General features: G+C 44.8%; 2 protein-coding genes across 2 annotated transcripts; both read right to left on the reverse strand.

Annotated features, from left to right (window-relative positions):
• Window positions 1-8678: 8678 nt before the first annotated feature.
• LOC129341643 (protein FAM162A-like) lies at window positions 8679-14653 on the reverse strand. The gene is made up of 4 exons (XM_054996927.1): window positions 14483-14653; window positions 12563-12668; window positions 10813-10921; window positions 8679-9195 (listed from the first exon to the last, which is right to left on the reverse strand). Exons 1-4 carry the CDS (start codon window positions 14643-14645, stop codon window positions 9088-9090), a joined length of 486 nt encoding a protein of 161 aa, XP_054852902.1. The 5' UTR covers window positions 14646-14653; the 3' UTR covers window positions 8679-9087.
• Window positions 14654-21750: 7097 nt separating this feature from the next.
• SLC6A14 (solute carrier family 6 member 14) lies at window positions 21751-46734 on the reverse strand. Its single transcript, XM_054996433.1, has 14 exons — window positions 46635-46734; window positions 45930-46092; window positions 43721-43852; window positions 38942-39106; window positions 37268-37406; window positions 34463-34595; window positions 31573-31713; window positions 30087-30315; window positions 29324-29449; window positions 28198-28316; window positions 27910-28009; window positions 27461-27570; window positions 24270-24437; window positions 21751-23866 (listed from the first exon to the last, which is right to left on the reverse strand). The coding sequence occupies exons 1-14, from the start codon at window positions 46680-46682 to the stop codon at window positions 23717-23719; spliced, it is 1923 nt and encodes a 640-aa protein (XP_054852408.1). The 5' UTR covers window positions 46683-46734; the 3' UTR covers window positions 21751-23716.
• Between the last annotated feature and the right edge of the window lie 24875 nt (window positions 46735-71609).

Consider the following 71609-nt stretch of genomic DNA (forward strand, 5'->3'; position numbering starts at 1 on the left):
GTATCCCTGGGGATGAAACTATTGTCTTTTCACATTCTGTTTTTGCCGCTCCCACACGGTGCTCTTCAGCTTTCCCATAATTTCTCAGCAAAAACTATAGTTCCACCAGCTTGGGTCGGGGGTGGGGGAAAGACTGGATGCCATTTTTGACTTGCTCAAAAAGTGTTTAGGAACTCTGGTTTTCTCTGAGGTTCTTTTGGATTGGCCCAAATCAATTGAAAGGCATTTTCTCGTTCTTTGCCACCCCTGAGAATTGGGTTGCTCACATGTTTAATAACAGATATTTAACCAGTGCAGGAAGCTGCAAAGACAACTCCAGGAGGTGTAAATTCATACATTAGCAAGTAAGCATGACAAGACCCCTCCTTGAATTCCCAAAGGAATGCAAACAGCTGCAAGGAGCTCAGCAATGCTGGCCTCTGCGATTCATCATGATGATTGACAACAGAACATTTCTTGTGCCGGAGAACATAACCTCTGACAGATGTTGGGGCCGTTTGATTCCATAAGACCTGTGATCAACATTATCAAGCTGTACCTGAGAACATGAGCAAGAAGAGGGAGCGCAGGACCCATTTACATGTTATGCCCCAGGTGCAAAATTCTCTTTGTTCCTGCAAAAACTGCTGATCTTATTGCAAAATTTTGGGGTTGAATGCTTCAATCAGATGTATGTTGTGATTTTCCCAGTTGGAACTCAGTTCCCTGGTGTGTGGAGCCCTGATTCAGATGAGGACTGCACTATGCAGGTAAAGGATGCTTAAGACCTCCCCCTCCCCTGCACACCATTCTCTTGACCTGAAATGGTCCCAGGGAGCTGTTATTTGCCCCACTGGGGAAAACTATGCATACCACATCGATTCACATGGAGCCCCTAAGATGGCTAATAGTGGCTTCTGGGAGCTGGTTCAAGTTGGAAATGGCACGGCAGGGAGGGGGGAGCTTAAGCTGGGTTGGGATGGCCACTGGGAGGCCCAGGGGATTGGAATCTTCAGAAGAGGAGTCCGAGGAAGCCGGAATGTTGTTACCAGAGCTGCTCTTATTAATGGGGGAAATTAGCTTTAGGAGTCTGTAACTAAAATTAGCGCGGATCTTAACCTATGTTTACGGAGGTCCTGATTCCAGCAATGCAGAGCGGGGCGAGGTACTCTCGCTGCGGACGTGGTGTGCCCGCTTCCCCGAAATGGCTTCTCAAAGCAGTCTTCTTCCCTGGGTCTTCTGGCTGCCTGAGAACATGGACGCCGGCTGGGCATAGCTGGGGCTGGATAGCAGGCTGCCCGGTAGCGAGGGCAAGCTCGGGGGCCGGCTCGCGGGAGGCTCCAGGCGGGAACTGACCAGGGAGCGCCTAGCCAGGCTCGCTGGAGGTTTCCCCGGCAGGCGCCCGGCTGCTAGCAGCGGCTTGGGCCCATATAAGGCAGGCTTCCATGGAGGCAGGGGGAACAGCACGTAAAACACAGTCCAAAGCAGGAAACAGACACGGTCCGTGGCAGATGGCAAAGCAGGCACGGGGCACACTTGTAACAAAGTCCAAACACACACTGGGAAATCCAGATATAGGGCAGGGCAGGGCTGCCCAGGAAAAGAGTCCTTTGTGCAGTTATCCAAACATGGAGTCAGTAAACTACACAGTCTATTGCAGCAGCAAGGTAATTAACACGCAGGCAGGAAACTGACACGTGTAACAGAACACACACTGCAGGGCAGTCTTTGGTGCAGCAGTAAAACAGCAACGCAGGAAACTTTAACACAGTTCATGGCAGGCCTTAAAGCAGGAGAGGGGGCCTACTTGGCAACAATGTCACCCTAGGAATAGCAGGGAAGCCAGGGAGACTCTAGTACTGCTGCAACCCTCTTCAGACTCTGGCCCATCAGCCCCAGGTAAGTTGCCAACTCCTGCTTAGGAAATATCTTGATATTTGGGGTTGGAGCCTGTGGAGGGTGAGTTTGGAACAGGGAGGGACCTCAGTGACAATATCATAGAGTCCACCCTCTAGAGCAGCCATTTCCTCCAGGGGAACTGATTACTGTAATCTGGACATCAGCTATCATTCTGAGAGATCTCCACCCCCATCTGGAGACTGGCAACCCTAGATACAGGGGCCAATTTCCAGGAGCCTGCTGCTGAGGCTCTGCCACCAGAACCCCCCAGGTGCCCTTCCAGATCCTGGAACAGCTACACATCAGCCCTGCCCAAGCAGAGCCCAGACCACCAGCCCTCCAGGATTCTCCCCTGCCCAGTGGGAACAATGGAGGCAGTGGGCTGGCACAGATGCAACTGAGAAAAGATGCAGTGCCAGGCTAGCAACCCAGCTCCAGCCATTTAACCAGACCATTGCTTTAGCTGACTTAATCCCCTACTGGATTTGGCCCCATTCGAACCTGTCTAGGTGGATTCCAGAGGCTGCCTTTAGAACAGCTGGGGCTGCTTTTCCCCTTGCCTATTTAAGCTGAGGGCAAGGAAGAAAACTTTGCTGGAGCAACCATTTGCAAGCTCACTAACCTTGGGCTCCAGGCCTTGTTCCAGATCCCTGCCAAGCTGCAGTCGGTGGGGTAAGTCCCTGCTCTTGGGGAGACTGTCAGGCTTGGAAGCTTGAGGGCAGAACAAGCACGTTCTCTTTGCGTACTGCAGTCCTGATCCAAGCTGCCATCATGTGCGCCTGGAAATTAAATCCCCAGCACAGAAGTCCCAGAAGATGTCCTGTTGATCAGGCATGTTACAGACATGTGGGGGATATAGGGACTTCATTAAAAGTTGCTAAATTCTTTGCTGTGGCAGGCAATAGGCATTCAGGAATCGGATTAGAAGGAAAAGAAAGGTGCTCCAACTGCATCCAATCAAATGTAACAAATTCTAACCAAGATATAAATTACACAGTTGTGCTATGCCAAGTGGAGAAATGGGAATACAAAGAGGACCTGTTCAAGCATTGGGCCTGCAAACTCCTGCCTACCAGAGTGGACCCTGCAACCAGTTTTCTCTGGACGGGTTGAGTTGGCTCCTTCAGAAACTCTCTTCAGGGAACTGATCCTGCTTTCTGGAAAAGCGTTGTTGGGTGCGTGCTTGCTCCTCGGCCCTTATAAACGTTCAGCCTTGACGTCTGTACATAAGCAGATTATTACAAAGACATCATCTGTTCGTTAGGGTTCCATCTCCTAAGGAACACAAGACAATGCTGCACTAAGGGTGCCTGATGCTTGTTTAAAGGTGTGAACCCTTCTAAAACCACCATGTTTACAGACATTTATAGCGGTGAATAAAAGTCCTCGAGTCCAGATTTCAGCTCCCAGACTCTAATAAACTGGCTTTTATGGATGTTCTGGCTGCGATGAGGGGGGACTTCCCCCCCTTACAATCTGTCAGCTACATCTTATGAAAGAGCCTGGATTGCTGCACTGCATAATAAAAAGAATGAAAAATCTCATGTCAACCTGTCAGTGGAAAAGCACACGAAAAGTGTGGGCATTTGATGTGATGTTTGCTAATGTCCCGGAGTGGCAGAGAACTGGTGATGGAAGTTGGTGTGGCCAATAGCTATTCCGAAAGACTGCTGGTTTCACTCTGTCCCCTGCTCCATTTCCAAGCTGTTATGTTCATCGCTCGTCTTCTAACGTAACAGAAACTATAAAGGAATTGAGCAGCTGGTTTGGGCAAGAGTGAAGGTGATCCTCACATTTATCACTATTCTAAAATGTGTTGGGTAGAGATGGGCATGAACTGGAAAAAAACGAACTGTGCGGTTCATGGTTTGTCACATTTCACGAACCACAAACTTTCACGAACCTGCCCCAGTTCGTGAACCAGTTCATTTGGTTCGTGAAAACATCACATCCAGGTCAGCAATTCATCACTTCTGGGTCAGCAGAAAGTCACTTCCGGGCCAGCAGAAAGTCTGCAGAAAGTCCATCCCCTGTTGCCTAGGAAACTGATTGATTGGTGCCAGGCTGTCTGCAGTGACGAACCAAAAAACGAACCAAATGAACCAGCCTAAAGTTCGTGGTGGTTCGTCAGAAATGGGCTCTGATGAACCCCCACTTTGCAAACCAGGAACTGGCCTGGTTCGTCACAAACTTTGGTTCGTATTTCAGCTCCTGCCCATCTCTAGTGTTGGGGATGGTCAACAAATAGAGGGTTTTTTAAAAGAAGAATTAGAAAAATGAAGAACAGTTCTAGTAACTACTCTAAGCCATGGCAGCTAAGTGTCACTTCCAAATGTCAAGGTAACATACCTCCAATTGTTGGATGTACGGTGACCTTCACACTTTGGCCTTCTTGGAGGCTTGGAAACAACACTAGCTGGGAGCTAAGGTGATTATATTTAAATGTTCAACTGTGTTAACTTTTATGGGGCTTCTACCAAGCTGATAGATTGAGGAACCTCCCCTCATTATCTGTTATACTTTCAACAGAATCTGATTTTTAGAAGTACATTTTATTCCTGTTCCCTATGTTTCTCGTTCCTGTCCCAAAGTATCTGGCATAGGCAACTGCAGATTGAACTGTCCACTTCTAGATGTGCAAATACGAATGGAAGGAGGGTGTAGGGATAAGAAGGGTTTTATCTCCATCACAGCTGCCCTGGGAGATCTTTCTGGTTTGCAGGATGAAGCAGAAAAGCTACATTATGTTTTTTGGGGTCAGATAAAGCTACTCTGAGGTGTTTTAACACACACCATTTTTATCCACCCAGCTGCTTTCTCTTTAGAGCCTGCATTTTATGGGCTGCAACTCCAGGAGGGCAGTGAAGTAACAAAGTTTATACAAATCAAGCCCATGTGATGTGATATTCAGTGGGATGATTTGTGACTTCTAGTGCTGAGGCTGGCTCAGGGGCTCCCTATCAAACTGGCCCAGACAAGTTCCTCGTCATTCCAGGCCAATCTTAGAATTTATGTAGGATGTTCAGAATGCTTCACAGGCAAATTTTGTAACAACAACAACAAACAAACAACAACAAACAACATTTGATTTATATACTGCCCTTCAGGACAGCTTAATGCCCACTCAGAGCAATTTACAAAGTATGTTATTATTATCCCCACAACAAAACCCCCTGTGAGGTGGGTGGGGCAGAGAGAGCACCGAGAAGCTGTGACTGACTCAAGGTCACCCAGCTGGCTTCAAGTGGAGGAGTGGGGAATCCAGATCTCCAGATCAGAATCCTGCGCTCTTAACCACTACACCAAAATGGCTCTCAACAACAACCCTGTAAGTTAGGCCAGTACTACTTTTGAAGTACTATTGTTTCGGTTTTGGAGGATCATCTGCTGCTATTAATGTCATGTGATTTTTTTTAAAAAATCTTTTTTAGAGTGCTGTTCTAATTCTGTTTAATGAATTTCAGTGTTGACAGTTATTTTATCTGTCATTTTAAATGCTATACTACTCATTTAGGATTTTCTTTGTAATTCTTTCATTGTATATTCAGCACTTCCCATGCTTCAGGCTGGCTGTGTACCTTAATTTTTTTTTTGAAGAGATGAATGGGTGCTCATCCATTTATGAATTCATTCATCACCATTCATCACACACACAAAATTTTATAACTTCAAAATGGATCTGGTCTTTGAGGGACAATGTTTCTCTATGACATAATGGGGAGGTAGTCTATCAGCAGCCAGCTTCTCCTTCAGTTATTTTCAGAGCTAGAAATTAGAAAGATAAGGATGCTTCCAGAGCAGCATCGCTGCTCTAAAATTGGTAACTATTCTCCCCCTTAACCACTGTGCTGCACTACCACACATGACAAGTGTAGCTATCAGTTTTCACCAGTTCCTTTATGTTTTTCAGTGCAGATGCTGCAGTTGCACCCCATGTTAAATTTTACAGCAAACACGGACCTTATCATGTTGGGCTGCAGCAATCCAAAGTGAGCTGTTCCATTCAGCACCAAATGACTCAAATAGCTACTGAACATGTTTGCTTTGGGTTTTGCAAGGCTGCACTCAGAAACATTGCAGATTCAAACAGATCGGCAGTCATTAACTTCACTAAGAGCTACTTAGACAAACATAGAATTGTTTTTTTTTAAATAAAGCCTTTATTTATGACTGATTTATAGGACTGTTTTAGCTGTCTGTTTAAACCATTGTTTCCCTACCTTTTTGCCATGGAGGAACCCCTAATTAATTTTTCGGATCCTGAGAACCCATACCTATGAAAATGTTTTCAGGCCAGAAAAAGTTGATGGCAGGAAGCACAATTCAGTTACTGCTACAATATTGTCATTTGTATTGTCAATGCTTTGTAACGATACAAAACGAACAGAGATGCAATGAGACGCAATATAATTCGAGCTGTATTGTATAAAGTTGTTTTAATGTTATTTGTATACTGTTTTATCTGTTTTTAACTGTATTTATGTAAATTGAAATGTTGTACTCCGCCCTGAGCCCGCCTGGCGAGGAGGGCGGACTAAAAATCTAATATAATAAATAATAAATAATTTAATAAACACAATATTTTGAGGTATATTTGGAATTTTTCATGGTATTTCAAGATATTTATTTATTTATTCCACCATTTCTCATGGAACCCCTGACAATGTCCCCTCAGACTAGGAAACACTGGTTTAAAAAATTGCCTGCTGAGCAGAGTAGCAGTGCATCAAGGATAAGGGAGGGGGAGTATTTACTTTTTATTTATTAAAGCATTTATATACCCTCTTTTCCATGTGGTTCATGAATTCCATTGCATTGTACAAACTGAGAGTCAGTTTGGTGTAGTGATAGAGGGCCAAGCTACACATGACAAATGACACTTGAACGGCAAGTGGATTGAGTGGAGGGCAAGTGAACAGGGAGAAATACACTTGCTGTTCAAGTGTCATTCGTCATGTGTAGCTTGGCCCTAAGAGTGACAAGACTCTAAACTGGCGAACTGGGTTTGATTCTTCCCCACTCCTCCACTTGAAGCCAGCTGGGTGACCTTGGGTCAGTCACAGCTTCTCAGAGCTCACTCAGCCCCACCCACCTCACCGGGTGATTATCGTGAGGATAATAATAGGACACTTTGTAACCCACTCTGAGTAGGCAATAAGTTGTCCTGAAGGGTGGTATATAAATTGAATTTTGTTGTTGTTGTTATATCGACAAAAAGCTGATTGCCCTATACCGTTCCATTAGGAAGGTATACCTGCCGAACAACCACAAATGGGTCGACAAATAGGTGGACAGTTTATTGAAAAATTGGCCGCCTGAGCCTGACTGGCAAACAGGATGTGAGCCAAACCAATGGCATCCCTAATACATTTCAACTCACCCCTCATGTGACACAAACTCAGGATACTTCGGATAGATCCCAGCTAGGAAGACTAAAATACTGCCTGGCAATCTCTTTTATTGAGATGCTCTTCATTTATTTCCTGCTTCCCCATCTGCTTGCTAGTGATATCTTAATTTTCTGGATTTTCATTTCATACATTCATTAAAGACACTGGAGTCCTTTCTCAGGAAAAAAAAGTGTATGTCCCTCCCCCAAGCTATCCCAGTATTGAAAGGGTAGTAAGGCCAAATCTCTGTCATGTTTGCTTCTGAGCTGTGAAAAGCTCATACTAAAATAAATGTTACTAGTATTTAAAGTGCCACTGGACGTTTGTTTTCTTTTGCTTAGAGCCAAAACAGATGAGATGACTGACATGTGGAGGACATGCCTCAGTTTCCCACAAGATTCTACGGGAAGTGTAGTGATAAAGAACCTCTGCCAGAGAGAAGAGGGTGAGAATCTCTCCTCTCCCTGGCAGAGGTTCTTTCTCTAGGCATCTTGTGTAGTCCACTTGGCTCCCTCTTGCTGCCGCTAGCTCCCCTTGCTGCCATAAAAGCACTTCAGAGTCAGTGGGAGCCGAGCATGTGGGCGACAGTGAGAGGGAGCTGATTGCGCTTTTGGCAGTCAGCGGGAGCCGGCAGCAGTGATTGGCTCCTTGTCCCTTTTGCCCCTGCCAGTGCGCTCCCCTTGCTCCCCTAAATGCACTCAGCAGCCAGAGGGAGCTGAGCGTGCTGTTGGCGGTGAGAGGCACAAGGAGCCTATCGCCGCTGCCAGCTCCCTCTGACCACTGGCGCAATTGGCTCCCTCTTGCTGTCACCCACATGCTTGGCTCCCTCTGGCTGTGGAGTGCTTTTAAGGGACCAAGGGGAGCTAGTGGCGGTGAGAGGGAGCAAGTGGACTAGATGAGACGCCTAGAGAAAGAAGCTCTGTCAGGGAGAAGAGAGATTCTCTCCCACTTCTCCCTGGCAGAGGTTCTTTCTCACAGCACTTCCCAAACCTTGTGGGAAACTGAAATGTGTCCTCAATGTGTCAGGTGTCTCATCTGTTTTGGCTCTTACTTGAGAGCCAGCATAGTGATGTATAGTGTCGGGCTAGGATTTGGGAAACCTAGGTTTGAATTTCACTGTGGAAGCTTGCTTAGTTATCTTAGGCCAATCGTATACACTAAGCCAAACCTACCCCACAAGGTTATTATGAGGATAAAATGGAGAAGGGAAGAATATCATAAGCCACTTTTGGTCCCCACCGGGGAGAAAAGGGGGGTAAAAATGAAGTAAATAAAATGACTCATATATCCCCATATATAATTTGTCACCACACTTTTTAGAAAAATCTAAATGTTGCAAAAATTCAAATGCCATTCCCAGAATAAAGTGTGCATGTAGGCAATTTGCTGAAAAAACAAAGCCCATTTTCATTGGTTTTACTGACTTGCATAATTGTATACACAGAACTGATCTTCCTTAAACCACTGATTTCTTGGAGAGCGGGCAGAAGGTCCAAAGGCAGATAGATGAGCAGCACAGTGGCAGGGAGTTTTGCACTATTCCAGAGTGTGAATTGTCCACAAAACTCAGAATTGGTCATCCAGGAGGTTCTTATTTGGCCAACTCAGGTGCAGATGAAAGCAAGCAGAACTGAAATCTGGTCTCCACTTGTTGCCATGGAAGTGGTCTTGATCATTTTGCTCGCATGCTGAGGCTTCCACATTCACAACTAGAAGCAAGGGGTTGGTATGGAGATATAAGGTCAACAACAGCCCTCAAAGTTACAGGAGTGAAAGCTTTATCAACTCTGGATGTGAATGGGACTTGTTGCTTTTGCGGTCATTCAGTTTTCCCAGCTGATAGTTCCTGTTCCAGTTGTCCTTCGTCCCTCCATTTGGCCTTCTTCTCTGCGTTTCTCTTTAGCAGTGTGTCACCTCTTTTAGCAGCCTTTGGAAATAAGACATTTGCTCATTAAACACAAAGCTGAAGTTGGTTCCCAGTTCCCTATTCGCAGTTCCTAGTTATTCGCAAAACCAAGCACAAATATTAGGGGAAATTGAAAAGCCCTTTACACCCCAGAGTAAAGTTTGTAGGGGCAGATCTCATACACCTCCATATTCAGCAGACTCTGCTCTCTAAGTAGACCTATCATGGGTCATCCTACAAAGCCCAGTTCTTAAGTTAACAGCTTCAAAGTAGAGTGCCCCCAGAACAAATAAAAAAGCAGAAAGGGGGCAGCTGCTGCGAAAAAAAAACCCCTTTGGATCACCCCAAATCATATAGCCCTGAATTCCAGAGACTGTCCCCTACAAAAGAACATGTGCTGGTGATCCCCTAATATTTGTGTTTGGCTTTGCGAATAAGGAACTAGGAACTGCAAATAGGTAACTGGGAACCAACTTCAGCTTCCCCAGCCAAAGCACCACAAAGGGATGAGTTTCATGTGGCCAGTGGGGCTTTAGATTCTTGCTTGGTGAAAAGCAGCCCCCCAAGCAGCCCCCAGCTTGCCCCCCAAAACGGCCCACTGCATTTGTTGCTGTTGGGCCAGTTTCCAGGGAAAAGGGGGTTGGTGGTAAGGCAGTTTCCTTTCCCCTCCCAGTCATTTATTTATTTGGTATTATTTTTATACTGCTTTTCAATAAATTTCCATGGACGAAAACAAGTTAGAGCATTTGAATAAAATACAATAAAACTTCAACAATGTATATAAAAAAAAAAAACAGCAGCACCCAATGTTAAAATGGCAGCAGAGATGAAAAAGTTTCCCAATCAGCACAAAACAGTATTAGCATAGCATAAAACACAGTACAAACCCTCCAGCTTAGCATCCTGAAAGAAATGGATTTGTATGTATGACTCTGTGTGTGTGTGTGTGTTTGTAGATCAACAGAATCCCAGGGAAAAGCAAGTTTTTCATCAGCATTGCTGCAGGGTTCTGTTCCCAGATCCAGGTCCATCAGATCTAGTGGGGTCCTCTCTGAATCCACCCAAAGCCACTGGGCGTTGACCCCAAAGCTGTAGAAAGTGGAGTCTTCACACCAGTGTGCTAATCCAGGTGTGTTTTAACAAGTTCGTGGGTGAAGTGGGGGTAGGGTTGCCAGGTCCAGGTCTGACAATTCCTGGAGATTAGGGGGGTGGAGCATGGAGAGGGTAGGGTCTGAAGAGGGGAGGGGCCTCAGTGGGGTATAATGCTATAGCATGCACCTTCCAAAGCAGCCATTTTCTCCAGGGAAACTGACCTCTGTCACCTGGAGATCAGTTGTAGTTCCAGAAGATCTCCAGCCACCACCTGGAGGCTGGCAACCCTAGGGGTACGGTTGCCATCGTCCAGGTGGGGCCTTGAGACCTCCTGGAATCACAACTGATCTATGGACTACAGAGATCATTTACCCTGGAGAAAATGGCTGCTGCTTTCGATGGCAGAATCTATGGCGCATACCCCTCCCCCAGCCCTCCCCTCCCCAGGCTTCATCTTGAAATCTCTAGAAATTTCCTTGACCCTGAGTTGGCAACCCTAGAAAGGTATCCATTTTCCCAGCCTGAAAACTCTTGACAATCTCTCACCTGTTTGCCAAAGATGACCATGGCCACACATCCCAGCAAGGTCAGTGCTATCATGATGTAGCAAATTCGAATCCGCAGCTGATTCTGAGCAGCCTTGAGAACTTCGATTCTGCAAAACAGCCAAGCAGCTGGGATGAGTCTGGAAGCTATAATGGGGCCCTGCCCCAACAAGAAGAACACAACATTTTGCGGAGAAGAATTCTGGCTGCTTCTGAAGCAGTGAATTCCTAAACATGCAATTTTTCTGTGCAGCCGAAAGGACTAGTAACTTTTTTTTAAAAAAGAGCTAGTGTTTGTCAGGAAGCTGCATGGTGGCCTTTTTCAGACTGCCGGATTGTGCTTTCTGCAGAATGTAATACCAAGGACAAACATCATGCCCCACATTATCTTGAGCAACAGGAAATTCCAGAGTCAGGTGCCAGGCCTGTTTCTTTGTGAGGATATAACATTGTAGATTTCTGGCATTTTTTAATTTCTGTTTATTTATAGATATGCAAACTGAGCCATAGGAGAACTTGGCAGACACCTAGTCTTTAAACCACCATCCATTTCTCCCACAGCAAACAGCTTGCAGCCTCTGTTGCACTCCCAGGGTGCTTCTGGCAAACCAACTGTAGAAACTCAGACTCTTTTGCCAACTAAGCTAGATTCCAGCCCCCCCTCCCTGCCCTGTTGGTGTGTTTACTGCACCTAGTAGACACCAGCCATTGAAACCCATCAATAATCATTTCAGCAAGCATTTTCCAAATCTCAGTGGCTGTTCAAGATACATTGTTAGCATTAACTGAACCAAAGCCTTGAGAGTCTTCCCTTAGCACAATATAATTTCTTTCCTGTCTCTCGCTCAGCTATCAGTGGACAAATATCAATTACAGACATCAGATAATGCTGCATGTCAAAAGTCTGACTTGAAATACAAAGTGTTTGGTAGAGAATTCATATAGCCACAATTTACAGAAGAGGATTCTGAGGTGAATTTGGCAGGAAGTCCACTAAAGCAGCAGTCCTAAACAGGTTAATTTAGAAGTAAGTCTCATTACTCAGTGGGGTTACTCTCAGGAAAGTGCCCTTAGGATGGCCACATAAGAAGTTTCCAAGCCTTGTTACTGTCCAGCAGGATACAGATGTTAGAATACAACTGTCACGTGTCCATCTGAACAGATGAGGAAAATGCTAGCAAGTTTTGCCTGCTTTCTTATTCTTGGGTGACACAAAGCTTTTCTCCAAAGTGGGGGGAAGGAGGAAGGGGGGATAAATTAATGTTTCCCAAATTGACTTGGTGTATTTTGGGACAGAGATAATGATCAACACCCACACATTTCACTTGCAGTATCACACAGCTTTCCGGAAGAAACACACTTCCAACTTAAATGTATTTTGGGTAAGACAGAAAATAATGGTTGTGTGGGTGTACAGAGAAGGAATCAAGAGTTTGGTTATCTCTGGATGAAGTTAGACAAGACTTTTTAGCACAGTTGAAAGTGGTGTTATAAAGCCATAATTGCCTGTATTCCGTATGCTTTTGTTATTTGTCTCATTGTTATTTCTGGTTAAAGAGGTTTTGTGGGTTTCTGAAGCTCTAAAAACCCTGCAATACCTGTTGGAACAGAAATGACCGATAGACAAAGAAAAAATGTGCGCATATCACAAGACCCAGGGTTCTCATACCACTTCCTTCCAGCTCTGTCCAGCCTCTATCTTTCTTCTCAGGAGATTGTTCACAAAAGCTTAAATAGCTGCACCTACTTACGACAAAAGTGGAGGAATATCCTCCTTCTTTTTAAACCGCCCAGTCCATAACAGTATCTTTTTATCAAATTCTGTAGGTCTTCTTTCATTTCTGAAGATACTGCGATCTTTAAAAAGTAAACAAAAGTCAGCAAACAGCTCAACTATAAGAAGCAAAGCTTTACTGGGGGGGGGAGCGTAATACATTTTAAAATACGGGAAACTAAAATAACTGTTATGTGTTTTTATTTATGTAAATTACTGTTTTCCAGCATAACCCTCAGGCTGAGAGCCTTGTTTAAAAATGGGCATCTTGAATATGAGAAATAATCTCCAAATGTGAGAAACCAAGATGAATAATCAATAAAGAGAGCTCCCTCCTGCTTTTAAAACCTGGCTGTATGAAAACATCAAATGATCTGACAGATGCGCTGGATCAAGATTTGCTGGATCTCTAGGGGAAGGATATTCTGAAGCTGGAGGAAAGCTGTTGAGAATGTACCCTTCCTGTTGAGTAAATACCGTAGCTTTTAATTTGCCTTCTTGAAAACATGTCTAGTTTTACTAAGGCTGTTTTCACCCTGCTTACTGGCCACAGAACATCGGGCCGAGCTCCTGGAACGACAGCGTCTTCCTGGTGTGATTTCGCATGAGATCGCACAAAATCACACCAGGAAGACGCTGTCGTTCCGGGAGCTCAGCACCATGTTCCATGGCTAGTAAGCAGGGTGAAAACAGCCTAAGCTGAAACGAAAATATAATGTAATTTCAAATTTTAAGTCTAATTGTACCACATGCTTTTGGATTCCCATCTTGTATCATTGTTTCAGATAATGTCTGGGATGAAGGCCTGTCCTAACCCTTGTTACCATATTGGCTTGGAGTACCCCAATTAAACACTGAATTCTTAAGCAGGTCAGCTCAGAATCCACTGATGTTTATGCCAAGGAAAGTGTTCTTGGGATTGCACTGTAAATGCCCTACAGGTTAGATGTCTTCACAGATCCTTTAGGACAGAGTAGAGAACTAAGGACTTCTCAAGGTGACCTGACTTTTTCAGCTCCAGTAAACTTTGAGGAAAGGGCAGCGGGAGGTTTCTCCCCCCCTCCCCTTAAAAAAACTCACATGGAAATGGCAAATGTCTCATCTACCTCTAGTAATTCCCTCCACTGAAATCAATAAAGTACGCAGTTCCCAGGACAAGCTTTGCAATGAAAATAGTCTCTAAATGATTTATAGTTTGTGGGCAGAAAGCACCAAGAATAAATTGCCAAGTCTGAAAGTTATAACAATGTTGCAGCTCCACTGTACACATTTTGAGAAATAGATTATTTTAAAAGAAGGGTTTTTTTTTTATCCTTGGTTCTAGATTACCTGTTGCAAGGAAGAAATAAAAAATCGCCAGCATTTAAAAGAAATACTCAAGCATGTCCTTATCAAGTCTTTCATTATCTAACTTTTCCACCCTATTAACTAGAACCTGTATTAAAAAACAGGAGAGACAGTGTGGGTAGTGAGTAGAGTATAAGACCAAATCTCTGCTTTGGCCATGAAGTTTATGTATTGGCCTTGGGCTAGTTGCTGTCCCTCACCTTAATCTACCCCACACGTGGAGCTAAAATTGGGATGGAGAAACAATGCATGCTACCCTATTGGAGAGAGAGAGAGAGAGAGAGAGAGAGAGAGAGAGAGAGAGAGAGAGAGAGAGAGAGAGAGAGAGAGAGAGAGAGAGAAATGGTAATACAACAACATATCTAAACCACTATGCTCGCCTTAAGCATGTGAGAAGAACACTCACTCGAGTTTAAGCATCTCATTTTGCCCTCCAATGCCTTTCTCACATTGCCAAGGAGTCCCCCTTTTCTGTCACATTTGCTACAATTCGATTTCCTTGCAAGACGTACTCTGGAATCAGAGCAGAACGCCGCTTCCGCTTACCCACCTGAAAATGCTCTTTGGAAAACCAACCCTTGAGTCATGGCACTCTTTGCTTTGTTGGAAGGCACTTTGCTTGTCTGAGTTAATATTTCCGCCTCTGCTATGTGGTGGCTTCTCCACAGAACTCTCAAGCCCCATGTGGCAGTGAGAAACCTGAATCCAGCCATCCTCACAAGCTTGGAGTAGCCTAAGTGTTGTAAGGCCCACTTGTGTGATTCTCACTAGCTGGAAACTGGATCTGTGGTTAAGGTTCCAGCAAACTAATAAGGAAGGGGCCACTCCTTCCAAGATGAGTCAGAGACAGATATGGCTTTGGGCCAATTAAGGGAGATGTCTCCCTGTACTGAGATACTGTTATGAAACTATCCTCTGCCAGATCTCACACTAGCTATAGCAACAGATCCTGCCTCCTCTTGAGGAATATGATAGTCCTCACTCTGATATTTGTTGTATCCCACTTGGAGGTTGGCAACCCCACTTTAAGTGTTACACCTGTCTTCACCCTGGCTGCCTAATTTCTTTCCTGCTTGAAAGACAGGCCCATTCCTACTTTCACCCCCATATAAATCTGCAGAACTTCCTCCAGTCATTCCACTGGGTCCTCTTTGACCTGAAAGATCCAAGCCCAATGACCCAAATGCCAATATTAGCTTAAATGCTATCAAGGCACCAAAGTCAGCAAAGATGGCTTGTGGACTTATGGCTGCATGATTATGGCTAAGTAAACAGATTATAAATAAAACAGACAAGGAATGCAGAAGAGGGAAAGTGGCTGTTTCCACACGTCCTTATAGGGAAGGCCACTCATGGAATGCTGGAGGCTTTTCTCCAGGATTCCAGATGCCTCCATTTGCAAAACGGCTGCTTGATTTCTATTTTTTCTAGGACTGCACTTTCTCTGTTCTTTTCTTTTGCTGCAGGCTGATGGAGTGCTTCTTCTGCATTCTTGGTCATGTAAATAGTTAAAGCTCTCTGAGAAATTGTCTGATCACAGCCCTGAAGCTCTCAACACACGATCGTGCATATGCAGAGCAAAACAAAACAAAATATTTGAAAGGGAGGCCAGTGACGATGATGAAAATGCCCAACCTCTCCTCCCTAATTGCAAGGTAAGTGTTTTGGGGGAGTGTGTGTGGAGGCTGAGTTTTCAGAGCGACTCAGCAAAACGTATACTAAAAGCAAGCAAATGGCCAATGTTGTACAAATAAGATTAGCTCTGCTATCCTAAATCAGTGGGCTTAGAAGGGTGTAAAAGGGTCTCCATTGAAGTCAATGGGCTTAGAAGGGTATAATTCTATTTAGCATTGCACCACAAATACTAATGTATATTTGTGGAAGGGGAGGACTTAAGCTCCCTTTTTCTGCACTGCAGTTTGACTTCAAATCAGGGCCTCAACTGAAAAACAAAACACTGAGAACTCAGTCTATAGAACTCACAGTGTCTCCTCTGGTTTGGCCAAGCTTTCACTGATACGTGCGTATATTTCAGAAAGGCTTCCTAAATCAAAACTTGTATTGGGCAAAGAAGCCGGGCGGGGAGGGGGGATGATGACTTTGACAGGTTCAGCCTCTTCTTTAAAGATTTCTGGCCCAGTGAACTTTAGCTGCACCAAATGGGTGTGATTTGTCTTTGAAGCTGTAAAAGCAGACAAACATAGCCAAACCATAAAAAGCACCTTTGCAGTTAGCCAGGTGCCCAGGAATCAGGAAAATAAAAAGCTTCACAGAAGTAGAGTCTGTTTAAGAATCGCCTGTGAGTTCCTCACACAAAGACTTCACTCCCTGCCTTGTGTAACCTGGGGGAATTGCCTCACTGTGGGGTAGATAGATTCATTGTGGGGGCAGTGGAGCAATTGTGTTGTTGTTTCCATCATTGCCAGTTTCATGTTCTTTAGAAGTTCTGAGATTCATTTTTAAATGCCACTCATGTCAGCCCAGTTCTGCCTTACTGCTCCGTCTCGGCATCCTAATCTGATAGGCACAGTACTAATAATCACAATTAGTAATGGACTGGCACCTTCCGTACTCAGAACACTTTGCCCACATTCTTGTAGTCCTTCCAGTGAGCCTATAAGGTAGGCCAGTATTACCCCCATATTGCAGGTGAGAGACCGAGGCTGGGAAAGCAGAGTTGCCTAAGACTACCTAGTAAGTCTGTGGCAAATTTCAGTGACCAGATCAAAGGCATGGCTCAATTCTCTTCAGTGGATGGTGCCAGCCTATGGATGACAGGATACAGCAGATAGATCTCTGGACCATGGCATCAAGACACAAGTTCTTGGTCAAAATGGTTTTTATTCAGAAATCAGATCATTTCCATGTACAAGTCCATAGGACTACTTAGAAGCAAGGTAGACATCTAAACAGCACGAGTAGATGTATTGTCGAAGGCTTTCACGGCCGGAGAACGATGGTTGTTGGGGGTTTTCCGGGCTGTATTGCCGTGGTCTTGGCATTGTAGTTCCTGACGTTTCGCCAGCAGCTGTGGCTGGCATCTTCAGAGGTGTAGCACCAAAAGACAGAGATCTCTCAGTGTCACAGTGTGGAAAAGATGTAGGTCATTTGTATCTACTCAGGAGGGGTGGGGTTGAGCTGAGTCATTCTGTAAGAGTTTCCCAGGGTGTGGAATGCTAATGGAGGGAGGCTTCACTGTAACCTGAGGAGGTTCTTTTGCATATGGATTGGTGCTTGATGTGCTAATCTTCTCTGCAGGGCTATTGTCGGGTGTGGAGTGTTTTGTTGGCCTGGTGTTTTTCAGAACTGGAGCCCATGCTCTGTTCATTCTTAAGAATGAACAGAGCATGGGCTCCAGTTCTGAAAAACACCAGGCCAACAAAACACTCCACACCCGACAATAGCCCTGCAGAGAAGATTAGCACATCAAGCACCAATCCATATGCAAAAGAACCTCCTCAGGTTACAGTGAAGCCTCCCGCCATTAGCATTCCACACCCTGGGAAACTCTTACAGAATGACTCAGCTCAACCCCACCCCTCCTGAGTAGATACAAATGACCTACATCTTTTCCACACTGTGACACTGAGAGATCTCTGTCTTTTGGTGCTACACCTCTGAAGATGCCAGCCACAGCTGCTGGCGAAACGTCAGGAACTACAATGCCAAGACCACGGCAATACAGCCCGGAAAACCCCCAACAACCATAGCACGAGTAGACATTGACAGGAACGACATCATGTGAGAGAAACTTCTCTTTTAACATTCTAGTTTACTGCTTTCCCCCCCGCCCTTCCAACCGTAAACAATACTTTGGTGCTCTCTTCGTGTGAGAACATTTCACATATTTGTGATATCACGTTGAGTTACTAGGAAGCAAGACACAGCACTGTCTGGGAATGAGCACAAGGTCATAAACACTGGAAGCTGTTACAGTCCAACAGATAAACTCCTGTAAAAGCCTGAGAAAAGAATAGTTATGACACTAGCAAAGTGATATTGAGCTAGAGCAAGATACACTGCGTTCAGCAGAACAGAATCAAAATTGGCATGGATGGGGCTCATACATGACAGATGGTTGCATGGTGTGTGGTTGCACATTGGGGCAATTGTGTGAAAAGGCGCCATGCCCCTTAAACCAGGAGGTCAAGGTTTGATCCCTTCCTCTTTGCATTAGCAGAGTTATTGAGTGGAAACACAGAGCGTTGTGATCAGGGTTCTTAAAGCCTAAGCCACCTTCTGCTCAGGAATATAAACGCTGTGCCACTGCCCACTCTATAAAGCTCCAGGAATGGATGTGTTCCTTCACTCTGGGCAACGTATTGCTGAAGGAGGATGCCAGCAGCTCTTTCTGAGATTCCATACGACTTACTGTTCTCTCTGCATCTGGTACTTGGATTGCTGCTGCCTTTCCTGCCATACAGATAGGACTTTGCTAGCACTTGAATAAGGGCCCCTGACAACCCAGACCCTATAGATATATATGAAGCTGCCTTATACTGAACCAGACCTTTGGTCCATCAAGGTCAGTATTGTCTACACAGACTGGTGGCGGCTCTCCAGGGTTGCAGGTAGAGGTCTTTCACATCACCTAGTATCTGATTTGTGTTCAGACTGGAGAGGCCAAGGATTGAACCTGAGACCCTCTGCATGCAAATCGGATGCTCTGCTATTGAGCCACGTCCCCTCCCTCTGCGTTCTCAAAGGACCACTTGCTCCACTGACATTTTCATTCCGGCAAGAGTAGTCAGGTTAGTCTTTTGCAGTGAAAACGAAAGAGGAGTGTTGTGATACCTTAAAGACTAACACATATATTGTAGCGGAAGCTTTTGTGAGTTAGAAGAGCCACTTGGATGTCTTCATGAAGTGGGCATATGCTACAATAAATGTGTTATTTGTTAAGGTGCTGTAAGATTCTTTACCTTTGATACTGTCTTTTGGGAAAGAGGCTTGATTTATCTGGCTATACGTTTGCACTGACGTTCTCCAAAATATCAAACCTCTCTATCAACAGCAGATCTTGTGATCCTTCCTGGGGTGGGGGTGGGGGAGGACTGAGCCTTGAATAGTGCAAGTGATTCAGCTGCTTTCCTCCATCTGTCCCTCACGGCTGCCTTGGAGAACACCCCCACCAACATCACCGTTCGGGGTGTTCTTCTGCAATTCTCACCTCCTCCCACACCCGCTGGCAGGCTTTGATTGTCTTTAACTATATAGAGTGTGATGTGATCGCTTCTCATGGTTCTTCCTTTTTGGCAAACAGTCCCTTTCCCTTGGAATGGAAATGGAAATCAACCAGGGAGACAATCTCCTGTTTATTGCTTGCAACAATACAAAGAGGAAAACACATGCAAATGTCAGCATTCTGAAACCTGGCATTCGCCTTTGCCAAGCCATACGGCAGCGCGTATTGATGAAGCGTGGCCAAGAGGAAATACATTGATTCTGTTATACGGTTTTTGATTTGTGCTTCTGGGCTTCCTGGAGGCATATCCTGGATACAGGATGGTGGACTGGATGGCCCCTTGGTCCAGTCTCAAAAGTCCAATCTATTCTTATGCTCTTAGATACTAGGAACCAAGAACTAGGGTGGGGTGGCAGGTGGATATTGCTACCAGGATGACCTGTGTGTTTCATCCTGGAAACATCCGGGTGATGTCTACTTGGAGAGAAAAGGCTAGATTAGTGGGACTCGTTTCGTAAGACAAACCTTGTGCTTGTATTCTTCTTGTGAGCGTATGAAAAAGCAGTACAGAAACTGAGAGACTATGGCTCAGTAGCAGCGCACCTGCTTTGCAAGCACAAAGTCCAAGGTCTAGTAAAAGAATCTGAAGAAAGAGGTATTAGGGGTGCCCCACCTCTCCTCGAGTACCTGGAGAGCCACTGCCCATCACATTACATCAGGAGCAGGAATCAGGGGCTTGCAGACCTGGCAGGTCCTTAGCGACTCCTTGAGATGTGGGCAGCACTGCCAAGGCTTGTCCAGCTCCAACCATGTCTGGTCAAGCGCAACCTTCCCATTTTGTATGCCACCCAGCACCCCATCATCATCAAAGGTAGATGTTGCATATTTTTCAGCAAAAAATGGTTGCTTGTCCTTGTGCTAGGTAATGTTGAAGCAGGTGGACTAAGGGTCTGAGGACCCTCTCATGTTGTCCGCTTGCTGTTTCTAAGGGTCTGCTGATCAATAATAACTTCTGCCATTGATTTAAATAAGTTAGGGTCAAGTGCCTGCTTTGTCAAATGCATTTGCCAAACGTAACATGAAATAATAAAACCGAGAGTCCCCTGATGAATCCCAAGGGACCTCTGGGGAAATGTCCTGCAGTGGGCTGCGGAAGAGCCCTTTCCCCCAAGCTGGTTTTCGAGTGCCAGTGCCTCCCTCCAAGTGGCTTCTGCATTTTGAACGGAGAGATCTAAAAAAAACTTAAGTGGCTTTGCTTGCCTTCATTGTTTAAAGGAAGCCAGCCTCCCGCTTTTAATTAATATGAACTACTCATTTGGAATCAAACTAATTGAACATTTTGAAGTGAAAGGTTAGCTTTTGTAGACATCCATTAGACTGCATTTTAATCAAAGTCCACAGAAGCTTGACTCCAAGGGACTTGCTTGGGTTTGCAGACACAAACAGCCCGATACCAGAGATTCCATTGATGTGAATGCAGAACTCCCAATGAACTCTGGTGCATTATACGCACTGCAGGCTTTACAAGCCACAAGGTGCTCTTTTTGAACAATAACACAGTCCAGAATGTACAGGGCACCATTGTTATTTAAGCAAGAGGCCAACTTGTATTTTTCCCCCCCCCCCAAAGCTGCTTCCTTTGCTATGTGGCAAAGTGCTTTTGAAACTTAGTGGAGTTTCGGAAGCAGTTTATGAATGGCCTGGGAACTTTTAGTGAACGGAGGTTCACTTGGCTCACGCAAGGGGCAATAATGCATTTTTCTGGAAATAAAAGACAACCGCAATTGAGCTGTCCACTGTGAGAAGACAGTGGGGACTCCTTGTGAGCTGCAGCGCTTTCTACCCAGGGCCAGGGTCTTTGCACTGAGCGACCGGATGGCATCTCTGCCCTCACAAGCTGATTTCTCTTACGGGAATAACACAGCTGAGGTGTTGCTTCAGCTACTCTGATCTTACAAAAACCATCCACACTTTGATGATTCTTGTTTCATTCACGAGGCGGGTTGGGGTTATATTTTCTTGGCTGTACGTCACGGCAGAGGAGGAAAATTAGCAAAAGAGCGTGGCGAGTGTTCTGATCTGAACTGCATATTAGGAATGCAGCAATGAAGAAAGTCAGGACTGCCCTCTACTGGCCAAACCTCTTATGTGCACATTTTGTCGCCTGTCGGCTCTGGCTTGTCAGACTTTCAGTGTTGAGAGAATACTTCCAAGATTGGTTGGCCTGCCATGAAATCTCTAGTTGCTGCAAAAGATTCAGGCGTATGTGTACACTGTTCATGTGGGGACATTGACCAGGCTTACTGGGCCCCGCTGTTGTTGCCCCTGCAATGCACACCCCCCAACCGGATGAACTTGTACATTGCAGGGGAAGATCAGTGGTGGACAAGCTGTCTGACAGAGATGCTTGTCTGCTGTTACTCATCTTCTTCCTGTGGGACCCCTGGCTGGCAGACTTCTGAGGAACCTCTAAGGTACACCACAGCACAGTTTGGAGACCATTCTTCTAGGCCCTTGAATTCAGATGAAATCAACAGAGGGGATGATGAACACTTTGCTGCTGAATTTAAAAGGAGGTGGAGCAATGTCACCGTTTTGCGTTATCAGTTCAAAAAAAAATCCCCAGCCCCCAATTAAAAATTCTATATTTTATTGATTTAAGACAGTAACGTGTTAAATTAACAAACAAACAAAAATAATTTTCCCAGTATAAAAAGGAACGTAGGAAAACCAGCACCATCCTCTCCCATTTCCACAGGCCACCCACCCATGATGGAGATCAGCCTCTGCCATGCCTGCCACAATGTGTGCAAAAAAACAACAACAACAGAAATTGAGAGGCAGAAAATAGTTCATGAAACTTCCCTTCCACACACAATCAAAGTGCTAATCTGAGAAAATTAGACTTCTGGGACTCCAGCCTTCGTGACAGAAAATTGCAAAAGAGAGGTGGGATGGACACAGACTGAGTGGTGATTCAATACAGTGCCATGTGTGATGAAACAATTTGGCAAGGTGGTGTTCTGTCACATCCTGCCAAGTCGTGAGAATTTTACCGCACATCCTTCTATAGTCAGATATACAGGGCACAGAGCGTTTGCAAAAGCTCTTTAGGATCTTGTTGGAGCTCCACTGGAGAGAAGAAGTTATCCTACCTCCATTTTATCAGGGGTCACCTCAGTGGGCAAGAGAGAGGTGCTTGTTCTTCTTGTAAGACCCAAGACTGTATTCTTTCAGACCACATGGGTCAAATTTGATGCTTCAGTTCACTAGCTCATTGGTTACCTTTCTGACACAATTATTTTTCTTGCCTCTGCAAGAGACCAAACAGAGAACTGCAAGTTCATAAAATATGACTAGTGATGGAAAGTGGTGGTGATGTTGGCTGAAGGGTTTTTAAGCATGGTAAATTGAGAGGAAACTAGGCAGTACATGTAATGTTCTGAAGAAAAAAATTACTCCCACAGACACACAGAAAATGGAACAGTGATCCAGATGTGGAAAGAAACCCTGCACTGCAAGAACATCATCATCACCATCTCACTTCTGAGATGTACCATCAGTAGACTGCAAGAACAAAACACAGCGGATATCACCTTGGCTTGGCTGGCCAGCCAGCCACACTCAGCCCTCTGGAATATCCGCAGTTGCGTGTATCTTGCAATTCTGCAAGAACACAGAAAAAGTGCAGAACGTGGAACTGGGTGCGGGATTTGGCTGAAAATCTCCATTTAAAAAAAAGTTTCTGGACCTTATGCTTGAGTGTGAGCAATTATTGCTGAAAGCTCAGAAGCTGAAGAAGTGGGTGAATAAGATTCTGAGCAGCTAGAGGGTGGAGCTTCGAGGCCGGCAGTTCCCAATACAGCAAAACGAGAATAAGCTATGCAAAATCAAATTAATTAATAAATTATGTAGAATCAGATGAAATTATGCACATAATCATCTTTCTTTGGTACACAGACCCGAACTGCTTGGACGTGTGTTTGTACACCGAGCTCTAGAAACAGCAACGTGTTGACTCAGAAGTAATTCCCACTAAGTTCAATGGTGCTTACTTCAAGGTAAGTGTGCACAAGATTGCAGCTATAGGCAATTAACATGGTTGCTAATTGTCACACAGTGCATTTGCCGACATAATGCCCCTCAGAGGTAGGATAAGAATGTGGCCCCTGTTTGTCAGGCAGAGGGTGCAGATGCCAACAGGACTGATGCAAACTCATGCCGTGCAAGGGCTTTGGTGTGGTGGGGCACTAGATACAGTCCCAACATGGACTGAGCTTGAACACTTCTGGAATCTAGAACTATGCTTGAGTCACAAGCTCTGGATACCCACCCCACTCTTTCTCCACGCACAGCATGGGCCCAGTTTAAGCACTGTTTGAGAGGACAGGTTTTTGCTTGTGACCTCAGCACACTCTTCAGACATGCAGGCTGGCATAAGCAGGCCTGAAGAACCAGTCTCCAAGCTCTGCCGATTTATCCGTTGCTCTGTAATAGAATGTACAAGGCCTCTGAATAAATAGTATGGCTTCCACTTCCATCGTTCAAAGTCGTAGTGTTGGGGTCTTTGAAGGTTAGCACTCATACCCTGACATCTCTTCATTCTGTCCTGTGTATGTAGGCATCTACGGTTGGAATCTCGATATCTTTCTCCTTGACAGGATCGATCATGTGGCTGTACCTTTCTCCACGATGGCATGCCAGGGCAGGCCCCCAGGTGGCCGTTGGCTTGCAACAGGTGATGATACGCTGCAAAAATGGGGAGAAAGAGAAAACAGGCTACATTCAGGGGCATCACTCTAGCAGGAAGGCATGGGAGGAGCCAGTTCATGGCTAGAACTGTGGGTACCACACAATGTGGCCACTTGCAGTGATGCCTTTAAAAGACAAATCCAGAGAGGAGGAGAAGTCTATCTAGGAGTGAATGAACTTAAATTTCTGGCTGATATTGTCTCTCTTTAGGTGGGACTTGAAGCAGAAGACAAGAGATACCACTTTGGCCTCTTTCTTACCTGCACTTTATACCAGCCCGTACCAGCTTACTTTTTAAACGATTGTACCATTCTAATAGAACTGATTTTGCTTCTGTTGTTCCCAGTCTGTTTGAAATCAGAGCACATCTTCCTGGGAGGCCTTATCCACAGACACTCACCTGCCACAGGCTTCCTTTCGCTTTTATTATCTTGTAAACTGCAACAATGGGAATCCAGATGAGACAGAAGATAATCATGCACCAGCCAACGGCAGATCCCCAGCTGGGGTATTGTATTGAGCCGTACATAGGAGGGGTAAAGGTGACCAAAGACCAGATCAAAATTGCCTATTTGGAAAAATAATAAGAGAGAGAGAAAGGTGTGAGAGTCAAACTTGACCACATGAAATTGCTGTGTACCAAGTCAGGCCATTGGCTTAGTAAGGTCAGTATTGTCTATTTCGATTGGCAGCGGATCTCCAGGTTCTCAGGTGGAGGTCTTTCACAGCACCTACTAGCTGATCTTTTAAACTGCTGGATTCAGGTCCAGTAGTACTTTAAAGACCAACTAGATTTCCAGGGTATGAGCTTTCGGGAGTCAGATCGAACCTGGAACTTTCTGCATGCACAGTGTAAACCGAGTCACAGCCCCTCCCCTAGCCTGGACCAGCTAGGCTGTGCATGCAGTTCAAAGAAAGGCCTGATTAGGCCAAATCTTGAATCCAATCACAGACTAAACACCAGCATTTGAGCATTTGTCCTTCATCAACCACTGCTAGTTCTCCTTCCCCAGATCCATCAAGATTGTATTGCGCTGGCCATCATCCCCACACCGCTGCTATTTAAAATGCACAGTGACAGCACAGGCACATTGAGCACATTTAAAATGAAAAGGTGGTGAAGCTGGTAGCAAAATTTTGTGATGTTCTGAGGAGGAGGCAGCATAGCAATTGAAAGCTGGGATAGGCCAAAGATCCAGAGACAGCTGGAGGGAGGGTTTCAGGTCTCCTGCTCTTCTGTTAGCAATCTGCTCTTCCTGCTGCTGCTCCTTTAGGCAGTGGGAGGAAAAAAACTGCTGATAGTGTGACATCACTTCCAGGGGAAACCTGGAAGTGACACAATGCAACTAAAGGAATCACCAAAAACATTACAGTTTTACTATAGAGTTTCCAGCGACACCTAGAGTGATGCAATGACACTTCTAGTTTCCTCTGGAAGTGACGTCGTATTGTGCATAGTACTTCCAGGAGATACCCCTATGTCTTTGCCTCTCATCTTCTGGCAGATACCAGCCATTGACTATCAATCCTAATGGGTGAGGATGTGAGGCCACCCGATTGAACTCAGGGTGCACCTCTTCTTGTATGATCTTCCTCATGCTACTGAGAGTTGGCTTCGCAAGTTGCCTGACTGGAGGCCACAAGATGCAGGGACCAGGGCCCTCTCAGTTGTAGCCCTCTATTATGATTTTATTTATTTATTTCAAACACTTTTATGCCTCCTTTCTACTCAATTGGGGCCCTAAAGGTGGTGAACAATTAAAAGGACATTAAAATCAACTTTTAAAAACAGCTTTTTAAAATCAATTTAAAAAAAATTCAAAACAGAGAAGGAAGGCTAGTAAGGGCACACCAGATGAAACAGAGTGTTAGACTAGGATTTGAGTTCAAAATCCCCACTCTGTCATGAACCTTGCTGGATGACCTTTGGGCCAGTCACTCTTAAGACAGCCAGCTGGACAGAGAAGAAAATGTCCTGTCCCTTAACAGTTTAATGAGTGGAACTGGGCAGAAGCTTTCCATGGTATGACGTTAAACAACTTCACATGATAAGTACTTGCAGATCAAACTGATATTAAAAGGGACAGCTAGAGGGAGCAATTTTAAAGCTGGAAACCCAATGGACTTTCTCACAACCTGACCTACCTCACAGGTTTTTGTGAAGATAAAATGAGGAAAGAAAAGCCAAGCTTAGTTCCTTGAAGGAAGGGCAAGAAAAAAGAAGTGTTCTAAATAAATATTTTCTGAAGTATCTGAAATGGAAACATGACTGAACATTGATACTTAAGTTTTTAGAGACTAAGTACAGCTAGGTAAAGTCTTTAATACTGGCAAGTTTATATACTACACATAGCTATCATAGCTATCATATCCAAAGGATATCTCAGTTTCTTGGACTTTGTGTTCTTGGCTTGTGTTTGTAGAGAGTCAAGGAGAGAATATTCCTGCAATTCTGTCTTGCACTCCAGACCAGCCCCCTGATTAACAGTAATTGTTTCCTCAGTTTAGCTAAGAACCACTCAGAGATGGTGCTCGCACTAGGTCCTCTTAAGGAGGAGAATGGGTGCAAGAGAGGAAGATATCAACTAGAAAGTGGATAGAAGAGAGGGCCAAGTTCCAATTCCTCATCTGCTATAGAACCTTGCTAGGTGACCTTGGGCCCATTACCACTTGTCAATCTAATCTACCTTGCAAGGTTGTTGTATTGAAGAGGGAGTGTGGCAAAAGGGTGAACAATGTGATAAGCCACTTTAGGTCTTGATTAGACAGAAATACAGGATACATATAAAAAAGGAGGCTGTACAGACTTGAGCAAACTGTGTTGTGTATTTTTATGTTGCAGAATGCACCTCTTCATAGCTTTTTCGTTCCACTGTTTGCACTTTTTCTGTCCTTCGCCCAATGAGCGCATGTATGCATACACACATAGACATATTTCATGCATGTGACAAAAGTGAATCTGTATGTAACAATAAACAAGTCTTTAGTGTGTCTCAAGGGTCCTTGAAATTTGGGGAAATTGCTCTGAAGTGCAAAGTGGGCCTGTCAAGTAGTTCTCAAGCAACCTCAGAATGCTGTGAAGGAGTGGTTGGTGGATGGGGGCAAACTCAAAAATTAGGGAAGGAAAATCATTAATCCCCACATGCCTTTCACCTTGGTTCCATAACTGTCTCCATTTCCCAGTGGGTCCCTGAAATCAGTCCTGGAATATGTAAGGCTAGGTGCCATACTCTCAGCCTAAGGAAGAAACTGCAGGGCAATCAGCTGCGCCAATAAAAAACCTTCTTGACAAGGATTGGCCAGTGTGGGTCAGCTGATATTCCTTGAAGGCTATAAAAGTTTCTGGTTCAGGGTTGCTTGCTCGTCTCAGTAGCTTGAAGACTTTGCTCTTCTTTGACTGAGCTTCAAACTGTTTCCCCCCCCCTGCTTTTCTTCATTTTTAAGTCACAGTTAGCCAGACAGATCTGAAAGCTCTGTACTGGCGCATGGTGCAAAGGTGGTTTTGTACCAGAATGGGCATATGAGCTTTGCTGAACATTCCTCCAGACAATTCTCATCCTAAAATCTGAAATAGTACTCCTGGTTACTTACCAGCAGGAGAAAAGGGGTGATGACAAACCAGCATGACTTCCACCACAGCCAGAACCAGAAACTTTTCTTCCCGATCATCATTTCTACATCTTGGATAAATCGGTTTCCTCCTATATAAAAGAACCAAATAATACATCAGCGTTCGGTGTTTGTGGTCATGACTACAAGAGACCTATAATTGTATTTCCTCCAAGGGGTGCTGCGGGATTTTCCCCCATTTGCCTGATACCTGGCTGGCACAGAATCTGAAAACAAAACAGCAAGAAAAAGCTGGCTTGGGTGAAAAGAATAGTATGTACTGAATCAGAATAAACTTTACAGTGTTCTTCTAAGTACCTATTGATCGAGCTGAGTGCCGTTTAACAAGTTCATGTTATGCAAGAATGTTTGGTGGCGGAGGGATAATGCTATTGTTTTTGTTGGTAGCTATCCCAGCATGAGTTATTTACCATAAATCCAGCAGATTCCCACTAGCTCGAGGACAGCTGCGAAAAGGATTCCCCAACCGGCACAGAAATGATCCACTAAGTTGACCCAGTAGATTCCTGCCTGCAGAAAGAGCAGAGGGAAAGAGGGAAGGTAAGCTTCGAAACACAAAGTCTCAAAATGACCTGAGAAGTTCTCGGTGCTTGTCCCTGTGGGGCTTCCCTGCTTCCAAGAAAACGAAGGTATCACTTAAGCTTTGCACATTTGGGGGCAATGCAGTTTGTCTTGCAGGCAAAGGGTTATCATCCTACCTGTGTGACGCACACAAGCCCGAGCAGGAAGAGCAGGAAGCACAAGCCCAGAGTCACTGGGATCCTCATCTTCTTCATCAGCTGGGGGTACAGGTCATGGATGGTTGTCGTGACAGTTTCTGCAAGATGAGGGGGTCACTGTGTTAGTGTGATACAAGAACTTGGAGACTCAGCGTCGCCTGGCTCAGTACTCCGCACAAGTGGCAGTGAGATCCCTCCTTAAACATCTATCCTGATTTCCTATTCTTCACCCTGTCCACCCTTTTATAGCTCTCTGTGGCCTTACATTTAACAGACGAATTTGCTGGCTCCAACATTTCACAGCTGAAAGCAGAATATTCTTATTTATATATAACTCTTCTCTCCCATCCCCTGACACACAGCAGACCTCTTGATCATCTAGGCCAGTGGGGCCTTGTGTGACTAACATTTCCTCTCCACAGCCTCTTTCCTAGCTTAGCAGAGCTCATGCGCTTCCAGGCTTTGCCCACCTTCCCATTACATTCTAGACACTGAAGTTCCTCTGTGACCACCATCCCTGAGCCTCCCAAGGCTTTTTTATTTCCTTAAGCAATCCCACCCATTTTGCCCTTGTGCTTGGAACAGCGTCCCATAATACCTCCATAGTGCAACAGTCACTTTGAGCTGAATCCAAAGGTTATGTCCTGCCATCGTAAGGCACTCCCATCTCTCCCATCCAACTGTACGCTGCTCTGAAGAGACAGGGGACTGACCTTCATGAACAGGGGGCTGCCCTTGAGGAACAGGGCAAATTGGCAATCTGTAGTGGGGTGATAGGTAAAAATCCTTGCCCCTTTTTGTTGGCGAAAAATGACCTTTGGGTTAAATTGATGAGCATTTATCCTGGGGAATAAATGCTCCTCGATCAATCAGCGGTTCTTTACTCCCAGTCAGTCTAATGTTTGGAGTGTGCTCAATGGGTGTTGGCCCAGAAGGATGGTCTGTGTATACAGCTCAACAGACTGCAATGGCAAAATCATCCTAACTTCTGCAGTGCATAGCATGCAGGTCTTCATTTTTTGGCTTCAGGGAGCATGCAACACAAAATCACAAGGATTGCATTGAACAGGAGCCAGGACAGAACAGGTTATTCATTATTACTCACCTACTGTAGCAAACTGGGAGTCAAGGCCCAAGAGCAGAAGCATGAAGAAGAACAAAAAGGACCAGAGAGGAGCAACCGGCAACTTGGAAAGAGCCTCTGGATAGGCAACAAATGCCAAATCAAACCCTGAAGTGGAACAGAATCAGTTGTGATGTTAGAAGGCAATACAAAGGCGTTCTTCCATGAATTTGTGCAACCGAAGGCCATGCCGTAGAAGAGGGACAACTAATTGTTGGCCTGTAGGCTGTATCAGTCATACGCCTGATTATGTTTGGGCCCCTCACACTTATTACTGTGCTGGTGCACCACTAGGCTCAGAGTGCATAAGAACACAGTAAGCGGGAATGAATCAGCTCCAAAGTCCACCTAGTCCAGCGTCTTCTATTTCCGACAGTGGCCAGACAGATGCCTCTGCAAAGTTCTCAAGCAGGGTGTGAAAATACCAGAAAATACCCTTGGTTGCTTGCACCTCCCCAATGGACATTGAAACCTATGATGCCTCTGAAGTTCAGAAAGGACAATATGAGAACAGAGGACCTTTGCTTCCTCTGCCCGGTGTCTCATCTTATACTCCCACCAAGTTGAAGAGAGGGGGAAATTCCCACTCCTGACAATTTCATCATCAATCATCATCATTTTATTACTCAAATTTGCTTCTAGTTCCTTTCTGCTTTTGTCAAGATATGTCAACACAGCACACAAATGTCTCAAGGGCACATCTATGGCATTTACGTAAACTGTTTTCAGAAACTGTCCACCTTACCTGAGTCTACAACTTCTGAGACTTTCTTGTCGGCCATGAATGCCATGTGCCCCAAGATGGAGAAAATGGCAAACCCGGCAAAGACACTGGTGAGGCAATTGGTCACGCAGACAAAGATGGCATCGGAGTAGCAGTTGTTGTGGAACTTGTTGTACGATGAGAGGGCAACCAAACCTCCCCAAGCAACAGACAGAGAAAAGAAGATCTGAGTAGCTGCATCCTTCCAGACCTGAAGGAAGATTGAAAAGACAAGTGTTTTTACGTTTATAATCTGTGTGACTTTAGGCTTCTGAAAGCTGCTCACAAAAATAAAAATGTGAATGAAAAGATTTTTAAAAATTAAGGATGGCATGTGTATCTAGCTCTTTTCCTATATGATCAAAGTGTTCAACATCATTAGCTCAGTAATCTATACAATCACCTTGCAAGGTAGGCCAGTATAACAATCCTTATAATGCAGACTGGGGAGAAGGCTGAGAGAGCAGCTGACCTAAAGCCACCAGTAGCTTTGAAGCAGGAATTTTGGCTCATCAAAATTCAGCTGGTCTTGTGGAAGGTGTTATCTTTGCAAGAGGAAGGCCTGCATTCAGAGGCACGTAGGTCTATGGATTCATTGGATGACCTTGGGAAATATCATTCTGTAGTGTCAGGCGGGGATCATTTTGAATTAATCAACCCTGCTGTTTCAACCACCACCACCCCCTCCCGTTTCCATTGGGCTTTGATTTCGCAAATCGAACCCTTGGTTTTTCCTGTTTCCTCTCACTGAATTTTTCCTGGAAAATGTCTGTCTGTGTCAGTTCTATTTGTCCATCATTAAATAAGAACTAGACATTATATATATATTATACGTGCAAGTGACTTACATCATATATCAATACCACAGAAAATTCCCAACCCTGCAATGTGTAAACATGCACACAATACAAACAGAACTACATAAACAAGACAGAATAGCAGAATACAAAAATACATTGTCAAAAATATAAACAAATATGAAAAGCAATGAAATCAGAAACATTTGCCCATCCTTAGGGCACGGCTGCAGCCATGGGAGGCTGGAGCCAGATCCAGAACAGGAGTGGGCTCTGTCCTGATCAAGAACTCAAGCATGAACAACAGGACCAACAGGTCTTTTGAGCTGGCCAAGAGGGAGAAGTTGGGCTCCCTGTATTGACCCCAGGCCTGGCCAATCCAAAGGCTCAGAGCCAAGCTACAAGTGACGAATTACACTTGCCCGGCAAGTGAACAGACTCACGTGTATTCCTCCCTGTTCACTTGCCATTCACTTGCGCTCCACTTGATCAAGTGGAGAGCAAGTGAACAGGGAGGAATACACGTGAGTCTGTTCACTTGCCGGGCAAGTGTAATTCGTCACTTGTAGCTTGGCTGTTAGTATTAATCAACAGAGTGTCAACAGGCATAATTCATGTGCAGTGCCTCTGGCTGCTTCCATGTAAAGTCTGAGGCTGCCTTATGCACCCACCTCTGCCTCCATAAGCTTGGTGAAATTGGACTGCCTTCCAATATAATACTCAATGCCCTCCTGGGCACCTTCCAGCGTAGCACCTCGTACCAAAAGCACAAGAAGGATAACATAGGGGAAGAGTGCTGTGAAGTAGACAACCTACAAAGAGAGAGGAGACAACAACATTTAAATCCTAGCCTGAAAGGACTGCAAAAAAAGGAGGAATGGTAGGACTGATTCTTTGATGGAGGTTGGGTGTGTGTGTGTGTGTGTGTCCCCTCAAATCAGCAAATGACTTTGATCATTGCTCCAAAGAGAGGTGGAGGGCCTTGTCTCCCCCAACTCAGAGCCAAGCTACAAGTGACATCTGACACAGGTTGGACACTTGTCAGCTTCCCTCAAGTTTTGATGGGAAATGTAGGCGTCCTGGTCTTGCAGCTTGGCTCTCCATTTAATTGAAGCTTACAGAGCAGCAGTCTATGGGAAGGAGAACATGTGGACGGGAGGGGATTGCAGGCGTTGGGCTCTTGCCGGGTGCCCCCTTCCCCTCCGTTGTGTGTGGGTGGGTTTCTGTAAACTTCCATTATGTAAATGAAGAGCCAAGCTGTAAGACCAGGATGCCTACATTTCCTATCAAAACTTGAAGGAAGCTGACAAGTGTCCAACCTGTGTCAGGCGTCACTTGTAGCTTGGCTTTCAGTGTGAAGCCCCTCTAGTTCCTCAGTCAGGGTGAATTCACACAACCATCCATTTGGTTTTAAATCAATGAACAATGCAAACAGTGTTCAAAAGCGCTTTTCACTCAGATAGGAGGGCTGTATTGTAGGAAGGGAGTCTCGGATACTTCACTAATGAATGAAACTTCATAGACTTCATCACTAGGTTGCCTTATCTGTTACTTTAAGTATGTGCTCCTATGTGCTATCTGTGCTCCAAGTATGATCCTACTGATAGTTATATGTTATCTAATGTCAGTCCTAGAATTGCTTGTGCTCTGTTTCAGCACTTCTTCGATTCGGTATTGGATTTTTGCTAATGTTATGTCTTTGTAAACTTGCATTTATTTATCCTATGGTGTTGTTTATTGAAATGTTCTTGATATTGACTGTACTGATCTCTGTGAGAAAGGTGGACTATAAATGACATCAATAAAATAAATAAAAATAAATATGGTTGTTGGGGGTTTTCCGGGCTGTATTGCCGTGGTCTTGGCATTGTAGTTCCTGACGTTTCGCCAGCAGCTGTGGCTGGCATCTTCAGAGGTGTAGCACCAAAAGACAGAGATCTCTCAGTGTCACAGTGTGGAAAAGATGTAGGTCATTTGTATCTACTCAGGAGCGGTGGGGTTGAGCTGAGTCATTCTGTAAGAGTTTCCCAGGGTGTGGAATGCTAATGGCGGGAGGCTTCACTGTAACCTGAGGAGGTTCTTTTGCATATGGATTGGTACTACAAACGTCAGGAACTACAATGCCAAGACCACGGCAATACAGCCCGGAAAACCCCCAACAACCATCGTTCTCCGGCCGTGAAAGCCTTCGACAATACAAAAATAAATATGAGTTGATATTTTAATTTATACCCATGTTTTGGACCAGTCTTGCAAGCAGCTCCATCTATTTCCAGCATATCCAAAATGACAACTCTAGAGGCATATATTCTGAGTATTGAATCAAACATTGCCAGAAATATTAATTTTGATGCTGTCAGAAATTTTTCACAAAAAAGGCAAGGAAAGCTCATTTTTAAGTAAACACAAAGCCTGTTTTTAAACCTTTTTGGACCTTATGCTTTAAACCATTATGGATTTTTAAAAGTTGGCTAATAAAGTAGGAAAGGGGCCCTGAAATTTTTTTGCACCACCTCAAAAATTCCTCTCAGAGGCCCTGTCTTGTTATCATTGTAACACATGATAGCACATTGGTGTAGATTAACTGCCTATTCCCAAAGGGTAGAGTTGGGGTGGGGGAGACTCTACTACAATGAGATTCCAGTGGAATCCATGATCCTAACTTGCCATCTCCAAAACAGCTTCTCAGGGCCAAGCTACACATGACGAATGACACTTGAACGGCAAGTGTATTTCTCCCTGTTCACTTGCCCTCCACTCAATCCACTTGCCGTTCAAGTGTCATTCGTCATGTGTAGCTTGGCCCTCAGATAATGGAATCCATTCCAGAGACATGCCCATAGAATCATTTCCAAAAAAAACATTATATGAGCACCAAAAGCCACACCAAGTTGGCTCTGAGTTCACTACATCAAGTGCTAGTTTTGAGCAGGGCCACTCCAGGAGATGCTTCCAAGGGGTTGGATGAGGAAGGGTGTTGGCTTCCTTGGTTTGGATTAATCATTGTGCTCTCAGGCTGTCACAGAGCCAGTCTAACTGGTTCATCTGTTGCACATCAAACCTTCCTGTTGCATCCATAGCCTCACACCAAATACCCATACAGCCTCCACAGCCTGCATCTTTTTAAATCCCAAGCAAAGGTATGGAATGTACCTTGAGATTTCTCATTGGAACAAGCTGGCAATCTTGTAAATATGCCAACTGAGAACAAATGCAGGCTCATAACACATATACTCCAGCGAGAACATGTTCAAACAGTGGATGCTGGTCCTCTCGGATCCTTGGTTAACCTTTTCTGCAGGGGGTGGTAGGCTAACATTCTTAAGTCACCCAGTGCCACCAAAAACAATCTTTTAGAACTTCCTCTACAGTGTGTGGCTTGTCTCACTTTCTTGAACCATCTGCAATGCACCTGACCTCTAGTGATGTGACATTATGGTCTGGATAACACAGGCAGATTGAGGAGAGGAAAGAAGAGGGGTAGGATGGAGGTCAGATGTGTAGCACTGAGAGCTGCCACAGCTGGCCTGCCCTTTGAATGCCATGGCTCCGAGAAATTACCTTGCCTGAAGACTTGATGCCTTTGAACAAAGCTGCTCCCACGATCAGCCAGGAAAGGAGAAGGCAGAGGGCCAAGTACCACACTATCTCCCCCGTTTCATCTAAGCCAGATGATCGTCGCAGGGCTACTTTGCTGGAAGAACAAGGGGGACAGGAGCATCAGCAAGGATTGTGTGGCTTGACTTTTGAGAACAGAGTGCTGCAGCTATCACGCTCTACAAACATACGGGTTCAAAAGGAGGTGGTCTTGGGCCCTCAGAAAGGGGTCATCCAGTCCTGGCAGTTTTTCGCTTAGTGCTGGCTGTAAGTTTAGGGGCATCCTCTAAAATGAAATTACTATCAAAACAGACTATAGGGTCTTGGGCCTACTTGATTTTGGCCCTGCTTGTCTGTACCCTACTACAGTCACTCTATTCATTATTGCATCCTAGCCCTGGGCTCAGATTTTGCCTGCCCAGTTTGAGTCCCGACTCTTCTGCCCTGTAAAGGCTACCTCAAGTTGTCATGGCAATAGTAAACTATGAAATTGATCTGAAAGCACCTGAACCTCAATATTGATTTGCACACACATACCCCCCTGTTCACACGCATGTGCACATGCACAGGGTGTGCCACAGTATCTCTTTAACGCACACCCTGAAAGAGCTTAGTACTTCAGTCAACAGACAACGTGTGCGATGTATCCCACTATGAATCATATTTACAAGAGCAATGGTGTGGCCCAAACGCCTGCTCATTAAACATGCTCAAATGTTCTTGCTTATGTGGGTGGAAAATTAAGGAGAGGAGCCACAGTTCAGTGGTTCAGCATCTGCTTTACCTGCAGGAGGTCCCAGGTTCAATCCCCGGCATCTCCAGTAAAAAGGCAATAGGCAATGAGAAAGACCTCCATCGGGGACCTTGGAGACCTTGGCTGCCAATCTGGGTAGACAACACTGAGTCTCTCTACACGAGATGCCTGGGCATGTATTTGTTAAGTGCCGAGAGACACAATATTAGCCAGGAAGCAAAGTTTTAAAAGAAAGAGCCAGTGGAGATTGCTCTGGAGCCCTTTGCTGCCTCTGGCGTGTCAGACTGTCTCCCCTTTCAGAGCCTTGCCCTGCCACCCTTGCTGCTTAAAACTGAGTTAACGGAGCCTTGGCAGGGCAAAGGCTCTAGAAGAGGAGACAGTCTGGCACACCAGAGGAAGCAGAGGGCTGTGAGGGAATCTGTCCCTTCTGGAGCAATCTCTGACAGATCTGTCCTTTAAAACTATGCTTCTCAGCTAACATTGCATCTCCTGACATGTGAAGAACACGTCAGAAGTCTTGTGTAGAGAGACTCACTGACTTCGATAGACCAGTGACTTGAATCAATAGAAGGCAACTTCATATATGTTTGTGTGTTTGTCCTGAGGAAGGACCTTTCTGAGAAGATCTTTAACAGTCAGAGAGAAGATTTTCCTTAATATTCTCCCATTGGTGACCACATTAAATCACACAGGGGCATTTGTAGGCTCACCCTGTAACTGTGTAAAGGAAAGAACGAACAATTCATAAGAATATATGAAAAGCCTTTGCTGGATTGAACCAGATAATCCCATAGCCTTTTTCCAACAGAGGTCAACTATTCCCTGGAATGGTTTCTGGGTGGGAGAAACTCTTTGGAGTTAGCTAACTACTTTTATGTTTGATGCCTTTTTATCGAAAATCAGATGTGATATTTGAAATGCTGTGTGTGTCTGCACACAAGGTATGTGTGGGGGAGGATCCTGTTAGCTGAAGATGCTGTGGATTGAACCTGGGACCTTCTGCACACCAAGCAGATGTTCTGCCACAAGCCGGGCAAGAGACACCCCAGTATTTTTCCTCAGCAATTGGTGTTCAGCAGCATGCTGCTTCTGAACATGTAAGTTCCATAGGCATCAACCCTAATAGCCACCCATAGATCTCTCCTCTTCCACAATTTGTCTACTTTCTCTTTAAAGCCTAGGAATCAAACTACAAGTGACAGCAGCCAGGGGTCCATTCCATGGCTGCCGCCATTTTAGAAGTATCTGTAGTTTCAAAAATTGCTGTGATTCGGAGTGTGTGTTTTGCAAAGCGGCCCCAGGAGCTCTTCTTCTCATCCTTCATAAGAAGGGTGAATGAAACCTGTTTAATTTTTCATATCAGAAAGTGCCGAGAGACACAATATTAGCCAGGAAGCAAAGTTTTAAAAGAAAGAGCCAGTGGAGATCGCTCTGGAGCCCTTTGCTGCCTCTGGCGTGTCAGACTGTCTCCCCTTTCAGAGCCTTGCCCTGCCACCCTTGCTGCTTAAAACTGAGTTAACCGAGCCTTGGCAAGGCAAAGGCTCTAGAAGAGGAGACAGTCTGGCACACCAGAGGAAGTCCTGCTATCTTTGATAGCAGGACTAGGCCCTCCGTTTCTAAAAATGGCCCATTTCAGGCTTACAAATCTCAAGGAGGTGAGTGGCTAGCAAAAGTGAACGTTAGCCAGTATGGGCTGCTACAGAGTAGCAATAAGAATGAGGCCAGAGAGATACTTCCCAACTTCTGCTCTAAGCCCCCAACAGAGATAACACTGGTAAGAAATTTCAGTTATTGTCATCCCTGGTGGATAGTGTGGTGAACTTGGATCTGGAAGACCCCTGATATTCAAGTCTCATTTCTTCTGAGCCTCATTATGTGGCCTGAGCAAACAGTTCCTCATCTGTAAAATGGGAGCAATGCCATCTTTCCCTGGGACTCTGGAATAGTGCTTGTAGAGCACTTTGCAAATGAGAATTGATCTTTAAATAACAAAGAGTGAGGGGTCTAATACTTACTTCCAATATTGTTCACTGGGAACTTGTGTGTTTGCGAACACTGAGGTTTCATTAAGGCAGGTGAGGTTCTGGCTTTGGACCCAAGAGTAATTGGCATGGATAACGGTGCCGTCGTCCTCTGTCACATTGCATGCAAGCACTGAAAAAAAGCAGAAGATATTGTTATACGGTACTGGAGAAGTTGTAACAATTGCACTTCTTGTAGCAAACATCTTTTTACCCTGTTTCTATTTTGATTAATGTGTTTTTTAGCATGAGGGGAAATGCCTGTCATATTGACAAGAGTGGTGCGTGCATGCATGTGTCCAGAAAGTGTGGGCATTGCAGAGAGCACCTTCTGGACATAAGATGCATACTGCACCTGCTTGTGGCTTCCCAGTGAGAAAAGGCTGCGAACTGGGCATTGGGGGGCAAGTGTAGCCCTCACTGGAACAATGCCCACAAAGCACTCTTGCCTATCTGCCTAGCAGAGTGAATGAGCTGCAGTCAGAGTCACCATTTGGGGAGGAGGCTAAGTTTCCGCCCCCCCCCCCGTGTCCCCAAGGACCTCAGCCACTGATCACCAAGCCTATTCCTAATTGCACTGAGCATCCTCTTCATTTGCATAGCCTCACCCTGGTCCTTGTTTTTTGTTTACACTGGAGTGTGACCAAACGCTGCCTGTAAAAAGGACAGGTGAAGTGTGTACGAGAAGGGGAGGGGCTGGCTTATGGCCAGGACCTACAGTTACCAATTCTGGGTTGAGAAATTCCTGAAGATTTAAGTGCACAACCTGGAGAGGGCAGGATTTGGGGAGGGACCTCAGGGTGCTGTAATGCCATAGAGTTCACCCAGACCTCTATAGTCTGGAGATCAGTTGTAATTCTGGGAGATTTCCAGGCCCCATTGGAGCTTGGACCTAGCCCTACTAGGTCCCTGTGAGAGTGTAATGCATCTCAAAGTATCTTGCACAGAGATGTGTTCTACACATGCCATGGGATAGGATCTTTGTTGGTGACAGCTGGATCACCAGGTACAAGGAATAGAAGAAACTACTCTCATACAATGTTATTCCTAAATTCAGCACTTCAGTTTTCTTCTTAGGAGTAAATGGCCACCACATATTTATCTGAGCAAATGAAACAATGAACTTGGACACACTGTAGGGTGTGGGCTAAATCTGCCTTATCTGACTTCAGTTATTAAGAACAAGCCAGTCCTGTGTGCATAATGCTGTCTCTTCATCTGCACCATCTCATCTTTGGTTCTGTTTCTTGCTCAGACTACAGTGTGGTTATGTTGGGATCATAGTTATGCTCATGTGCTGACAGATGGCCTTTCACTCCTATTTTGAGGTAAGCCCTCCCAGCCCAGGGCCAGAAGTGAACAGTTTAACAACAAACATGGTGGTGATGGGTAGTGCCTTCAAGTCATAGCTGACTTACGGAGACCCCTGGTGGGTTTTTCATGACAAGAGACTAACATCCTGCCTGTATCTGCAACCCAGATCTTTGTTGGAGGTCTCCCATCCAATTACTAACCAAAGCCATCCCTGCTTAGCTTCTGAGATCAGGCTCACCTGGGCTAGCCAGGTAAGGGCAACAACAAACATAGACTCCATTTAATATAAATAATGTAAAATATTGTGAAGGATTCCAGGACTTGGGGGGAAAGTGTGTTATTAATGCGACCTACCAATTGGAATCTTGCTGCATAAAGCGTCAGACCATTCTTTATCACATTCTTCCCAAGGAAGCTTACTTCGGAAGGAAGCAAATAAATAGTAGAGACTGTAGCTGATGATGACGTTGTAGTAAATGGTCACAAATGTCGAAATCAGCACCATCGTGATTCCCACTCCTGGGGGAAAGGAAAAAGATGTCTCATCATTAAAACCAAAAGTGCTTTTTAATGCCTGTTTGCCATTTCCCAAAACTAGGCAACTACAAGGGGAGAACACCCGGGTAGGTTGAACAACTAAATCTATAGCCCGGGGAGAAGAAATTTACAAACAGTCACAGAACAATTTTGAAAGAATTTTAAATGGTGCAAAGTGCAAAGTGTCAAGTGCAAGACCAATAAATATCATAAATACAGTATCATATAGTAAGACTAATAAAGATCAAGTTCATGTGGTAAGAAGTTCAACTGGCGAAGACCAAAGCACTAATTAATTTCGTTATCTTTTTCTTTTATCTGTAGGTTGAAGACCATCAAACATGTAGAAGAACTATAGCTGAACATTCCTTTAGACATACAGCCGATGGGTTTTAGCTCGCAAATTTCCAATTCCCGTTTCGTAGTCTTACTTCTTCACAGGCATCGGTAGGATTCCGTCGTTTGCCAACTGTGTGATATGAGAAATTGAATTCTGGTGACCATCTTTGAAGACGATGTTCCGGAACTCCGTTCTACCGCGTTCCCACTGAAAAAAAGCCCTGCCCTGGGTCCACGGAAAATGGGCCTCCCATGACCTGCTGGTTCGTGAACACCAAACTGGCCAGGTCCATGCCCACCTCTATCCTCTAGCATTCGGAGTTACCAGATGGTTGGGAGGTGGGAGCTGTGGCATAGTGTCAGAGCACTGGCCTTTTATGGAGAAAAGTTCCGTCCTGGCACTTCCACTTAAAAGCCTCTCAGGAAGCAGGAAAAGACCTTTCCCTGCCAAAGACACTGGAGAGCTGCTGCTAGCCAGAGTAGATAATACTGAGCTAGATGGACTGATGGTTGGGCTCAAGGCAACTTCATATGTAAACTGCATCTCCTGCTTCATACGGCTTCATTCCTGCCTCTGCGGCTTATCAGAAATGAGCAGAATTGATCAGGATGAATAAATTTCCATTCTTTCTTCCTAGAGTGAGTTTCAGGCATTTTTTTGGAGCAGACCATCACAATCACATTTTCATTTATTTCCCTAATGCTTCGCTTAACAATTCATTTATAAACCAGATACTTTTGTCTTTCTAAAATCTTCCAATTGTTTTTTTTTAAGATTTCTGTTTTTAAATATCTCATCCTCTTCCATTGTAGTCCTCCATGCAGAGTTAGCAGCTGGTTCAAGCCTAATTGATAGTGCTATTAAGATCCACATGGGCTGTTGAAAAATTCAGTGCAAATTTTGAGCAGTTTTTGGTTTTGGGTGGAGTGGAAATTTTTGCAAGCAACATCTATTTCTGTCAAAATCTGAAATGAGCTTTGAGTGTTTCTCCGTCTGACTTCTTCATACTGGCCAAGAACCTGCCTGGATTTAAAGGCACTAATCCCTTTGGTACTCATCTATTCCAAATGATCAACAAGGTGATGACTTTTAATAGCTTTAAAAATGAAGCTTCCTTGTTCCTCCTATAATCCATTATGAAGGTTAGGTCAGACTCTGGGTCTTTACAGCCAGCTTGCTCTTCTCAATCAAACACAGCTAATAGGAATATAAACTGAAGCAAGGAGCAACTTACAAAGAACAGATGTTATTTAAAATACAACAGCCATAACAAGAGCACTAAAACCTACACAAGTGTTTTTGGGCCTCCCATGCCTCATATTTTTGTTGCTATGACCAGTCTCAGCTATCCTGAGGCTTATCTTCATAGGGACAAATGTAATGTACCTCCCTCTCTTTTGGTGAAAAGTGCTGTCAAGACATAACTGATTTATGGTGACCCTTGGTGGGATTTTCACGGCAAGAAGCTAACAGAGGTTATTTGCCATTGCCTGCCACTGCAACCCTGGTCTTCGTTGGAGGTCTCCCATCCAATTATTAACCAACCAACTTGCTTAGCTTCTGAGATCTGATGAGATCAGGCTTGCCTGGGCTATCCAGGTCAGGCCCCTCTCTCTTATGCCTTTTCAAAACAATTGTTTTTTCCACCCTTCTGAATCAAATTCAGTGTAAGGGTGACTGAGGGCCGACAGGAACCAAAGACAAACTGATTCAGATCAGATGTGGCACCAGGAAAGGGGGAAGGTGGATGCCCACCCTAACAATTGCCTGCCCAGCTAAGAATAGAGGACTGATTTAAAAGTGATGTTGGCTGGGGCAAGGGAACACACCTGTGGGTCTGTGCAGCTGCACAGTTTCAGGTGGGTGGCCATGTTGGTCTGCAGTAGAAGAGCAAGATTCGAGTCCAGTCATGCCTTAAAGTCCAGGGTACAAGCTTTTGATGAAGGGATCTAATGAAGGGAGCTTGACTTTTGAAAGCTCATACCCTGGAAATCTTGTTGGTCTTTAAGGTGCTGTGTGTGTGTTATGTGCCATCAAGTCATTTCCAGCCTATGGCGATGCTATGAATGAAAGACCGCCAAAACGTTCTATCTCTAACAGACCTACTCAGATCCTGCAAACTGGAGGATGTGGCTTCCTTTATTGAGTCAAGCCACCTCGTTTTAGGTCTTCCTCTTTTCCTGCTGCCTTCCACTTTTCCTAGCATTATTGACTTTTCCAGAGAATCTTGTCTTCTCATGATGTGACCAAAGTACGATAGCTTTATTTTTGTCATTTTAGCTTCTAAGGAGAATTCGGGCTTGATTTGATCTAGTACCCACTTATTTGTCTTTTTGGCTGTCCATGGTATCTGCAAAACTCTCCTCCAGCACCACATTTCAAATGAATCAATTTTTTTCCTGTCAGCTTTCTTTACCATCCAACTTTCACATCACATACATGGCAATGGGGAATACTACAGTTTGGATTATCTTGATCTTGGTTCCCAGAGAGACATCTTTATCTTTAAGGATCTTATCTAGCTCCCTCACTGCTGCTCTTCCAAGTCTCAACCTTCTTCTGATGTCTTCACTGCAGTCTCCCTGTGCTACAGGACTTGAATCTTGCTGCTGTGCAGTGATTTGTTTAAACTGGAATGTTCCCTGTATGATGTGACTACAGATGGTTAATTAGAACACCAGCCCAATACCTGCCTGCCTGGACATAAAGGAAAGACCTATTAATGGCTATTAGCCACACGAGTAAAGGGAACCCAGGCTTCCGGGCCCTGTTTCCCGGTCCTCCAGGGCAACTGTTTGGCCTCTGTATGAAATGGAATGCTGGACTAGCCAGGCCATTGGTCTGATCCAGGGGCTCTTTATGTTCTTATTAATCTGACGCAGACCTACTGGAAATGCTAACTAAGCATGTGTAGCTGTTTTGCACAGGTAGCAACCAAGTTTAAAAGAGACACTCAGCAAATGCAAAGTCTCCTGGGAGAGTGCTTTTGCCCGCCAGTGTGACACTGAAACTGGCCAACATGCACCTCCCTGGAAAGGCGAGGCATGCTTTCCCATTAGGACTGTTACTTCTCATGCCTAATACAGGTCTGTAAATCTCCTTTGTGTATTTAAGATTTAAACTCCACCTTTCTATTACAAAACAATACTCAAGGCAGCTTCCGTCATTGAACTGCAAAAGCAGCAAACCAAGCAAATGCTAAAAAATGTAAACTCCTGCGTAACCATAAATAAGCCACAGCGACTGGTAGCGACAAAAGTGAACACAGAGAAGGGAAGGAGAAGACTTGGATCCCATAAACTAGCCATCAGTAATAAAAACCAACAATCGGTAGTAATTTTAGATAAAATCCACAAGCATATATTAGAAGAGCATGGAGTCAGGAGACATTAAAAGCCTTCCAGCAGTGCTCCTCAGTTTTTGGGGAATCAGGACTGAGAAGGCCTGATGAGTCTCATAGGGAAGGAAATACAATTGCGTGGGGCCAGCACTGCACCCAAAAAGCCCTGCTGCAAGAGGAGCGAAAGAAGTGATGGCTGCTCCTGCCTATTCATGCCCTGGACTTGTGGCACAACTTTAATTCCCAGCTGCATGATATGCTTAGAGAGCTGCTTTGCTACAGCTGTGGACAGAGGGGTGGAAAATAGGGAGGGGGTGCCAGTGGTTCGGAGGAGCCACCCTCGCTCATCTCCAACTGTATTTGGAGCCATGTCACTGTTTTGCAGGGGCAGCAGCCCAGTGCCAACAAGACACTGGATAAATGCCAAGTGTGAATGCCCAGGCTTGGCAGCATCATGTTTCCATCCACCCATAGAATGTGGCAGATATGTTTGTGTTTGGGAAGGTGGTATTGAGTAAGGTACCACATCCCCCAACATCACCTTGCTCTTTTGTTGCCCCTGCAACATGCCATCTCAAGATGGTAGGTCTAGGATTTGCATGGTGGCTCCTCCAGAATGCAGTCTTACCCAACCTTTCTCCAAGAAACTCCAGCACAACAGCTCTACAAGATAGCTGTAGAGTCTATGAAAGCCGGATCCAGATCTCCCTGCCCCGTGTCCCAACACTCTCTATCCCCTGCACCACACCAGCTCTGCTTTCTTTCTCTGCCCCCCTTGTTCTCGCCTGCATACAACTGGGCAATCCACAAAATCGGAAGGCTGCCAAGAGGAACCTTCCCAGGAAGCTCATTTTTCTATTCCAAGTTTTTTCTTGGCAACCAGCGGAAATCAATATGAAAAGGTAACAACACCGACCTTGTAAAAGGGGTAGAATCCTCCAGATGGAAATGGGTCCCAAGCTGGCAAACTGCCCAAGAGAGCATTCCATGAAGAACAACGGCAGCCCAGCCAAAGCCAGCATGATGGTGTAGGGTATCAGGAAGGCCCCTGCCAAGAGAGCAAAACCCACATGAGACACCAACCCACTTCAGATTCCGCTGTTTGTGTAATGACAACACAAAGTGAAGCTGTAAAACGCGCTGGCTTATTAAAGATAATCAAAGCCTGCTGTTGTTGTGATTGGCACAGAGAATAAAAGTGACAAAGAACAGGTAAATGGGTACTTGGCTGGGATGAGGCCAGCTTCTGTTGGCATAACATTAAACTAGCACTAGAGTTTTACGTAATTCTGAACTTCGCATTGACTGAGGTCAACAGAAGTTAGCACAAATACTGGGCAGCCCAAGGCATTCCTAACAAGAGAGCATCCCAAACAGGATTTAGCTCACACGCACAATGGAAGGCAGTTAATCAACACCCAGTGCTATCAATGGATGAATCAGAGACCTCGTCTACCGGTCTTCTGCAATCCCACCATTCTTACTGCTCACTTCAAAGTATTGCACACATGAAATTGCCATTGCAGGTGTAGCTGTGGTAGGTGAAAGGCTGCCTAGAATAATGCATGAATTATCACGACAAGGCAGTGGCTCCAAGCAATCCTATTTCTGAGATGTGGAACAGTTTATAAATAAGAAACGCCTTAGTGGATCAGCCAAGGGCATGATAATCTGGATTTAAGAAGAAACCTGCAGGATGAGACCAAAGGTCTTCTCCAGTCCAGCATCCTGTTTCCCTCGGTGGCTGACCAGATGCCTCCAGGAAGCCCCCAAGCAGAGTGCAAAGGCCCTCCTCTGCCACTGCCTTCAGCAACAGGTAATCAATGATATATTGACTCTGATCATGGAAATCCCACTGAGTCACTTTGGCTAACAGCTGTTGCTAGACCTCCCCTCCTCCATGACTCTGTTTGTTTCCCTTCTAAACTGGCCTAAGCCACTGGTCATCATCATACCTTGTGGCAGCAAATTCCATAAGAAAATTATGCATTGTACAAAGCGCACAAACATCTTTGTGAGCACAGCTGCTCATCTAATGATGCTGTTTTCAATAGACAGGTAAAACACTCCCAGTCAGCTCTGGACCCCAATGCAACCCCTTGTGATGTGGCAGTGGGTCAGCAACCCTGGAACTGAATCCTAAACACTTTTTCTTTGACCCAACGGCTCACAGAATTCAACCTCTGGGTGTGTTAGACAGAAGAGAAAAGCACTGCAGGCTCCCTGTCGATAAAGCACAGCACTTGACTTTGGCTGAGCATCCAGAGAATCTCAAGCTTCCTTTTTAAAAAGCAACTTTGGAGTGCCACGGAGTGTGAAAACTCTGAAGCTAGAGAGGGAGTTGGTGGGGTTTCTAGTGTGGGGGCAGTGCTGGTTTTAGAACCCTGCATAGCTTATTGCCTCTCCCCGTAATTACCAAAAGCAGAATAAATACTGTAGAAGAATCAGATGTATGCAAATATACATACAAAACTAGTCCTGCAATATGTAAAATTAATTGCCCACAAAAATTATAACTAGTCTGCATTTGCAGATATATCCACGTGAATCACTTGTGTCCTAATATTTGTCTGTGGGGCAGCAGAAGAACTGCCATTAGTACAGCTTCCTTGCTCGATCATGTAGATGTGAGCACAACAAACCACAGGTGACCATGCAAATGGTAACCTGGAAGGAGGAAGACAGAACTTAAACCTGTGTCAGTAATTTGTCCAGATTTCCTCTAAAGAGTATAGGGAAATGTACGCTGAATGCACAAAGCTGCCTTATAATGAATCAGATCCTTAGTTCATTAAGGACAGTATCGTCTACTCAGACTGGCCACAGCTCTCCAGGTCTCAGGCAGAGGTCTTTCCCCTCATCAACTAATTGGTCCTTTTAACTGGAGATGCCGATTTGTTAGGCTAAGAGAGGGCAACTGACCCAAGGTCACCAAGCTTCATCTCAAAGAGGGGATCTAAAATGGAATCCCCCAGATTTTAGTCAGACACTCTACCCACTACTCCACACTGGGTCTCATACACCATGATAACATCTACAGCTTTTAACTATAAGATACTGGAAGGTATTTTCTCAAGACAGGTCTAGAAAAGCCTCCTTGCTGAGCCACAGAGAAGGCATCCTACCTCCACCATTCTGATAGGTCAGGTAGGGAAACCGCCATACGTTGCCCAGACCCACGGCGTAGCCAACCATAGACAGCAGATAGTCCGTTTTGTTCGACCAGTTGCCCCGCTCGGTATTCTCCTCATCTTTGTCAGCGATTTTCTCAGTGGACAATGTGAATTCCTTTGGGGATGAGAAGAATAGACATCCGGGTGACCAAAGGAGAATGGAGGACCTCTCTGGTGTGCACAAATGTTTCCATCAGCCGATCTGGTCCTGGTATTCGAATTACTACTACTACTACTACTACTACTAATAATAATAATAATAATAACAGTTATAGCAGCAGCTGCAACACTTTCTCACGCCATACCTTTTTCCAGCAAAAAGAGATGGGCTCCTGCCCCAGGGAGGGAGGTGGCAAGCCACAGAAATTCTGTTTGGGGAAGGGGGGTTCAGGAGTGGGCATTTCTGCGTCCTTTCCCAGTCTGTCTTGGGTCACTTCTATACCCGCCCCCGCCCCATGCTCTGACTCCGGAGAAAGGGCATCCGTTGCGCCTGTCCCGGCAGCACAGACGAGGGGCGCCAACTTTCCCCCGGGAGCCAAAGACAGAAAAGAAGAAGGCGCCCCCGCGCCCGCCCCGCCCCGCCCCGCCCCACCCCAGGGCTCCCCTTCGCCCCCCAGAGCCGCTTTCCAGGCCGGCCTCCCCTCGCCCGCCTCTCACCTCTTTCTGGCCGCAGCGCAGGCAGGCCGGCAGGCTGAGCCACCCCATCTGTGCGCTCCGTCGCTGGGCAGACGGACTGTGAGCCGCTCCCCCCGCGACGGGCACCTTTATGGGAAAGCTGGCCTGGCCCGGCCCGGCCCCCTCCCGGGAAAGTCTTGCAAGGTGGAGCTCGGAGCGGAGGAGGAGCAGGAGCAGGAGCAGGTGGGTGGCAGGCAGGCAGGCAGGCAGGCAGCGGCGCCCGTCCCGTCCCGTCCCATCTGCGGCGGAGACGCACGAGCCACGGAGCACCGGAAGGGAGGGAGGGAGGGAGGGAGGCGCTCCTCTGCCCAGCCGGCCCCTCACCTGCCCCCCTTCGACCCCGGAGTCTCCCCGCCAGTCCCCGGTAACCACCACCTCCTGCCCTCCATCCAAGCATCCTTTCAGCCAGGCCCCCCGCCTCCGGGAAAGCGACAGCGTCCTTAGTGCTGCTCTTCCCTTCTTTCCATCCTTCCGGGCAGTCTGTCCACGTATCTGTTCTTCGAGACGTTCATTCAGGCACCCGTTTTCCTTCCTATGCTCAAATTCATGCCTGCAGACAGTCCCTCGTGCAACTGCCCGTCTAACCAACCATAGAGCTTCTTTCTTTCTTTCTTTCTTTCTTTCTTTCTTTCTTTCTTTCTTTCTTTCTTTCTTTCTTTCTTTCTTTCTTTCTTTCTTTCTTTCTTTCTTTCTTTCTTTCTTTCTTTCTTTCTTTCTTTCTTTCTTTCTTTCTTTCTTTCTTTCTTTCTTTCTATTACACTTACAACTCTTCTCCCAAACTTAATGGTTTGCAAAAAGTCTGAAGCTCCAGTTTTGCCCCTTGCACGAAATGACAGGAGATCGCCCACGATTCCCGGGAGGAATAGTCAGGCAGAGAAACAACACCTGCTCCTCAGTGGACAGGCAGGCAGGCAGTGGGGAAGATGCCGTCTCCTGCAGCCAAGGCCACCCAGTCACCTGTCTCTGCATCCTGTTCTTCCCTCTCTCCCAGCCCCTCCTTGTGTCTGTCTGTCCATCTATTCATTAACTGTGATCATCACCTTTCAATCAATTTCTGTCTGCATATGTCTCATTGATATGTAATTACTGGACAGAGTGATTTTTTTTGCCATGTTTCTATTCAGCAGTTATTCCCGAGCAGTCATATGTATTTTGCAATCTATACGTTTCAGCTTCATCACCTTTTAAAAAGGCAAACACAAAACCTGCTTCCCTGTCTTCTAAAAGAGCATGTGCATGTGCATACAGAGAGACCTTTTCTGTCCCCCAAATAGTGCAAAAAGGGTTGGGTGGGTGAATCTTTACCACTGGAAAACTTTTTAAATGATAGCACAAAGCTAAACAAAATTAGACAATTACATTTTTTAAAAGCATTTGCTTGCAAGCCAAGCAACTTGCTAATTTCTCAGCAACTGCCACCCAGGGAGTTTGTCGTGTTCTAAACAGAGATTCTGACAAAGGAAAGAAAAACCTTCACTGTACCTCTCCACCCCCACCCCCCACCCCCGTCTCCAGAACCTTATCGCCGTTTCACAGTCAGCAGATCTCATCTGTTGACATATCTGATGGACTGAAAGAAGAGAGACTTCAAAAGGGAAGCCCAGAGTTACCCCATCGCATTCTGACACCCATTCATCCTGAGTGGCAAACTTCTTTTGCATGGTGCCTTGAGATGCATCATCTTGGAAAAGGGGAAGGAGGCTTCATGCGAGTCTGAGCCATCCACCCCAGCCCATGTAAGGTTTCTCTCTAGATGGGCAAGAGGTTGAGAAACCTCTTGGTTGCCTTATTCATTTAGGGTTGGGGATTTTCCCCTTCATTTTTTATTGTTCTCTCTAAATCAGTCCAGATCTCAGTTCTGATGGGACTTGGAAAAAGTCTTTGGATTGATCACATTGTCCGAATATGCTTTCTCTTGGGGTTGGTAATTTCTTTATTTAGGCATTTTTACTCCACCTTTCTCCCCAATGGGGATCAAAAGTGGCTTACAACATCCTCTATTTATCCTCACAACAACCTTGTGAGGTAGGATAGAGAGTATATGACTGGCCCAAGACCACCCAGCAAACTTCCATGGTACAATGAAGATTTAAATCTGAGTCTCCCAGACCCTGATCTGACACTTTTAACTTCTCCTCACTGGCTTATGGTGCAGCTGCATTTGAACTACAGTGTACAGTTTTGCTCATCCAATCTCAAAAAGGATTTCACAGAGCTGGGAAAAGGACAGAAAAGGGCCACCAAAATGATCCAGCGGGTGAAGCTTCTATAACAGTGTGCTTCCCTATGAGGGAAGGCAGAGGAATTTAGGACTTTTTAGTTTATAGAAAAGTTGGCCAAAGGACAGGGTATGGCAGAGGTTTATAACATTACAAAATGGTGTGGGTAGTTTCAGGTGGGCAGTCATGTTGGTCTATAGTAGAAGATCAAGATTCAGGTCCAGTAGCACCTTAAAGACCAACTAGATTTCCAGGGAATGAGCTTTCGAGAGTCAGAGCTCCCTTCATCAGATACTGTGTGGTGCTGAGACAGTGGACAGAGAGAATATTTTCTCTCTCTCCAAAAACACTAGAACCTGGTTGTGCCAAATGAAATTAATAAACAGCAGTTTCAGAGCAGGCAAAAGAATGTACAATTACCTTACACAATGCACAATTATCTCAGGGAATTTGGTGCCACATAACTTGGTTATGGACACTGGTACTTTAAAGGGGAATTGGACAAATTTTATAGAGCAGAAAAGGTTTATCAGTGGGAATTAGTTATAAGAGCTGAAGGGAAACTTTATAGTCAGATGCAGTATATCTGTAAAAGGTAAATATTGGTGCCGAGCATTTAGGGAGGGGCTGGTACCCATGCCCTTCTTGTGGGCTTCCTGATAGCACATGGACAGCCACAGAACAGATGCACCTTTGGTTTAATGCAGTCAGCATTCTCCTTATGTTCTTATTAAGTTACCTCATTTCAAAACCACTTAATATACAGCAATAGAAACCTCACATAAAATGCCCGAAAACATTTTGACTAATGTTGATTTGTGTGTGTATGTTTGTGTGTGTGTGAAGTGGGGCGGGTGCGGGGGTGGATTTTGGCCTATACAAATCTATTGTGGCATAAAGTTACATGGTGTGAATCAAAGCAGGCTCAGGGCAGCAGTCGGGTGGTTCTGGGGCTGGCTTTGTTCTAGGATGGCAGAAGAAGTGCCTTTTGTCAAGCTCAGGCTGATGAGGCTTTGTGGGGGCCCCAATTATGTGTGTTTTGGTGACTTCCAAACTGGGTTCCTAATATGCTTAATGCAGAGCTACCTTTAAAGAGCTCTCAGAAAATGCAACTGATGTAAAATATGGTTGCTTGATTATTGATGGGAGCCTCCAGTATGTTTCTGAGTCAAATAAAGAGCTAGTTTAGACTCTTAAACCAAAAGAGTTTGGGGCCTGAGTTATCTCGATGGCTGCTTTCTCCACCTGAATCATTAGGAGAGGCCCTGCTGAATGCCAGCACCATCGGAAGACTGGCAAGTAGACATGGAGGACCAACTTGGTGACAGCTTAATGATTCTGGAATTCTCAGCCTCAATGCTAATTTGGCCCATTCTTTGATTTTCAACAAACAATAAGTCCTCTGCTGGTGGGTGTTTGGTCTGAGCTGTCAGACAGTATGCTTAAAGTATTATGCTAATGCTGATTTGTGTGTGTATGTTTGTGTGTGTGTGTGGAGGGGGTGGATTTTGGCCTATACAGTTTTGGGGGAGGGAGGGTCTTGCTTTTCTTTTAGCTGCTGGCCACTTTAACTTGTCAATTATGATTTTAAAAAATGTTACTGTATGTTGTATACTGTGGTTTTATATTACACTTTAAGATTCTTTGAAGCTTTTTAAAACTGAAATGTAGCACAAAATGCTATCTCTATCGGTGATACATTGTTTTGGTGAACGACAGGTTTGTTAGTTTCAGAGAGCTGCAAACTGTTCAGTTCTTGTTGTTACAGTCTAATGGCTTATGCTAATGGGCAAAAAAGTGTTCACTTAGAATCATAGAATCATAGGATTGGAAGGGATCTCTAGGGTCATCTAGTCCACCCCCCTGCACAATGCAGGAAATTCACAACTGCCCCTCCCCCCAACTTATTAAAGATCAAAATATAACAGTACTACATAGCCAAAGTTGAAGAGTCTGAAGTATCTGAGAACCTCACAATTGAAGCAAAAACCCAGAAAAGCCCAGTGAATGAAAAGGAGTTAACAGGTTCCACGATGAGATAGCCACTGGTTGGCTGTAGGATGGGCAGACCTCCCTGGGGAAGAGAGCTCCAGCTTTGAAAAGGCCTTTTAGCCATGCACTGGGCCACAGAAGAGACATCACCTTAAGCCTGCAAGTCCATTGTCATTGTAATCCCTGTATCTAATTCTGAAGACTTGGGCCATTTTCACACGGCCAGGAGCCCAGAAGAGCGCACAAAACTCATGGTATAAAAGCATCTTCCTAGCGCAATTTCCTGGCATAATCCCATTTAATGGCCCTTTTTTCTGGCATCATCGGGCCATTAAAGGGGATCGTGCTGGGAGATCATGCTAGGGAAGACACTTCATGCTGTGAGTTTGCGCGATCTCCTGGGGTGCGTGTGAAAATAGCCTTGGTCCTACAAGGATGGTGAAAGCAATGCTGTTGGGCTAGGCTGGAAGGAGGAAAAAAATGGTACATGTTGTGAGGAATGTCCAGACATGCATAGAAATTTTAATATTTTTAATCATGCCTCCAAATTGTCAAAACCTCCGCCCATACCATAAGCCTCAAGCAGTGTCTTAGACAGGCTTATATCAGGAGGGGACCAAATACACCTTCATGAATTCCTTAGTGGAACTGGGGCTAAAACTGTGCTAGTCACATATGCCCCTTTCCTCTCTGTGACCTGGTCTTGGATCTTGCCTTTGCCATCTCTGAACCAGAGGCCACATATCTTTAAATTTAGCTAAACATAAGTATACAACTTACCCATCCCCAGCCCAGAACAAACAGCCCTTAAGCTGTGTTAGGACAATTCCTTGGCATTTTGACTTAGTGAGGCTCTTCTTAGATAATTTGTATTTACCTGGCAACAAAGCCCAGTGCCAAAAACAGAGTTTATGGTGACGTTCTTCCTTACTTAATAGGATTAAAGTGTATGCTGTAATGTTATGAAGTTACACTATTGTGGCTTTTTTAAATGTGCCATCTGAAGCAAAGGAAAAACAGAGCAGTTAAATACTGCAAAGCTAAACAGGTTTAAAGCTGTCTTTTTGGTGGAAAGAATTGGGGGAGAGGAAGGATATTTCTTCCTTTTTCAAAACATCACACCAGCAGAAGGTGACTCTTTTTTCATCTCATGGTAGGTTCTTGATCAGGTTGCCAACTCTGATTGGGAAATTCCCAGAGATTTGAGGGTGCAGCCTGGGGAATTGGGCAGGGGAGGGACCTGAGCAAGCTATAATGCTATAGAGTTAGAGCTGCCCAGGGGTCATTTTGTAGGAAAAGAACTGGAGGAACTCATTAGCATAACTCATTAGCATATGCCACACCCCTTGACCTCACCAGAAGTGTGTCATTAGCATAACTGATTTGCGTATGCCACACCCCCTGACATCACCTGTCTTGGCTGTTTTGGACCCAATCCTGGCCATTCAGGGCCAAAATTGGGCCCAAAATGGCAAAAAGGGGCAAAAATGGACAAAAAGGGGCCCAAAATGGTCAGGATCGGGCCACTGCTGAGCAGGAGAGTGATCTACCGCCCGTCAGAGGCCCGATCCGGGCCATTTCAGCCCCAATCCTGGCTGAAATGGGCTCAAATGGCCGAGAGTCAAGTGAGCAGGGCCACCTGACATGTGACCTCTTAGGGGAACTGCCGGAACTGGAGCTGCCAGTCCCCTGGTGGGAGTGAGGGATCCCCTGCTCGCAGCCTCTGTCCCCTCCCTCCTCTGTTTACGTGGCCAAAGGGTGGAAAAGGCACAGGGAATAAGCCTAGGAAGCAAGGAACTTCCTGGGCAAGCAAGCAGTGGGTGTGCTCTGGCAGGCACAATGATGTCACTTCCTCAAGTGATGTAATTATGCACAGCGGCAGGCATGCTCCTGCACATCACAGAGGCCAATTTTGGTCCCCAACAGGCTGAATTGGACCCACAAAAAAACCCAATTCATCCCATTTGGGGCCCAATTCGACTCATAAATATCCTAAAAAATAATTGAGTATTCTACTACGAAATTAATTAAAGAATGGCTTCCCCCCAAAAGGACCAAGAAACTGGATATGTCCCAGCATATGCTTATGAGATTCATCTTGTAAGTCACAACACCAAACATCTGGCACTGTACTTAATCTTTTACTAAAAAGGTGTTGTGATGTCCAGTATACCCTAAACATAATATTTTGCCAAATAAGTCATAGTTTAAGATTTATTTATTTATTTTATGTCATTTATAGTCCACCTTTCTCGCTGAGACTCAAGGTGGATTACACGGTATGAGATTAGTACAATCAGTATCAAGGACAATTCAATACAATATCAAGGACATTTCATAAACAATACCATAGGGTAAATAGATACAAGTTTAGAAGACATAATATTAGCAAGAATCCAACACAGTGTAGAAAAAATACTGAAGCAGAACATAATCAGTTCTAAGACTAACATTAGACAACATGGAGCACTGGTAGTATATAGGAATACATATTTAAAGCAGCAGATAATATGTAAGGCAATATAGTGATGAAGTCTATGGTCCCTAACTCATTAGCGAAGCATCTTCCCTACAATACAGCCCTCCCATTTGAGTAAAAAGCCTTTTTGAATAGTTTGGTTTTGCATCATTTACGAAAAGACAGGAGAGTGGGGGCTCTTCTGACTTCCTCAGGCAGGTCATTCCACAGGATAGGGGCCACCACAGAGAAAGCCCGTGTACAGGCTGCTGCTGACCTCACCTGTGTGCAGCCTGGCACCTGCAGGAGACCCTGTTCAGATGAGCGAAGCTGCCGTGGAGGAACATAGGGAGGGAGGCAGTCCCGTAAGTATGCCGGACCAAAGCCATGAACAACTTTGTATGTAATACTTAATACCTTGAACTGAGCATGGTAACTGATGGGTAGCCAATGGAGCGACTGTAGGATGGAAGTGATGTTCATGCTCTTACTTGCTCCTGATAACATTTGAGCTGCAGCATTTTGCACTAATTGGAGCCTCCTAGTTAACTTAGATGGGAGACCGATGTATAGAACATTACAATAGTTAAGCCTTGATGTTACCATAGCATGGATCCAAGTGGCCAGGTCTGCCGTGTCAAGATAAGAAGCCATCTTCCAGGCTACAGTGAGGTTGTAGCAAGCATTTTTTGCTGCTGCCTTAACTTGTTTTTCTAATAATAATGCTGGATCCAGTATAACCCTTAGGCTCTTAACTGAGTCTGCAAGGGTCAGACAAACTCCATCAAAAGTGGGGAGTAAAATGTCCTTCAAGATCTCTGCTTTCCTAACAAGCATCACTTTGGTCTTGTCTGGGTTCAATTTCAATTTGTTGTTTTTCAAGCATTTTACCACGGCTGTCAGGCAGCGATCTCAGATTTCCACTGCATCCTGCAGGGACCTGGATATTGAGATATAGAGATGGGTGTCATCTGCATATTGATGACCTCCAACTCCATAGCTGTGAATGAGTTCTCCTAAAGGTTTTACGTAGAGGTTGAATAACATGGGAGATAAGATTGTGCCCTGCGGAACCCCACAAGATAGTTCCCATTCTAGCGATAGTTGATCTCCAACAGCCACCCTTTGAGTCCGCTCCAAGAGAAATGATTTAAACCAGTCCAGGGCGCATCCTTTGATGCCCACTTCTGTTTCTAAATGCCTCAACAGAATGGTATGGCCTACTGTGTCAAAGGCTGCAGATAGATCCAGTAGAAGCAATAAGGCGGCATGGCCTTTGTCTATATAGAAGCAACAGGTATAAGGTTTAAAACCATGTCCCATTACTTTGGCAGAACTGGACCATCTAGTTCACTATTCCATTCATCTCTAAGACTCTGCATATCATATTTATTAACCGACATGAAATATTTATAAACAAATATTGTAGTTTTTTTATTTGTTGATTCAATAAGAGTTTCCACAAGTGTGGGAGATTCTGAAACACTTAAACACTCAAAGCTGCTGGCCATATTTGAATATCAACAAATGTTGCTTTTGTAAATATTGCTATTTAGCAACACTCAATTTTGCTCAGTTAATTGAATAACCAGATAAATCAGCAAAAGTATTAATTAAGATCATTAAAGGGTTATGTATAAATTCTAAAAGGTTATGTATAAAGCTATATATATTATTATTTTATCTAATAGCAAAAGCCATAGGTTCCAAACATACATTTTAAAACAGAAGAGAAAGAGAACAACGTTCTCAAGAGAAAATGGCACAGAAAAGATGTCATTAGTTTGTATCCTAAATCTGGGGGATGATTAAAGAATTCTAATCCATTTCAAAAATTTGTGAAGCAAGCCTAATTTAGTCAGTTGGTGTGGCAAAAATAAATTTCCAGAATATTTTGACAAAAGCTTTTTCAGTGTCTAGTGAAAAAATCAGATCTCTTTCTATTTAATGCAATTATATCAGTGATCAACTTAAGTTCATCAGAACCTTGCCCACCTCGTATAAATCCTACCTGAGCTACATGTATCAAAGTTCTAATAACCTTTTGAAGTCTGTTAGCATAACAATTTGTGTATCAGATTCTATGAATTCCCAACTTTCATTTTTTCAAAATAAGCCACTAGCTCCTTTCATTCCAGAGATATAAAGGGAAAGGCATATCTCTACAACAAAAAGAGCCAGAGACTTACTTTAAAAAAGAAAAAGAAAAAAGAAATCTGGAAATCCAGAGTCCCTGATACACAGATTATTCTAATGACATAATGATATTCAATTGCTGATTAAAGGCGAAAAAACTGGAAAAGCTTTGGTGGTGTGTGTTTGTGGAGGGGGGATGCTGTCAGGGGAGTGGGGCAGAAAGATTTGTCATGTGGAAGTCCCATTGCTGTTGTAGTGTGTTAGCAGCTGCAGCAATGGAGAAATCACACAAACCTTCCCCTGTGTGGAAAACACCAGGGCTGGACCATCTGAGTGCAACAAATCAATTAAAAAACGGCACAGCTGAGAGGCATTGTCTTAGAACACAGACTGTGAGCCCTCATGATATGAGATGAATTCTACATTCTAGAATCATGGAATCAAAGAGCTGGAAGGGATCCTGAGAGTAGTCCAAACCCCTGGACGATGCAGGAAATTCACATCTAATCTACCCCTGCTCAATGCCCAGAGGATCCTCCAGGATTCCTGGCCAATCTGGAAAACTCCTTCCTGACTCCACAGTGGCAATCAGTATTATCTTGGGCACATAAGAAAGGGCCATGAAATCCAAGCACTGGCTCATCTCTTCCTGCCCTTCCTCTCACAACCTGCCTAAGTTCATACTGAGTCATAGATGGCTGACAGATGGTCATCCAGCCTCTGCTTAAAAACCTCCAAAGAAGGAGAGTCCACCACCTCCTGAGGAAGCCGGTTTCATTGAGGAACTGCTCTAGCCACCAGGAAGTTCTTCCTAATGTTCAGCCAAAAGCTCTTTTGGTTTAATTTTAGCCCATTGGTTCTCTTGAGCAACAGAACACAACTTTGCTCTATCTTCCAGGTGACAGCCCTTCAGATATCTGGAGATGGCTGTGATAATTACCTCCGAGTTGTCTCCTCTGCAGGGTGAATATACCCAGCTCCTTCAACCTTTCCTCATAGGTCATGGTCTTCAGACCCCCCTCCCTCTTTGTAGTGCTCTTTTGGACATGTTCCAAATTGCCAAAGAGCTAATGTTATGAGAGCGTCTGTGCTACTCTTACTCTTAAGTAGGCTAGGGATCTTTATTTTCCAAATGTTGCAGATCTGTACTGGATGGTCAAACATTTAACGGAGATTAGTTGGAGGAGGAGAATCTGTACTACAGAATGTTGAGGGAGTGCTTCAGACTTTGAAAAGTGCTGTCCATGAATAGCGATACTGTGCTCAGAGTTATCTTGATAAGGGCAGGGTGAAACTCTGTCTCAAGTTCTAATCGTGCCTCATACATAACTAGTGCAGGGAGGAGCTCAATGGAGGTAGCAGAGCAACTCTTTGCTTTTCTCACCGTTTTTTTTTTTGCTTGCTTGGAGTTCCTTTCTTAAAGTATGACTTTTCTACCTCCACTGTCTCTCCGATACCATTTTCCCTTCAATCTGCTTGGATTCATGCAGATGAATTCATCTCTTTTGCATAAATTAGTTTGGGGAAGTTCCTTGCTTAGCAGGTGACAAAGAGAGATCTGTGCAGTGAATCAGCCAGTTGAGCAAGACTGTACTGCATTCCACTGGCGAAAGCGGCATGTACCTTCACATGAAACCTTCCTGCAACGCAATTCAGAGGATGCAGTCCCGGACAAAGAGGCTGGCAGCAAAAGCAAGGCAGTTGCTTCACGCCAGAGCCTTGAGCTGTCAATAGAGATGGGCAGGTTTTTTCAAAGGTAAACCTGAGCCAGGTCAGGTGCTCCACCTCCCTAAAAGGAGTGGCAGCTTTCACAGACAGTTTTTTTGTATAAAGAAAAGAACAAACAGATCAGGCTGTGCATGCCAAGAGGATCTCTTCTGAGCCAAAGAATTAGGTGAAGAGCAGAGAACTTTCAGGGCAAGGTTCGATTGAGTTCAAAGCAAATATAGAAAAGTGCTTCCAAGATAATTAGTGGAGCAGATCATTAAGATTCTTCTTTGCATGTGGTTTCAACAGCCACCTAAAACAGTATATTCAAGCAGAGTGCGAGATGGTGCTTCCACTGTCCATGCCTACATCAGTCAGGCCTTTTTGTGAAAATTTACTCATGTTGCATCTTTCCCCATAATTGATGCGCCCCCAAGAATCAGATTATCAAATAATGGAGGAAGACCTAATCTTGGAGAATGACTCAAGTGATTGAACAGCTACCAGTGCCATGATGCAGTGTAACATCAAGCAAAATATACACACAGAAGAGTGAGTAGATGTTTAAGATTATAAAATCTATGTTACAATGCAATGGAGAGCAACTCAACCTATTCATAACAATCTCTAGGTTGCAGAGTACATGATCAAACTGTAACAGAAGAGGTCAACTATGGATGTTCACAAGTAGAAATGGGCACGATCAGCATTACGATAGAAAAATACCCATGATAATGGCATTCGTGCGATCGGGACCCGGCGGATCGCTGCCATCCACGGCGACTGATCCAGCGTTGGGGGGGGGCTTCATTGGGACTTGATTTGGGCCATCGGGATCTGATCGGGGATGCAGACAATCAGGTGCCAGTAATCTATTCCCGGGGCAATGGAGCCAGGGGAATGCCTGAGCTGTGTTTGCCCTCCTTCTGTCGCCCTGGAAACCCGAATGGAAGCCCAGCTTTCCTTGATTAGCAGGGCTTCCTTCCAACCACGGAGCAGCAACGCACTCAAGAGACCCAGGGGAGGGAGGGGGAAGGGGGTGTTCTGTAGCCATGAGCACTCCAAAAGTTTTTTGCTTTTTAAAAAAACGGGGCTTTGTAGGAGGAATGGCTGTTTTTCTGTCTGTCACTCTCTGTTTTTAACCTGCTTTACAACACTGTATTTTGTGGGAAAACCTCATTCGCGGCTCTGTGCGTGTGTTTAAAAGGGAGTGGGTAAAAGCTGGATCCAGATGATTTTAAACAGATCCTCATGAATTCATAAGATTTTTATATTGAAACAAAACAAAAAGGCTGTCATATTATAGATCATGTCCTAGTCTACAGACAGCAACAAAACAATCATGCATCCACTAATCCGTGGCACTTCCACGGCACAAAAACATGCTAAAAAAGCACTGATCCTCATGGATCCTCGTGATTTTTATGTAGGGCCACCCAAAATCCACCATACAATACCAGATCATGTTCATTGCCACAAATGGGACCAAAAAATCATTTATCCACCGCTTTGTGGCAGCACCACGGTGCAAAGACATGGTTCAAAAGCACGGATCCTCATGGATCCTCTTGATTTTTACATGGGGCCACCCAAAATCCACCATGCAGAATCAGGTCATGTCACAATGCCACAAACAGGACCAAAAGATCTAAAATATGACAGCCTTTTTGTTTTGTTTCAATGTAAAAATCATATGAATTCATGAGGATCCGTGTCTCAGAATCATGTTTTTTCACCGTGGCAGCGCCAAATATTTTTGGATCTGTGTTTTTTATATTTCAGTCTGTGGACCTGGCTGTGATATGTGATTTGATGTTTCATATGTGTTTTTCCTATTTAAAAAACCATAGGATCCGCGAGGATCCGTGTGGATCCTGGTTTTACTTTCTTCCTGTTTAAAATATGCTTTTGGAAGACTGGCTGCTTGCTTTTAAAATCGGGTGGGGAGGAATGGAGGATTCTGTCTCTGCTTTTTTTAAAAAGCTGGCTGAAACATTTGACGGGGTGTCTTTCTATTTAGAATCTCTTTCTATTTGGAGACGCAGGGACGGGTTAAAAACTCCCCCCCCCTCTGCTCTGTGTGTGTGTGGGGGGGGGATCGGTGTGGATCAATGATCTGGGGTCGTCGCTGGTGCGGATCCACGATCAGCTTGATCGGTATTTTTTTTTTGGATCGTGCCCACCTCTATTCACAAGCATAACCAAATGTTGATTCAGCCAAAGGATTTTCTGCAAAAAATCCATTACTAAAGTTGGAGGGAAAGGAATTTATTTATTCAAAAAGTTTTTATGATGTCTGTTAAGAAGAGCACTCCTGGTTTTGGAATGGTGATGAATTGCCTCCTGCAGCACCCCTCATATGACTGGATCATACTTCTCCAAGCATAGAGCACAACGTCAGATTTTGCATGTTATAACATCTCTTTCAGAAATTGCTAAAAGAATCTATCCAGATGCTGAAGTCATCGAATGAAGCCTTCTTTGTGGGCCACCACCATTGGAGGGACATTGCATGGCACCACTTGAAAGGGCCTTTCTGGTGGCAGCAACAAGATTATAAAATGACCTGGAAAGCATGATTAACTCTTGCAACCTTTAGGGAGGTAACAAAAATTTACCTCTTCCTCTAACCTGTTGCGTTTAGAATAAGAGTGGTTCTATTAGAAAACTGGTTTGAATTTTTCTCTCCCTCACTGCCAAGATTTTTTTTTGCTGTATATTGTATGTATTATTAGAATGATGATTTTATATTCTTGTCAACCGCTTTGGGAGTATTTTGTGCCAAATATTCCAAATATAATTATTTCAATAAATAACAGTAATCTCATAAAAGATTTTCAGCAATCCTTTACAATATCATCCCTATAAGTGAACATAAACTATATAGCCTGAGAAAGTATGCAAAGAAAGGGTTTTCTTTCATAAAGAAATGTAAATAGGTGGATATGTGCATACAGAGGGTAGGGTTTGTTTTCTTTTATTTAAAAAGACAGTAGAGGGGAGAGCACTGAGATAAAAACACTTGTGAAACGTTTTATCCATAGAAATGATGCTTACATCTAGAGCAAGGAGTCCCTGAGCTTTTTGAAGCTGTAGGTACCTTTGGTATTCTGACACAGGGTGGTTGGTGCAACTACAAAATGGCTGCTGGAGGAGGTGAAACCAACCACAAAAAGACTGCCACAAGAGGTGGAGCCAACCACAAAACATCAGGAAGTGAGGTCATGCATAACTATAATAGTAACTCTTCAACATTTCCCGTAGAAGCCCTGTTTAACAGAATGCCTTCTATAATGAACATACTGTTCAAAAACATTTTCTTGCATACACATAACTTACCATCAGTCACACAATGAAGGTCCTTGTGCTTTGGTGGTAGCTGCTGCCAAAACAACATTTTTTAAAAATATGCACAGCTAATCAGATCTCCAATGGCTGACTGAAAGCCCTGCTGAGCAAAAGCCCGACCTGTCCCAGCCCGCTTTCTAAAAACACTTGGTGGGTATGTGGAAAAGAGCTGTCAGGTGCCATGGTACCCATGGGTACCATGTTGGGAATACTGATCTAGAGAATATTTCAACAAGGGCACTACCAGTTTTCTAGGTTGCTATTTTAGTGTTAAAGAGACTTGGGAGAGGAGCAACATTTGGGCCTAGTATTGGTTGTGGCATCTAGGATTGCCATCTCTGAGTTGGGAAATTCCTGAAGGTTTGAGGGTAGAGCCTAGGGAGGGTGGGAGTTGAGGAGGAAAGGGACCTCAGCAGGTTATAATGCCATAGAACCTACCCTGTAAAACAGACATTTTCTCCAGGGGAACTAATCTCCATAGTCTGAAGTTTGGTTGTAAATTGGAGAGATCTCCAGGCCCATCCTTGTGGTTGGCAGCCTTAGTGGCAGCCCTTCGGCAGTGGGTCAGTAGCCCCATCAGGGCCTTTCCTGCCAACTGGAGCAACCACAGAAGGCAAGATCATGACTGGAGCAAATGTGGCTGTCTTCTGATCTTCCTGGCTACATTCTGTAATGGCTGAATCTTTTTAGGAGTGTTTGGAGACCAATCCTTCCAAAGGGCCAGTTCACAAAATCATCTGGGCACATGGAGGCCCAGTGTGAGAGGGCTGTACATGCTGACCCTCAGCTTTTATGTCCTGTGTATCCAACATCACTTTTTTAAAAATGCCGCCATAGAGGTGGTGGTTCAAGTATTTGCTGGTGATGCTAATTGAAAGCCTATGCTAAGTGATGGCTGCATATCACCAGATCTTACACAAACTTTTCAAATATTTTTCCAGTAATTCTCACACTCCTAACTTTCATGCAAGTAGCACCTAAATTTGTGTTCCCATGTCACTTTCATTCCATTAAATGCCCACATTAACAATCAGGGTTGCTATTTTGCTTCCGTTCCAACTGTCTTGTTTTTAATGGTTTGTTTAAATACGGATAATAAATGAAGATTTTATGGTGTACTTGTAAGCCGCCTCGAACAGGACCCTGGAGAGGTGGCATTAACATTTCCTAAATGAATAAATAATTAACTGTGGGGTATATAATTATTCCCTCTATAATTTCCTTTTCTGCACTCTACTCTTCCTTGCTATGGAGAATGGCTATCTCTTAGGACCAAACAAGATGTGACAATGTCTTCGTGTCCGTCACAAGGATACCACTGGCATTTTAAAGTGATTTAAAAATGCTGCGAGGGTCTGATTCTGATCAGGTCTAGAGATGGGCACAAATGAGAAAAAAACGAACCATGCGGTTCGTGGTTCGTCAAATTTCACAAACCATGAACTTTCACGAGCCTGGCCCCCGGTTCGCAAACCGGTTCGTTTGGTTCATGAAAATGTCACATCCAGGTCAGAAAATGGTCACTTCCAGGCCAGCAGAAGGTCACTTCTGGGTCAGCAGAAGGTCTGCAGGAAGTTCATCCTCTGTTGCCTAGAAAACTGATTGATTGGAACCAGGCTGTCTGCAGTGACAAACCAAAAAACACACCAAATGAACCAGCCTAAAGTTCATGGTGGTTCGTCAGAAATGGGATCTAACGAACCGCTGGTTTGTGAACCACGGACCAGCCTGGATCGTCATGAATTTTGGTTCAGGCCCATCTCTAATCAGGTCTACAGCATGAGGCTCTTGTCTCCCCCCTCCTTTGTGTGCCTTTCAAGTGCCAAAACAGCCACTGGGGAGTACACCATAAAATCTTCATTTATTATCCATATTTAAACAAGTGCTTTTCAGCACCTGACAAAGCATGCGGGGGAGGGTGAGCACCTCAACATGACACATTTTTAAATCACTTTAAAATGGAGTTGTCCCAGTGGCACCCACAAGGGCATTGCCATGTCTAGTTTGGTCCTTAGTCACATACAGAGAGGAAAAGTGTGGGGAAAGAGCTGTTGTTAAGAATTCACTTATTCCTTGCAAAAAAAAAAAAAGTTGTTCTATCGCCGCCTTTCAAAATAGGGTTCATGAGTAAGTTTATTACTTTAAGTAGGGTCAGGGTTGATAGTTGAATCACATACATCTTCATTGCACTTGTAATGCTATTTTAGCAATATGTTCTGAATGACCTATTAGCTCATGACGTTAAACAAGCCCTGACAACAGTATGCATTCCATTTAGTCATTTTACTCCTAGAGAGCAAACGTGGTCCTTATTCGGAATCATAGAATGGCTCTCCTCCAGCAGAACAGGTCCGTGCCAGCCCATTTCTATACGATTTAATCTATACATTTCATCTAGCTGGTAAAGAAACTTGGAAAAGGTCTGCACACGATTTATGCACGCCACTGCTGTAACATGCACATGCGGAGCATCGTGTGCTTCTTACATGAAGAGCTCCAGCACCTGTGTCAGCCATTCCTGAGGAGCCTGACATGGAGACTTTCTATGGGAGAACCACGGGATCAGCCATTCTGCAAGTTTCAGCGGCAATGTGACAAAGAGTCCATGTAGAAACAACTTCTTTATTCCTTTGCATGATGCAACTGTCAAAGCAGTGAGTTTGCAATAACTTTGGATCAGCTAGGAAAAGGGTTTGAATTCCTAGCCCCTCGAATTCAATCTGCTAGGAAAGTTCAGAGATCCAAGAATCAAATCGCTGGTCTGTTCCCAGTCTGCTCATCCTTTTGAGAAGGCATCTTCAAGCTGTTGCTGTTTCATTCTTGCTTTCCCACCAGCGGCAATCAACTTCCGGTCTTCACTGGTTGGAGAACAGCAGACAGTCCACCAGAAAATCTGTTGTTTGCTCATGTATGATGTCTTGTTTACACTCTCTCTCCCCCTCTTCCTTGGCCCACTTATGGCTTCAGATCTTGTGAGATCAGATTATCCCAGACTGAAATTTTGTTTTGTTGGTCCTTTTAATCAAAATACAGGTTGTTTTTCAAAGTGGCAATTGATTAGACTAATATCCTTTTTAAAGAGCCAGATGTCCATTGAAAATGTCCAGGCCTAATTCCCTGCTTTCTAAGAACCATTCCTGCTGTGCATTGATCTCTCCACTCGTGTTCAGCATTCAAAAAATAATGCATGTGTTATGCTTAGATTCTGCAAAGTAAATACACAAACAAGAATAGCCCACAAAAGCTCCGGCTTCTGTATACCTGTGAGTCTTTTTAGATGCTAGAACTTGTCCTCCTTCCCCCCCCCCCCCGCCCTGCAACAGACTTAACAGTACAATCTTAAGAAGAACGACACCCTTCGATGCCCATTCACTTCAACAGATTTAGAAGGGGAACACAACAACTCTGCCTTTCAATGGAGTCTTTCTGCTGTCCTAACAAGGAACCAGATTTATATCTGTAACTTCAGTTCCTCTGTAGCTTTGGATGCTCACAGGCCATTCACTCGTCCCTGAGGGCCTGCTGGGAATCCTGGAGAGGGAGGTGGGATACAAGCCAAAAGGCATTCCTTCCTGTGTGTTGAGCTGGAGTTTTTCAGGTCTCTCTGCAACTGTCCAGTCACTAAGAAACACAAAGTGGCTTTTGCCTCAGCTAGGCTTGTAGCACAAGGTGAAGCCTGTTGCTGTCCAGAATGCTCATTCGCATCACAAATGCCTCTCCTTTGCATTCTTTCTCCCACACAGATAAAGAAGATAAACTTCAAGAGAAACTCAAAAGTAATTTAAGCAGCTACAGATGCAAAAGTGCTTGAGGGTGGCAATCGTGTGCACATTTCCAAGGAAACCAGCCCCATGGAATTCAACCGGACATACTTCATGTGCATACATGCAAAAGATCATGCTATTTGTCACCTTTGGATTCTGATCCCAGAATTTATTACTTCATTTAAACCCTGTCTTTCTCCCCAGCGGTGACCCAGGGTGACTTACATAATTCTCTTCACCTCCATTTTATGCCCACAATAACCCTGTGAGGTGGTTGAGAGTGTGATTGGCCCAACATCACCCGCTAAGCTACCATGGCAGAATGGATTTGAACCTGGTTATCCCAGAACCTAGCCTGACACTTTAACCACTACATCACATTGGTTCACTGTAAAGCAGCAGCAAAGGTGATAATAAGCAAGCTACCTTGCATTCATAGATCCATTGCATTGCATACCTTGCATTCAGTACTGAACATAGCCAGATTTGCTGGGATGAGAGGAGAGGTTAGATTTCAAAAGCAAGCATCCCCAGTATCACTAATCATATTATTTCAGGTCCTTATTTAATGATTAGCAATATGGGCCGTTTCCACACGTATTTAACATTGCTCAAAACTCACAGAACTTCCAGAAGCACTGGAATTACAACTGGCATCTGGAGGCTGGCAACCCTAAATGGAACCAATTACTTAGTGGGTGGGTAGGCAATCTCTTGATGGGGGTCTTCAAGAGAAGCTGAGCTGCCAACTGTTGGCAATGCTCTAGCTTTGGATTTCCTGCAATGACCAGAGGATTGAATTAGATGGCCCATAAGCCCCCTTTTAGGAGTCTATTAATTGTATGGCTGTCTTGCTATTCATCTGTTCTTTTGAAGTTATTTTTATTATTGCTATACGATTACATTGGCAGTCTCCTGAGGAGTTCTGTCAGGCTTTGGGCCAAAAATTACCTCAACACCACTGACTGCAATTATTTATTTACTTCATTTATACCCTGTCTTTCTACCCAGTGGACATACAAAGCAGATTACGTTGTTTTCATCGCCTCCATTTTAACTCTGTGTGGCTGCATCAGCAAGCATCCATGGCAGAGTGGAGATTCCAACACTGTTCTCCTAGATCTAGTCCAACACACTAACCATCACACCACACTGGCTCTGTGCCATCTGCTCCAGATTTGGGAGGTGTTTATGGTGCAATGATTCTTAGAATCTTTAATTTTTGCAGGCGGTTTCAGCTTTTGATTTACACATATCTTGGGAATGCAGAACTTGTTTCTTAATTCTTGGCACAAAGATCTAAACAGCCACCCAATTTCAGTATAGGAAAGTTTTCTTTGTAGTCATAATTTCAGCTCCATCATCTTCTGGCTTCTAAGAGCCATCCATCTCACAGGCAAACGCCTTCTCCGTACTTAGTAGGCACAGGAGAAATAGGAAGTGAGCCAAGGATGGGGGTGTGATAGACTGAATGAACCCTTTCCACTTCTTCATGCACCCAGATATGCTACTAAGGAAAATGGGGTTTGGTGAAAGGCAAGTGGGTTTGGCAGCCTGCTCCCCACATGAGCAACTCTGAGATCTTTGCTTTTGTGGACAATTTCAAAAAGAAAATATATTTATTCACAGAGCAACAGAAGTCCTTTCAGAAAAACAAATGGCTCCCACAGTGCTCTCATTTGCTTGCTTGTAAACTCTCTTGAAATCTAGTGAAGGTATCTTCAGTGTGCTCTGGAAAAAGTGACACACATCTAAACCCAGTCAAGCTTAGCTGGCTTTAAACATCTGACTGTGAGATGAAGTCTGACTGATTTCAGTATAAGCCATGAAGCTGCCATACACCGCGTCAGCCCATCGGGCTATCTCTGATTGGTGGCTGCTTTCCAGACACACAGGCAGAGAAAGGTCTTCCTCAACAGCTACTTTGTGAGGTCCTTTTGAGAAACAGGAGATACTTAAACTTGGGACCTTCTACATTCAAAGGCTGCGCTTTCATTTCCCGAGACACTTCCAATATCCTTCTTGTGGTCCTCTGTCCATCTTCTAGCTAGTGCAGTGCATGGAGCTGTTTTACTGGCCACGCAAGTCTTTTTTAAAAAAAACAGCCTGAACTTGATGAGCTTGTGGTGCAATAATCTTAGCATGCAAACCCATCCAGCAAAGACAATCTAAGTGTGGTAGAAACTGAGATTATTAAACAATGGATCCTTTATCCTGATACATCACCCAGTCATGAACACATGCTCACATTGGACTGCCCTAATGGCATGGCATTCAGTGATTTATCACTCCTGGGAAATAGTGACTAACATTTTGCTTTATTTAATCACATACAAACTTTGATTTTTTTTATGGCACTGTCCACAGGCTCAGTGACTGTAGCTGTGCAAAACACCAACAGAAAGTTCTTACAAATACAACAGCAACACAAATGAAGCCCAAAAGACCCATGAATGCACCTGATGGGGAAGCCTGCCCACATGTGAAAGCGCACTGCAGCGCTCTTGCTGCCCACGATGAAGTTGGTGGATGCAGGCAACAGACCAGAATGGAACCATCCAGAAAGGCAGGGATAAACGTCTCTTGTACACAAATATCTGTATCACTGCTCCAGCAAGCCTTGCTGTTTTCCTGAAAACATCCCCCCCCCACGACTTTTTCATATATTCTTTGGAGGTTGTGCAATCCCTCTCTCCAGCATGGTGTGGAGTAGCTGACAATTGTGCTGGGAGCAAGAATCCACACATGTTAAGTCACAAGGAAGCTAGGACCCAGGGGGACGTCACGTGAATTGTCTCCTTAATTGAATATAGGGTGGAGCTTTGTGAAGCAGGCTGGAGAGGAGGGAGGAGTTCTGCTAAAAGCCTTGGCGGTTGAGGTCAGGGCAAACTGGCCCCTGCTAGTTCCCACTGAAGCTGTTTTCCCTTGCTTGGCATCTTCTCCTATGGAAGCGTACACTTCTGCCTTGTGCTGGGATTGACATCAGATTTTGATTTGGGGTTTCTGATCTGCTGCTGTAAAAAAGGAATGGAGGAAAGCTTTTTCCCAGCCCTTCTGGGGTTGGCTCTTGTTTGTGGGCTGGTATCTTATTCCCAACTGCTAGGGTTGCCAGCCTCCAGGTGGTATCTGGAGATCTCCAGGTGACAGAGATCAGTTCATCTGGAGAAAATGGCTGCTTTGAAGGGTGGATTCTCTGGCATTATACCATTCTGAGGCCCCTCCCCTTCCCAAACCCCGTTCTCCAACCCCCCACCCCCAAATCTCCTGCAATTTCCCAACCTGGACCTGATATCCCTACCAACTGCTGCATGCCATGTTGGGGGGTACACTGCCTCAAAGGAACCAAAAAGAAGGCCAAGGGACCAATAAACTTAAATGGGGATGCAGGCTGTTTCTGAAACAGATTCAGCATCACATTTGGGTGGTTCAGAGAACCTTGAAATGCATCAGCCGGAAAGAGGAATGGAGTTTTTCATGGCCATTGAGAGACCAAATGACAAACAGCACAGGCCACCAGGAACTCTTCAGTGCAAGCCTCGCGGAATGGAAGGGGGTGAGGCAAGAACACCAAGGGGGGTTTCCTGTAGAGTGGGATGGAGGACTGTCACTGTGGCACAGATTGCTTCAAACTTTGCTGGGAATTTTCATTTTGACATTAATCACAAAGTTCAAAAGATATTCTAAAGGTGGTGGTGGTGGGGGACCCTGTGGTGAAATGTCCTGTTGAGAATCTAGTGAGAATATGATTCATTTGGGAAGCGAAGTGGACTTTGAGTCAGGAGGACTGCTGTGACTGTGTTGGGAGCATTTATTTTTATCCATTGCACACATACCTCCGCTCTTCCGTCAAAGAGCTCCCAGCAACTTAGAAGTGATTTCCTGACAGTCCATTAGTCCATTTCCTACCCAGGCACCTTACAGGGTTAGACTGACTTACAAACCACAATAAAACTGCTGTTAGGTCCCATTAGATCCTAAACTCCCTTGCTAGATGAGGTTTAGGGGAAGCCTCATGGAGAAAAATGGTTTACCAGTCCACCTTTTGGATAGTCACAATGAAATTCAACAACATTAAACCAAGTTAGCCTATTGTGACATTAGGAACCAGCCTGCGTAAGCTCCCTTTCTTCAGGGTTTTAATCACTGGGCACAGCCTCATTGATCTGAGACTATACTGGATATGCTGCTGTTCCATTGAATCTAATTTTTCAAAGTTTGATCTGGGAATCTCAGTGGAAACAAACAGAAAAGGACAAACATACGGCGCTGCCCAAACCCAGTCAGAGCATTGGTACATTTATTTGTCTACACCATTGGCAGCAGCTCTCTAGGGTCTTAGGCTGAGAAAAATCTTTTCCAATATTTTCTACTGAAGGGCCAGACTAAACATTGCAGTGCCCATGAGTCTGGCCCATTTTAGAGCTGAACTTGTCCCTTTAAAAATGTCACAAGGCAGCACAGTGGGATCAAACTCACTTACGATTTCCCTGCAGCTTTCCAGGTGTCAGAACAGTATGTGTTTGGGCTCATGAAAAGGTACAGGGGTGGGGACGGGGACTAGATTAACTGGTCCCACCATGCTGAGGACCTAATGTGCATTTTTAAATGGCTGAGTTAAACTCTAAAGTGGTGTTGGGACCACGGGCCAGACCCATGGACACCATAATGTCTAGTTTGGCTCTGAGAACCACCAATTACAGGTGGCAATTAGTTGAACTTGGGAACTTCAGCAAGCAAGGAATGTGTTCTATTCTCATCTTTTGTATGCAAACCATGTTCTTTACCACTGAGCCACAGCTCTTTCCCTAATCTCACAGTGATTCAGACTCTTGGTCCATCTAGCTCAATATTGTCCTCTCTGACTGGCAAGGGCTCTTCAGGGTTTCAGGTGGAGAAAGATCTTCCCCAGAGGCTGGGGAACCTGGGATTTTCTACATGCAAAACAGCTGCTCTGTCTCTTATCCATGCATTCCCATTTTGTATGTGTGCACATGTCGTCCCACACCGAACAATATAAGAAAATGGTAACTGCACTATTAAGGGCAGGCATGACTGAAAGGAGCACACTGTGACGGGGGAAGATGATGACACACTGGCAGCCCTATAAAAACAAAACATCATGAGTTTGTGATGTCACTAGTGTCGAAAGTTTGTACAGTCCTTTCCCATCCTGGAAACAGGTACTTGGTATTATTTAGAAACCAATATTATATCATCATCATAGAATCATAGAGTTGGAAAGGGCCATACAGACCTTCTAGTCCAACCCCCTGCCCAGTGCAGGATCAGCCTAAAGCATCCCTGACAAATATTCATCCAGCCTCTTCTTGAAAACTGCCAGTAAAGGGGAGCTCACCACCTCCCTAGGCAGCTGATTCCACTTTTGAACTACTCTGACCATGAAAAAGTTCTTCCTAATATCCAGCCGGTACCTTTGTGCATGTAATTTAAGCCCATTGTTTCGGGTCCTACCCTCTGCTGCCAACTGGAACAGCTCTTTGCCCTCCTCCAAATGACAGCCTTTCAAATACTTAAAGAGAGCAATCATGTCCCCCCTCAACCTCCTCTTCTCCAAACTAAACATTCCCAAGGCCCTCGTCCTTTCCTCGTAGGGCTCAGTCTCCAGACCCCTGATCATCCTCGTCGCTCTCCTCTGCACCCTCTCGATTTCTCGATTTTGTCCACATCCTTTTTGAAGTGAGGCCTCCAGAACTGCACACGATACTCCAGGTGCAGCCTGACCAAGGCAGTACAGAGAGGGGCTATGACCTCCTGCGATTTCGACATTTGACTATTCAAGAGAATCTTACTTCAAATATCACTATGCTTCTTAAAAGTACTATTTGTACCAGATAAATGTATTGGCGTATTTTTTCCCCTGACCCATCAGCATTGTCCGTGGCCTCTGCACACAAACACGTTAAAACTGATGCATGCAGTGTGGGTGATGTCTCATTTCAACACAGAGAGTGAGAGAGAACCAGGGAAAAGGTGTGGTGGATGCTTTTGGTCCACACCCTCTGCTTTTCTTTCTCTTGAGTTTCTATTACTCTATCATAACATTTCCCTTAGCTTAGAAGCAGCAGCTTCCACTCATAGAGTTAATAGTTGGGTGCACCCAGGAGGCCACAAAGAGAAGTTCCATGCTAAGAAGGAGCTATACCATTCCATGTCTTGTGATAAAAGGCTACTGAGATGGCCCATGTCCAGACCTTTCTCTGATAAAGTCTTTTTGGTCTCCTGATCAAAAGTTCTTACAACCACCGAGTGCTCCAGTATTCCTGGGAAGTCACAGAGCCAATGAGTGATGTGTACCAGCCTTGTCTAAAACACTTGGGAAGCTGCCAAAGAATTACGTTCTTTTCTAGCAGTGAGTGACTTTGATGTGCCATCTATGAAAGGCACGGAGGGGTCCTTCTGGACAATGTGATAGGTGTTCATTTTCGTCTTCAGAGGTAACTGGGGCCTCTCCTTCTGGCATCCAGCTGGAGACACAGTATGCCTTGCTGAGATTTCAGCACCTATCAGTTTGCTTTGCCCAAGGAAAGAGTAGGAAGAGCGTGTTTGCCTCTCTCCTCAGCCCCACCCACCCTCTTAATTATAGGCTAGCCCCAGCTCCAGTCTAATGAGCATGTGAAAACAGCAGTCACAAAGGGAGACAGCAGCACATTAGGATACAAATTAAGCACCTACTCTGGTTTGGATCTGTGGAGCTGGTGTACTCACACCATCCTGGATACCTTTGCTTGAGTTCCCTGCCGGGTGTCTGCGGCTGTGCAGCCACATCAAGTCCACGATCCACATCTTGCCAGGTGTGTTCACAGTGCTGCCAAACACTGGGCTGCCAAAAGCTGAAATGGAGGCCCTGGGCAAAGGTCACTGGGTAATTTTATTCAAGACCCCCTTGTTGTGGCCTGGGAGGGGTGCCCAACTCAGTGCCTGGTTTACCAACTGCCATTGCTGTCTTCTGTGCCAAATGCCCAGCTGATAATTTATAATTTAATTTTTTTCCAGAATAATGGTATGACAACTGTCAAATTCAGAGCACAGGTCGCTTTACACTGGATGCTGTTTAAGGGTTGTCATCAAGAGTTGAAGTTTTTTTGTAGTGGATTGGGGGAGGGTTGCCCAAAGAATAGGACATGCCTCCCTCACACTTGCTGACTCCAGAGGGCCGCACTCATTCATCCCCATTTCCCTTTCTGGCTGGCCTCTTTGGAAAGCTGAGCTGGCTCTCAGCTTTATGACATTATATTGACCTCATTAACTACCTCAAATAGAGCAAACAATGATATCAGCCCAAGAAGTACCTCTTGAGTCTAACATTTTGCAA

This window comes from Eublepharis macularius, chromosome 13, assembly GCF_028583425.1.
Source record: "Eublepharis macularius isolate TG4126 chromosome 13, MPM_Emac_v1.0, whole genome shotgun sequence".
Lineage (NCBI taxonomy): Eukaryota > Metazoa > Chordata > Lepidosauria > Squamata > Eublepharidae > Eublepharis > Eublepharis macularius.

Bases quoted from the DNA above. Each gene is read 5' to 3' on its own strand.
- LOC129341643 (XM_054996927.1), bottom strand. From the start codon at position 14,645: ATGGCTGGATTCAGGTTTCTCACTGCCACATGGGGCTTGAGAGTTCTG. The intron at 12,669-14,482 runs GTGGGTAAGCGG...TACTTTTTAAAG, and splicing joins TTTCCAAAGAGCATTTTCAG to ATCGCAGTATCTTCAGAAAT. The intron at 10,922-12,562 runs GTAAGTAGGTGC...GCTGTTTTGCAG, and splicing joins GATATTCCTCCACTTTTGTC to AATCGAAGTTCTCAAGGCTG.
- SLC6A14 (XM_054996433.1), bottom strand. From the start codon at position 46,682: ATGGGGTGGCTCAGCCTGCCGGCCTGCCTGCGCTGCGGCCAGAAAGAG. The intron at 46,093-46,634 runs GTGAGAGGCGGG...TCATCCCCAAAG, and splicing joins TGCGCTGCGGCCAGAAAGAG to GAATTCACATTGTCCACTGA. The intron at 37,407-38,941 runs GTAGGTCGCATT...GCTTTTTTTCAG, and splicing joins ATGCAGCAAGATTCCAATTG to TGCTTGCATGCAATGTGACA.